The sequence below is a fragment of the Solanum dulcamara genome, chromosome 3 (genome assembly GCF_947179165.1).
Source record: "Solanum dulcamara chromosome 3, daSolDulc1.2, whole genome shotgun sequence".
Classification (NCBI taxonomy): Eukaryota; Viridiplantae; Streptophyta; class Magnoliopsida; order Solanales; family Solanaceae; genus Solanum; species Solanum dulcamara.
In genome coordinates, this window is record NC_077239.1 from 8,524,580 (window position 1) to 8,596,668 (window position 72,089).

At 32.9% G+C, this 72,089-nt stretch overlaps 2 protein-coding genes and 1 pseudogene across 2 annotated transcripts; 2 read left to right on the forward strand and 1 right to left on the reverse strand.

Annotated features, from left to right (window-relative positions):
• Window positions 1-21,446: 21,446 nt before the first annotated feature.
• Window positions 21,447-23,913, forward strand: LOC129881528 (ferritin-like catalase Nec2). Its single transcript, XM_055955712.1, has 3 exons — window positions 21,447-21,795; window positions 22,613-22,838; window positions 23,473-23,913. Exons 1-3 carry the CDS (start codon window positions 21,467-21,469, stop codon window positions 23,839-23,841), a joined length of 924 nt encoding a protein of 307 aa, XP_055811687.1. The 5' UTR covers window positions 21,447-21,466; the 3' UTR covers window positions 23,842-23,913.
• A 5,297-nt stretch (window positions 23,914-29,210) lies between these two features.
• LOC129883425 (uncharacterized) lies at window positions 29,211-31,654 on the forward strand (annotated as a pseudogene).
• A 7,569-nt stretch (window positions 31,655-39,223) lies between these two features.
• On the reverse strand, window positions 39,224-63,710 carry LOC129882368 (putative tRNA (cytidine(32)/guanosine(34)-2'-O)-methyltransferase). The gene is made up of 12 exons (XM_055956629.1): window positions 63,523-63,710; window positions 62,621-62,757; window positions 62,453-62,546; window positions 61,854-61,903; window positions 56,983-57,032; window positions 56,131-56,239; window positions 42,076-42,136; window positions 41,937-41,989; window positions 40,929-41,021; window positions 40,697-40,760; window positions 40,142-40,249; window positions 39,224-39,845 (listed from the first exon to the last, which is right to left on the reverse strand). Exons 2-12 carry the CDS (start codon window positions 62,645-62,647, stop codon window positions 39,604-39,606), a joined length of 951 nt encoding a protein of 316 aa, XP_055812604.1. The 5' UTR covers window positions 62,648-62,757; window positions 63,523-63,710; the 3' UTR covers window positions 39,224-39,603.
• Window positions 63,711-72,089: the final 8,379 nt, after the last annotated feature.

A 72,089-nucleotide genomic window follows, 5' to 3' on the forward strand; every position in this document is an offset into this window, starting at 1 on the left:
TTCTTTATTTTCCTTTCCTTCTTCAATTCTGCTTAACTCCTTAACCCTAATCCTTTGCTCCTCTTCGCTGACAAACCTGCGACGTGGCCACCATCACCACCATTGCTATAACACCATTTATATCGTGTCTATCACCAAATCAAAATTAAAATTAAAAAATCAATATCGCTACTAAATTTTTTAAAATTCAAATCTCTATTAAAATTCTTTTTTTGTGTGTGTACTTTCTCTTTGATTTTTGCTCTAAATCAAAATGGGTTGTATTTGCAAACATGGAAACTCTCCTAATTGATGAGGTATCACTTGAAACAACACCGACGATTCCTTCGTCAACGTTGCCATCAACTTTCTGGCGCTTCTCACCCCCGCCGGCCAAAAAGGAAGAGAAGAAATCAAAGGATGAAACAGAAAAACCTATTGATGTCGCTTTCGTAGAGAAAATCAGTTACAATTGAATCTCTTCGTCGTCGAAATCCAATCTGAAGGGAAAACAAAAAGAGAAATAAAAATAAATCCTTGAAGCCATTGTCATCCACCTTCAATGATGAAGCTTAGGAAGGAGAAGAAGAAAAAAAACTATTTAATCAGTAAAATAAAAGGTTATAAATATATTTAACAAAAAGTATTGCCAAATAAAATTTAATCTTTTTTTTTTACTTTCACACTTTTCAGAAGGGTGATATACGCTCTATGTGTTAGATGTCGCAAAAGGGTTGAATAATTTCACTTTAACCAAATTTAGTGGTGTATTAGGAACCCCCAAAAATTTGAAAGTCGTTTTCAAAAAAGGGTCATAGTTTAAGGGGGTTTCTATACACAGAGAATTTGGGAAAATTGTGTGCAACAATTTACTTATACGTAGACGCGAATTCAAAATTTAAGCATATCTTCAGATTTTAAAATTTATTACCAAATTTAATATACTCTTAAAATTATGCATTCAGTGTTTAATATTTGTTGAATGTGTAACTTTCACACTTCTGTATCTACAAATTAGTATAAATACACATTGAAATTACTTGATCATGTTACACAAACACTCCATTCATTATTGGTTACACCCAACGAATGCATGTATGATATATCATATATCTATATTTTTTCTAAACATTTTTGATTGACGATTTAACCATAGTCAAGTATTGTATATTCACATCTATATTTATAGTCTATTATAACAAATTGTGTGATTTGATATTGCATACATAGGACTTAGGAGGTAAGTAACCTTTTTTGGGGTGGGGTAGGGGGTGGGAGGTCTGAAGAGAGAAGATATTTATTACATTATTTTTTCTTTTTCATTCGATATTCGATATCTACATTGGAGTTCGATTAAATTCGAATTTGTATCCGAAAGTCACATATTAGGGATAAAGCGTTCCCTAACAAATGCGATTTCGTATCCAGAAAAACTCGAACTCGAGACCTCTAATTAAGAATAAAGAAGTACTTACCACTCCACGTACAATCCTTGAGCAACATGGGATCCTCAAATTATAAGCTTGTTCTACTTTTGCTTCTCCATTTGTCTGTTTTCCACTTTCAAACTCTTCAAGTTGATCAAATTGCAACTTTCACCCATCATTCAAATATAAAAAAAAATCATGAAAATACAATGAATAAGTTAATACAAATATACAAAAAATAAAAAAATAAAAATAAGATTTCTTTCTCTTAATTTCAAATTCAATTTCGTGGCACGTCCCAAATCAGTAAACCTATCGACTTTTTTTTGGTACGTAATTTTTTTTATTAATTACTAATAAATGAGTTTTTATGTACAGGTATAAGAATTGCTATATAGCATCCTATTTGTCGAAATGTGATTATATCTCATCTAAAAATTTAAGCTGAGAAATCATATTTTTAATACTTACTTACATTTTCAACATGTCTTCTACATGTAAGCCATTTTTTTCCATTTATTGGTATGACCAAGCATATGAAGATTCTGTGTGATTATGAATTGCGATGAGACGCGATTTTATGATTTTTATCTGCTTTGATATCATATTTAAGTGTCCTATCTTTTTCATCTAAAAGTTTAAACTTATCAAAGAGAATACACTTTCATTTACTTATTTATTTTCTCAGAAAACGTGCAACCAACCTTTCCTTCCCGCTTCTTCCTTGAGATTCGATCTCATAGAGTTCAATTCCCGTTCTCAACCCATGAACAATATGAGCTCGAAACTTCCTTCGTAACTCCCGGAACTTCTTCGTAGTGGCTCCCTTATAACTATTTTCATCTTGAATCTAGCACCCTTACAAGGTACTATTCCTTATAAAAGAATTTTACGAAAGCTGACACCCTTGATGCGTGATAGCTACGTAATATCCCTAATTTCATCCTTTTTGAAAACACTATTGACATAATCTTCTAGATTATTTCTCTACTTAATTTAACTTCTTTTTAGGATAAACCATAAAAGTTCATTATTCACTTATTCGCCATTAATAAACGAAAAGAAGATTAAAGTGCTTATTTTTAATTTTCAAGTTGCTTCTTGGTTAAACTATTGACTTAGAAAATTATTCTTTTATATCAAAAAATGATAGCGTCTAAAAAGTCCTTTTCTTAAGAAAGAAATTGTGTGACGATGAAGCCTTAGAACTATAATGGATTTGCTTATGCAATACGTCTCTTAAAAAAGTATACATCTTAAAGCCCTTTTTTAACTTTTGGACGTGTTTGTCTAATGCTAACTTTAAGCCATAAAGCTCTTAAAGTCAGTCAAAAATGAAAAGTTATAATTTCTAACTCTTTTTTTCTAAGTGCTTAAAATAATTTTCTTTGACCATAAAAATTACTTTTATATCTCGTATATTTTAATTAAATTTCCAAACTACCCTTTTATTTTTTTAACCCTAAAATTCACATCATTTTCCTCATTTAAGCACTTTTATCCAAACACTCAACTGCTTATTTATAAAAATAACTTTCAGTACTTCAAAGTTCTAAAAGCACTTCATACATAAAAGTTACTTTTTTAAGCTCATCCAAACGGGCTCTTAATCATTATATTTTCATGTTGTATGTTTAATCATTTAGGATAGTAATCTTTTTTCAATAAATATTCTCTTTATTTATGTGTAAATACTCTTCACTTAGTTTTTCTATGCATTAATCAATATTTATTACTTTCAAGAAAAATTATTGCCAAAGGCAAAATGAGAAAAATATACTTAATTATTTTATGATATTTTAGAATGACAATTAATTTGAATTATCTATTTTTAATAAAAATGACATATAAAATAAATCGGAGGGAGTAATATAAATAACTTTAAAATACAATAATTGAACTTTAGTATTATTAAAAATATTCCATAGTATATCCTTCAGATATTTAATTTGTTTTGGAACATGTCATATTCTCATAAGCAATTTATAAGGTGGAAATTAGTCTGACATCATTAATAATTATCTTTAACTACTCATAACCAGTTTGTGTAATTAAGGATATTTTGTCTATCATCTATAAGGTGATACTGTTTAGTTTAAAAGTAGTTATTGGTCTTATAAACCCAAACCCAATTAATAAACTCCCATGTGTTGTTTGTCTTGTTTTTGGAATCTATGTTCTGTATTTCTTTCGATGAAAGGAACAAATAACTGTATTTTGTTTGCCCAAAAAAGATACAATTAAATTTATACGTGAGATTTAAAGAATATATTAATTGAATCGATCGAAATAATGAAATATATAAATAATAAAATTATAAGTAATTGTGAAGCTAAAATAAATGATTGAAATAAAGAATAATAAAGAATATATAACTTGTGTTGACCTGATTTGGGGGTGATATTCTTAATAAAAATATACGACTTGATAAGAGCTCTTAGCTGGTATACAAGTAGTGTCAGTAAAATAGACCCATATTTTGGTAACCTGCATAATTCGCCCGCTCATATTTTAGTGGATTGGATGAGTGATTTTTTATAGTAAAAATTACTTAAAAGAGTTTTTTTTTTAATAAATAATTACTGATTTTAGTGATATTTTTTATTTATTATCATTTATAGCAATACTATGATAAATCTGCACTATATATTAAAAGTGAATTATGCATGTAATATAAATATATTATAAGTGTTTTAAAAATATATTATGCTTGCTTAGTAAAATATTGACACAGTGTATTATAATTATATTAAAGTATGTAATAAAGGTATTACCTATCAATAAAATTTGTATTATAGGTGTTTTATAAATTGTTTTTTGTAATATATATTAAAACTATATTATAAATGTATTATAAGTGTTCAACAAAAATAAAAATGTTATTGCTATAAATGATAAATATTTTATTAATATAGTATATCTATGTAAGTTTTCCTTTTTCATATAAGTAAAATATGAGTTAAATTTATATCCAACCCATAGAAATATGGGTATTTATGGGTAAAATATGGGTAAAAATATTTTCAAATCAATTTATTTTCCTCAAATTCAAGAAAAATGACCTATCTCCCAATAATAAGGAAAACATTTTTCAAAAGTTTTTTTTTCAACCTCACACCTCAACTTTCTACCCTAGCCCAAGTCTCGATTACCGATTCTCCATATTAATTCGAAATTCAAAATCTGACTCATGATTCTCGATTCAAGACTCGGCTCCCAATTTTGATTCGAAACCCAAATCTCTAATTTAATGTCGGGTCAAGATTGAATCCCGATTTGGATGTCGGGTCTTGAGTCAATGATTCAAGGTTGAATCTCGAATCGAGCCCCGAGTAAGGTATCCGGGTGGGGTTCCAAATCGGGTCAAGAATCAAGGTGAGTTTTCATATCAGGTGTCGGGTTCGGCTCTCGAATTAGTCATCAATATCGGGTGTCAAGGTTGAATTCTGATTCAAAAGTCGGATCCTAGATCAAGTGTCAGAGTTGGATTCTGATTCAATATTGGGTCCAGGATCATATGTCGGAGTCGGATCCCTATTCGAAAGTTAGGTCCAAAATCGGATATCGAAGTCGGATCCTAATTCGAAAGTCGGATGTTATAGTCGGGTGCCCTAACCCAAATAATCTCTACATTTGGATGAATGACCACTGAACAGACCCTAGCGATGAAACCTCTTAGCGCCACCCTATCTAGCATGTCGGATATCCTCAATCATCCTAACATGATCGATAATACTCTAAAATGTGTCACCTGAAAACACATGAGAGGTTGTGGCCTCTTGAAGATAACTGGTGAACCTCTTCACCAACTTACGAATCCGCTTGAACTCGGTAGGAATACTCGACATAGCATAACGCGACAACTCATGAAAATGAGCCTCGTACTCAGAAACTGATAGAGAATCCTTCTCCAATCTATCAAACTCATCTTTGCGTTGATCACGAAGACTATATGGAACAAACCTCTCAAGAAACACCTCAATAAACTACTTCCAACTCATCATAGGAGAATCAATATGCCTACGAGCAAGAAATGATCTCCACCAATCCTTGACCACTCCCGCAATCGAAAAAGAAGTATAAGAGACTCCATGTGCCTCTAAGATACATGGGTTGAACAACTTGTCCTGGCACTCAGTCAAAAAGTCATAAGCATCATCACCAGTCATACCATCAAACATAGGAGGAAATAATCTAACGAATCTCTCAAAACTTTTCTGCACAGACATAGAAACATTAGTAGGAATAGGTGGAACCATATCTCTCGGAGGAATGACAAGTGAGGCTAAATAGATACCCAAGATCTGAAATCCAACGCTCAAGGTCTAACTGACCATTTCCCCATTTCTTCAATCTGATGCTTCACATTCTCATACTCATAATCGAGTTTGGGTGGGGCCTCGTTAGATCATCCTCGAGCAAGTATTACCCTCTCAAATCCGACCATTACCTTTAATACGAAAATAATATATTAAAGGATTACAACACTTGATTTAACAACACGCACAATAGGATTCAATGAAAGTAATTTTCCTATTAAGTATCTCATAGCTTCTTAATAATAGATACATACGTCTACACCAGACTCTTCTAGACACCCTACTCTTAACTTATGAAATGTGTGAACCTAGTGCTCTAATACTAATTTGTCATGACTCAAAAATTGAAGTTGTGATGGTACACACCCATAATCTCAATCAAGTGTGTAAGACGGAGAATAAAACTCAAGAATCAACTCAAATATTGCGGAATAAAAGTTAAGTAAACATACAAGACTACTAGAATGAAGTCAAGCCATAAACAAAGAAAAACTGAGACATGAAAAAAAATCTCTAAAACCTGATATCATAAGCATAAAGAGCATTTATTACATCACTAGAATCTGAAATACAACTTAAGTCTTTGAAATGAAAATAAAGATTGTAAATGATAGATGAAGTCTAGCGGCGATTAGGAAAGCAAGATCTCACCACAATCAGAATATACACAATTAGCTAGATCCTATCAATAGCCATGAAAAACATCCTAACTATGATTTGGATCAAAAAGACAACGGAAGTAGGGATGAGTACAATTCACATGTACTCAATAGGTTTAACCGACTGAGTGTAAAGTAGATAATCCGAACTTAAAATAAATTATGAAATGCTTTCACCTGCATATAGAAAAGTCTCATTCTGACATCAGTGCCACCAATTTATTTAAGAATGGCGCGAGTAAAGTAAACAGATAAAACTACACAGGAATACTCATGCAATGAAATGATAAAATGATGTGGTGGAATCAAGATTATCGCACAACCTGTCATATACACCTTTCTGAGCCTCTAGCTCCCAAAAAAAGGATCCATGGAGGAATTGCAATCCATATAACAAATCTCATGATCTCAATATTTCATAAACTTGCCACCTAACCGTCACGACCCAAGCCTAGGGCCTAGATGTGACATGGCGAATGAGGAACCCGAAAGTATCTCAATCAAGCCTCTTAGCATTCTTTTAGCCTTTCATAGGTAATGATGATAAATAAACAAGCGGAAATCATAATAGTAAATCTTCAACTTACATATGTCCAGCAATACCTCTAACTATTAGATTTAACGGGGCTAAGACAAGTCCCTAGCTCACCCTCAATCATAATAGAAGAAATGTCATAGTAAAATATCTTAACATATCATAAACTAAAAAGATAAAGGAGTATTGTTCCCGGAACATGGGAACTCACCAAAAGTAGTCTCCAATGGAATATCAACTAGCCACGTGGAGGAGAACGAGGAGGAACACCGATCCCTACATAGTGATATCATGTAGGCAAAAGAGTATGCGTTAGTACTTTGAATGTACTAAGTATGTAAGGATGCATGAACATTGAGGAAACATTAAAATATTTATGTAATATGGAACATAATTTAATGTATGCATAATAAATCATATAGATATCCTTTAAAACATTCATTTTGTGGGAAATTAACCATAACCGACATTTAAGACCATGCGAGCTATTACATGGAATCCAACATAACCCCTTACGTTGGCCGGGGAGACTACTTGCCAGGTAGAACTCCGTCAACTTCATTCATTTCTTTAACTTTAACTTTAAGGGTTATTTATGGATCCATTAGCCTAAGCCTACAAGGTCTCCTATGTTGGCACATAGTTAATGAGACAAGGGGTTGCTACTAGGATTCCCTTACCGAATCCCACCTCAATGACCCATTCGGTGCTAAGTCAATCCCACAGAATAGTTTAATACTTTAAAATAGTCATAACATATAGCTTGAGAATTCAAAACATCATATTCGGTAGAATAGCTCATTAAAACATTTGGTAATTCAAATATGCAAGAATTTTCCTTATTGCATAAAGAATCCATCATTCATATCATTTCATCATTCTTTTATTTCATAATACTCCCTTTTGATCATAGATATTTCTTTTATAAACATTCATTTGGAGTCAAAGCTTTCAAGTCAAACTTTATTAAAAACATAGTAAAACTAGGTGGGTTCAAATCACTTCAACTTGAAAACATGTATGTAAATAAATATACATAAATACTTTAAAATTCATTAATTAAAAATCATGCTTTAGACAACCCACCATGAATTTCAAGAACCTTTAAAGAGATAAATAAATAAATTACTTGCAATTTATCAATTCATACATATAAAATTATGTTGTATCAAAATAGACCAATAATCATTAGTTTAACCATGATTCATAATATTAAGTAAAAATAAAAATTACCATAAGAAAATATTACTTAAAATCAAGAGACTTAATTGAAAGATTTTTGTACTACATGGGTGGAAGAACCCATGGATTAACACCCACATGACTTAGAGTAAAGCATAAAGAAAATAAACATAATTTATCATATAATCAAAATAATTTAGGCATGAGAGTGGAAGGAATACTCTCATTGAAACCTTACATACCTGGAAACCGAAGCTTTAGTTGGTACCGGAAGACTTAATGAACACTCTTGAGTCCTAGCTTCTCTCCTCGCCGGAACGTTTTGTGTACTACCCGGAATATATGAATCACCGGAATAGTATTTCTTCACTGCTAAGAACTAAAACTATATTTGAGAATGTGTAAAGAAGTGTATAGAGAGAAGATTTGCTTGAGAAAGCTTGATGAATAAAATGAGGAAATAAGGTGGGTATTTATAGGTGGGAAAGAGGGACCTAACAATAAATAAAATAATTATAAAAAAAATCTGAAAATTTAGTGGAATATATTGATGTCATGGATGATGTTAAATAGAGGACAATTTATGTCATGAGTGATGTCAAATGTATCTAGATCTTTCTATGGTAGGTGAAATGAGTTATTTTTGACAGAATACTCTTTTTGGGAGCTGCGTTTGAATAAGATAAATTCCTTATTAGGATTTGGTATCTTCATAAGAATTGTAGATATGGAAGTCTAGTTTCATATCTTCAAGAATCAACCAATTTGGATAAACCTACAGAGAGATATGATTTTTCTTCTATAAACACTCATTTCCATCACAGCATCCTACCTTACAAAAATTAATTTATTTGACCTACTTAACCTCCGAATCTTAAAATATGGTCTTCATAAAAGTTGTAGGTAATGATCTTGTGGTTACTCAGAAATTTGAATCACTCAATTTAGATATTCCTATGAAAAGTTATGCCCAAAATACAGAGTTTGTATCATGTTTAGGCAAAAATTAAAACATCATATACAACGTTTTTAGGGGATGTTACACTAACTCGTGGTCAAGGATATATATAGATAGATAGATATAGATATAAGGTGTCCCACTTTCTTTATCAAAAATAATATTTCCACAGTTCTCAACTTCTCATGAACAATGATATGATAGTGAGGATGAATGCAATATAACACATACAATACAAAGGCATAATCAACTCAATAGATGCATAATAAGAGCTAAAATCCTCAAATCTAATTAAATCATGATATACGCCTCTCATGGCAAAAGTAGTGAAATAAATCATTTAAAACATGCATTTATCTTTTAAAAACGTTCATTACATGTTAAGAAGTGATAAAACTCATCTCAAGCACTTCTCTCAGGCATTTCACATCAACACATAAGAATAATTAGCTCAAAACCCCTCTCGCGAGCAATCTCATGGTTCACATGATCTCAAAGAAAATAATAATATCACATACGACCCCAACATGGGCTAATCACAACAAATAAGTCCCCACATGGGAAAATAGCACAATAAACAAGCCCCACACGAGCGAAAATAACAAAATTCATAACTTACAACACCTAAATCTCATGGTACGATCTCATCTCATAGCCTACTTCATAAGAACGATTAACTATCCAACCCAGTCTAGAAGAAGGATAAGTCAAAAACTTCACCCGAATCACTCTATCTGAGCTTTTTCTTTAATCAACAACTCTGAAATGATTCTCAACTATCAAAAATGGAAAATATTCATCAAAAGGGTTCCAACGATACCGATATTGCTAAGGTAAATCATCTAAAAATTTCTTTAAAATTGAATAAGTCAAAATTAAAATTTTATTTGAAAATAATGTTCTACAAGTAAAAACAAGTTCGTGGTTGAAAAACACATTAAAATTGAGTAAAAATCGAGCTCTAAATCAAAGAATTACTAATTTTTTAACTTGGAAAAAAACTCTAGAACTCACATGTAAATGCGGTTTAAAACGAAAAATTTTAAAAACCCTCGTCAAAATCAATTTACCCACAATATAAGAACCTTAAATCCCAAAAATTAATGAAATCCATTCCAAATCGACTTTCAAATCAATAATTTTTTATTTCTCTATTTTGGATTTAAAATCTCCACTTTGTGGATAGAAATCATGAAATATGAAAAAGATATTCTTGAAAAACGTGTAAAATAAGGTTAGAAATACATACCCAACAATTATAGGAGAAAAACACATCAAAAATCATCTCAAGCGGAACTTTTCTAGCTCCTAAAATGTTAAATTATGAAATGAGTTATGATAGATTTTTAACTCACCAATTTCATCACTAAAGTCAATTTTCCATCGCTAAAAGCTTATTTTTCCGTCCAAAAAGTGTGTGCCAACAACCTTCAAAATATTTTTTTTGAAACTCATTCAGAATCTTATAAATATGAACCAATAGTACAAATTGATCATAAAATATATTTCAGAGCCAATGAACTCACTGAATTTCTGGAAAAAAAGATTGTTATGACCAAAATACCCTCTCGAACCTCTTTTTCGGCCTAAACTTCCAATTTCTAGCCTAAACGGCCAAAAATACAACTTAAGGTCGTGGGGCTCTAACCAACCATTCTACTAGACCAAATTCGACGTTCCAGACTTAACAAAACTGACAGAATCATCATCCGATGCTCGAATCTTATAATATTAATCAAAGTCAACTATATCAATGTAACTTAACTCAAGATGCTCAAAATCACCAAAATCTCACCTAATCGCATCGAGAACCACGCTAACCAATCCTACATTACGTAATAAGCATGAAAACTCTAAGAGGAAGGGCAAAAGGGTCATTTTACACACAAACATAATTTCTCATGAAATGAGATATTATAGAGAGTTAGGGTCGGGTCCCAAATCAAATATTGTAATCGAATTCCAAATTTATCGTCGAGGTCGGGTGTCGGGGTTGAATCCCAATTTGAAAGTCAAATTCTGAATCAAATGTTGGAATCAAGTCCCAATTCAAAAGTTCGATCTCGATCGGTAGTTGAGAGTCGGGGTGGGGTCCCGATTTGGAAATTGGGTCCCGAATTGGATGTCTGGGTAAGGTCTCGGATTGAAAATCGAGTCCTATATCAGATGTTGGGATCGAATTTCACTTTGAATGTCGGGTCTCGATTTAAATCCCAGATAGAAGTCGGATCCCTTGTCAAATGTCGGAATCAAGTCTCGAATCAATCATTAGGGTTGGGTATAGATGTCGGGGTCAGTATGGGTCCAGCTTGAATGTCGGATCTAGGATCGATAGTCGGATAGTAAAGAGTTAAGGTTGGGTCCCAAATCAGGTGTAGGGTTTGGATCTTGAATCGATCATCAAGGTTGGGTATCAGGGTCTTATTCCGATTTGGAAGTTAGGTCCTGGGTCGAGTGTCAGGGTCAGATCCAGATTTAGGTATCAGAATCGAATATCGGTTCAGATAATGGTCACGAGCTGGGGGTCAGGGTTGAATCCCGGTTCAATATTTTTCATCCATGAAAAGATTAAAATATTTTCTCCATATTGAATTTTAAAGTAGAGTACTACTCATGAAAATATGGGTAAACTAGTAATTTACCCAATCCATTTGTTACCCAACCCAATTTTACCCATATAAAATATGGGCGGGTTGAATTCTTACCCATTTTTTGTTGATCCATTTTCAACCCGTCCAAATTTGACCCAACTTGTCCATTTGCCACTATTATACACAAGTAATGATATTGCTAAAAAGAAAAATAAATATGCTATATTCAAATTCAAATAATTACAATGTGATGGTGTAGCTACTTTTACAAGTAGGAATCCTCAGGAGCTGACGGTTAAGGATTATACCCTCTTCTCATGTTAAATGACCAATTAAATGACATTTAAGAGTAAAAAAATATTGTCCGATGATACTTCTGGAATAGTTATATAACAGCTAGTGCCTCTTGATGATCTTACCTCTGCGAGGTCGGAATTGATCCAGTGACACTCCTGAATCGTTGGTTCCCGCAATATTAGTATTGTTCTTGCTTTCTTTCACAATCATCATTTAACATGGCCATGTGTCTGATTCATTTTTATTCGATATAGATAGTTCCCATACTTTTTGTATCAAAATTTTTCTTTGTCAGTGAACGTAAATGATATGATTTTTTACTCAAAGAATTTTGTACCTATATTTTGTCTCCAAATTGTATCTTCCTTGAGAAGGAAATGAAGTGTCGTTTACAATTAATGCATTTAACATAGTTCATTCGTTCCCATCATATTCAAGATACATAGTTATGTGCGATTAGCTTCTGCGAGGCTTTTCAATTTTTTTTGAAGAGTTATGATTCTAATCACAATCTACATGAGGCACATCATTGAACTTGCACTTCACGTACTCTGTCTATGGCCCTACTCAACCTAAGATCTTTAAACTCCAAAGTCTGTCTCCACACCTCCTGCTTGTCGTTAACTCCGTTGTGTATCTTGTCAATCGGTACAACAAGACACCTCCCCTTGAATGTGTCGGTCAATACATCCATTGTCAAAGCAAATAAAAAAGGATAAGTACCGATCTCTGATACAATCCCATCATGACTGGAAAGTGACCCAACTCTCCTCTCACTATCCTCACTCGAGTCTTAACTCCAAGATACATAGTTATGTACGATTAGCATCTGCGAGGCTGTTCAATTTTTTTTTGAAGAGTTATGATTCCAATCACAATCTACATGAGGCACATCATTAAACTTGCACTTCATGTACTCTGTCTATGGCCCTACTCAATCGGTACTCTGTCCACCGACCGGTATCAGCTGTTGGACCACTTTCTGAAAAAGTGGCCCATTTTTAGTTGTTTTTTTTTAAAAAAAGTTCCTTACAAAATATTTTCTATAAATACATATAACATTTCATTATTTTTTCCTACAACAATCATCTAATTCTCTCTCAATTTCTCAATTTTATCTTAAAGTGATAGCAATCTTTGATTATTTTTTGCAATTACAACATCAAGTGAAAGTTTTCAACTTTCAAGTGTTCAACATTTCATCAATTTTACGATTCTTTCTTTGATTCCAGCAATTTAATATAATCGTTCCTTCTCTTGTTTTTATTTAGTATATTAATTCTTGTATATTTAAATATTTTATTTTTGTACTTATAATTTTTATTATTTTAATTTACATAATGGATAGATTAAAAAAAGTAGGTCAAAGTATTAAAAATTTGTATCCCGAAGATAGTAAGAAAAAAAATGGTTCTGGTAGAGATAGTACAAGTAGATTTTATTGTCATATGCCTGAAGCGTCACCTAGTGAATTTGGAAAAATAGATGTAGGTGCACATAATATGAATGAATATGAATATCAAGAAACTTACGGTATAGAAAAACCAAATGAATTTGAAGTAAAAATAAAATAAAATAATAACGATAATGATAATAATGAGGATGAGGATGATACACCAACTAGTCCTATTGTTGTTATAGGTAATGTGCAATCTAAAACTAGTAATCTTCCTCCACGACATATAAAAGAAAGAAAAAAACTAGTTTAGTATGGCATTATTTTGATCGAATAGCCGAAACAACTAAAGCTCATTGTAAAGCTTGTCAAACAATTTTTGAACATAAGTCAGGGGTAATAAAAGTGGGACGAATCAATTGATTAGACATCTAAATAACGAGCATATTGGTTAGAGAGCATGAATACAACAACCTGGGGTGTTACTAGACCAATTTAAGGTAGATTAAACCCACATATGGAAAAATTAATTGGGACGTATAATAAAATGAGGATCATGAAGAGTTAGCAAAATGATAGTTTTGGGTTGTCTACCTTTTTCATTTGCTTCTTTTGATGCTTTTATTCATTATATACAATCAGTTTACAATCATATGTTTACACGTATTCCTAGAAGTATTTGTAGATCAGATAATTTTAGACTTCATGGACAATATGTATACTATTTACGTTGATTATTAACAAATCTTCTATGTAGAGTTTCACTTACTTTGAATCTTGGTCGTGCTATAAATATAAATGATTATTTAATTACTACTTGTTATTGAATAGATAGTGATTTTGACATGCAAAAACGTATTTTAGCATTTCAATATGATGAAGATCGTAGAAATACTGCATAAGTTATTTCTGATTTTATATCAATGGTTGTAAAATATTATGGTCTTGAAAATAAAGTTTTATGTCTTTCTTTTGATAATGCATCTAATAACACTGTTGCTATTAATTCTTTAAAAACTGAGCTTAATCCCCCCCCCCTCTTTAGCGTATATTTTTCATATTAAATGTGTTTGTCATATATATAATATAATTATAAAAGATGGTCTTTATTTTTTTTTAGCCAATAATTGAAAAAGTTAGGAATGCAATTGGTTTTATTCAAGGAAATAATAGAAAAGCTAGACTTAATGAAACTAAAAGAAAATGTGAGGAAAATAATCTTAGACCAAGATTAATGTCGAAAGAAATTGAGACTAGGTGGAATTCAACTTATGATTTTTTAAAGACTTGCAATATTTATAGAGCCCCTATAACTACAATTTTTAATCAATATGCATATAAATTTTTGAAGTCATATTGCAAAAATTTGATTGGATTAAAATTAATGATGTTGTTAGTTTTTTAGAAAAACTTTATGCGACTACTGCTGTATTTTTCGATGCTTATTATCCTATTATTTGTAATAGTTTGTCTTATATAGCCGATCTTTATTTATTGCTTATGATATATAAACTTAAAGAAGATTACAAACAACTTGTAACTGAAATGATAAAAAAAAATATATATATATATATATATTTTTTCCTAGTCCTCTTATTTATTTGATTGATGTTATGTTAAATTTTGTGTATGAAATTTGCTACTATGTCTGAATTTGTTCGCATTATATATAATTCTTTAGAAATTAAAAAGGGATAATACACAAGTACCCCTCAACTATAACCGAATCGCTAAGACACACCTTAACTATACATAGGTCCTATTACCCCCTTGAATTATTTTAAACTGTAATAAACACATTCTAAAATCTATATAATCACTCACATGAAGGGAGGTGTTTTACACTCACCTCCACGTCAGCGCCACATAAGTGACACGTCAGCGCCACATCAGATCTAAACAAAAATTAAAAATTATTAGATCTAAAAAAGAATTAAAAAATCGTCAGATTAAAAAAAAAATTAAATATTATTTTTTTAAAAAAAAGAATTTAATTTAAAATTGTGTTCACCGTATATTGCCTAAATTAAATCTCTAATATGCAAAAAAAATTCTGAATTTCATGTTAAATGTTTGAGTAAAAAAGAAAAAGAAAAAGAAAAATTCTTTTGATATTATACAAATTAATGAAATATCAGAAAAAAGATCACCGGCAATTTAAGTATGTTGTGAAAAAATATTTATATTTCTAAAAATGATATAATTGGGCTCTATTTCATAATTAAAAAAAGAAATTTTAATTAAAGAGATATCAACTTAAGTTTTAATATTAACTACTTATGTATATTAACTAATAATGAAAATGTCCAATTGAAAATGAACATGTGTCTAAATTAATCAGATTTTATACTTCTTTTTCGTCTCTCACATGCCTCAAAGAAAGTGAACACACTCTCTGTGTCACCTCAGCATTGAATGGTGTGTTTATTACACTTTAAAATAATTCAGGGGGGGTAATAGGATCCATTTATAGTTAAAGTGTGTCCTAACAATTTCAGTTATAGTGGGGGGAGGTACTTGTGTATTATCCCAATTAAAAATGAAGAAGAACCTAATATGTTTAAGACAATAATTGATACAAAAGATCATATTCAAGCATTATATAATCATTATGTCACTTACTTGATAATGTTACTCCTACTCATACTGTTCTTTTATCTCGTCCTTCTGACGAGCCATCATCTTCTTAAAAACAAGCACAAGGTATGCCTGCTCATTGTGTTATTAATTTATCTGTTTGAAATAGAATATAGCTTACATCACAAAGGAGCGTAAATCGAGAAGTGGTTAATTATTATTGAGACAGGCCCCAAAGTCCTATCAAAATAATGTCAGCACACTGGAATGGTAGAAGAACAACCAAAACAATATCCAGTATTATTAACCATGGCTAAGAATGTGTTATATGTTTCAATATCAACTGTTGCATCGGAGAGCACATTTACTCAACGAAGGTAGCAGATCGGAGATAATCGACACTCATTGGGAAGCAATGCCATTAATATTTTAATTTTCATAAAGATTGGATTAAATCAGAGCGAAGAAATAAAGGAAGACCACAAGATATAGAAGAAACAGAAGAACTTAAAGAAATAAAGTCAATTGAAAATCCTACGACACAAGCTAGTCCAAATTACGAATTAATTGATTTTGAAAATTATGAATATTCCTGTTAATGTTAATATAGATAAATTGGAGAAAATGATTCAAAATATGTAGAAATTAAAATTTATTATATACAACTAATTGTAAGTTTGTAACTTTGTATGTTTTGAATTTTATCAATATATTAATAAAATCAAAGACTCGTTGAGTCTTTGCATTTCTTAATTTTTTTTCATAAATTTTGTATGATTCATTTAAATAATTTTATTTACTTCACATAATCATATATTGAAAATTAAATTTATAGTCACTATAAGATTTCAATACTTGAAAAAATATAATTATAATAAATAGTATATTTGGTATATTGTGGAGTATGTGTGTGTGTATATATATATATATATATATATATATATATATATATATATATATATATGTGTGTGTGTGTGTGTGTGTGTGTGTGTGTGTGTGTGTGTATAATTATAATAGATAGTAAATTGTGAGTGTATTTGGTATACATTGTAAGTATATATAATATAATGCAAGTGTATAATTATAATAGATAATATATTATGAGTATACTTGGTATACATTTTAAGTATATATATAGTATAATGTAATTATAATAGAATAATAGATAGTATATTGTGACTATATTTTGTATACGTTGTAAGTATATATAGTATAATGTAACTATATCACTATAATAGATAATATATTGTGATTATATTAGATATACATTGTAAGTATATATATATATATATATATATATATATATATAGTATAATGTAACTATAATAGAATAATAGATAGTATATTACGAATATATTTGGTATACGTTGTAAGTATATATAGTATAATGTAACTATATCACTATAATAGATAATATATTGTGAATATATTAGATGTACATTGTAAGTGTATATAATATAATATAACTATAATAGAATAATATATAGTATATTGTGAGTATATTTGGCATACATTGTAAGTATATATTAGTATAATATAACTATAATAGAATAATAGATAATATATAGTGAGTATATTTGGTATAAGTTATAAGTAAATATAGTATAATGTAACTATAATAGAATAATAGATAGTATACTTTGAGTATATGTGGTATACATTGTAAGTATATATAGTATAATGTAAGTATATCACTATAATAGATAGTATATTGTTAGTATATTTGGTATACATTATTTGTATATGTAATTTAATGTAATTATTTCATTATAATAGATAGTTTATTGTGAGTATATTAGATATACATTGTAATAGTGGGTCTTGTTCCGATGCGGGAAAATCTATTTAAAAGGCATCTCGGTATATATAGTATAATGTAACTATAATAGAATAATAGATTGTATATTGTGAGTATATTTGTTATATATTGTGAGTAGAGGTGTACATGGATCGGGTTGGTTCGGATTTTTTACAAACCAAACCAAATCATTTGTGTCAGGTTATTAAATCTATAAACCAAACCAAACCAATAAAAGTCGGGTTTTTTTATATCAATTTTCTCGGATTTTTCGGGTTTTTTGGATTTCTCAAGTTTTTCATAGTATCTAATAAAAAGAACAGAGCAGTGATTCTTAAAAAAAATTCTAGTGTAAATATCAACATATAAGATGGAGGCAGAACACTGTTTGAAGTTTTAACTTTATAATATAACTTTATAAGATGGGCATTTTTGTATATTATTTAGAGGGAAACTTACATAAATATACAATCTTAAGAAAATATTTACCATTTATAGCAATAAAAAAATAATTTCACTGAACACTTATAATACATTTATAATACAGTTTTAATACATATTGCAGAGAACTATTTATAAAACATATATAATACAAGTTTTATAGATGGATAATACATTTATCACATATTTTAATAGACTTATAATACATTATGTTAGTTTCTTACTACACAAACATAATATATATTTTAAAACACTTATAATACATTTATATTGTATGCATAATTCACTTTTAATACAAGTGTAGATTTATCATAATATTGCTATATATTGCTATAAATGGTAATAAATAAAAAATATCGCTAAAATCAGTAATTAATTTTTAAAAAGCACCCAATCAAGTAATTTTTCCTTATTTAGATGGGTTTCTCAAGTCCAAATCTAAATGTAACAAAGAAAAAAAAATTATGAAAAATTTTTAAAAAATATTTATAAATTACATTTTAATAAATATTTTTATGTATAACATAATTTAAAAGTAGTATATCTATAATCGGGTCGGTTTGGGTTCGGTTTAACTTTTTTTAGTTAAAACCAAACCAACCCTATAATGGTCGGGTTTTTTTTCCAAACACCAAACCAAGTCAAACCAAATCACTAGTCGGGTTTTTTTCCGATTTGGTGCAGTTTGTCGGTTTGGTTTTGTTTATCGGTTTGCCCGGTACAGCCCTAATTGTGAGTATATATAGTATAGTGCAACTATAATAGAATAATAGATAGTATATTTTGAGTATATCTCGTATACATTGTGAGTATATATAGTATGTAACTATAATAGAATAACAGATAGTATATTCGGCACACGTTGTATGTATATATAGTATAATATAACTATATCACTATAATAAATAGTATATTGTGAGTATATTAGATATACATTGTAAATATATATAATATAATGTAAGTATATCACTATAAAGTATATTGTGAGTATATTTGGTATACATTGTTCATATATGTAATTTAATGTAACTATATCATTATAATAGATAGTATATTGTGAGTATATTAGATATACATTGTAAGTATATATAGTATAATGTAACTATAATAGAATAATAGATAGTATATTGTGAGTGTACCTCTATAATATAATGTAAGTAGATCATTATAATAGATAGTATGTTGTGAGTATATTTGTTATACATTGTAAGTATATATAGTATAATGTAACTATATCACTGTAATAGAATAATAGATAGTATATTGTGAGTATATTTGGTATACGTAGTAAGTATATATAATCTAATGTAAGTATATCATTATAATAGATAGTTTATTGTGATTATATTTGGTAGACATTGTACGTATATATAATATAATGTAAGTATATCATTATAATAGATAACATATTGTGAGTATATTTGGTATACATTATAAGTATATATAGTATAATGTAACTATATCACTATAATAGAATAACAGATAGTATATTGCCAGTATATTTTATATACATAGTAGGTATATATAATATATTGTAAGTATATCATTATAATAGATAGTATATTGTGATTATATTTGGTAGATATTGTTCATATATGTAATTTAATGTAACTATATCATTATAATAGATAGTTTAACTTTTTTGTGTTTAATTTTTTATATTTTGAACTCACTTAATAAATATCCCGACTCTTCGTTGATAGGGTAGATGCTAAACAATATGCAAATGGTGAAATCTTTTTCCTTTTTTAGTTGATGATCCAATCTCATTCCTCCTTGATATTAGTAATCATTTAAACTGCTAGTTTCTGAAAAAGGATTATCATACTATATGGAGTAGAAGAAAAGAAGTAAGTGGCCTTCTAAATAAAAGTTGTGATTACGTTAGCGTTTAATTTTATAAGTTCTGAATTTATCATTAAAATTATAGCTCGTTTTAGTTATTGATTTCACAATTATATATTTATACATATTTAATAATTTAATACTACATATGCAAGGTTTACGCAAAGACACTGAGTTTGTCCGAGCATGTAGCTAATGATCTAGCTCTGCCCCTAGACCGAATGAAGTTTCAACATATTTCATCGGCAAAACTTAGCGAGCTAGAATTTAAAGTTTATGCATTCTGAATTCGCCACTAAATTCATAACTTGCCTTGATTATTGAATTTATAATTAAATATTTATACATATTTAATTAACTTTTAAAAAAATCTAAATAAAAGTTAATGGGTTCGTAAACGCATTTTCTACAACCCTTTACGCTTTTGGATAATATTGATCTTATAAATTTTCCTATTTACCCAAAAAAAAAAAAAGGAACGTAAACTAATTTCCGACTTGTAATTTGAAAAGTGTACAAGTATGAGAGCACAAAATTAGTGAAATACGATTTTTTCAATTAAAACTCCATGTGGTTTTTACGTAACAAATTTGACCTGTAAAAATTATAAGCATTTTTTTTAGCTTACCTTTCTTTTTTAACATAATCCAATATACTTATCATAATGGGAAGGAAGAGAGCAACCATTAATGAAACATTTACATAATATTGGATTATTGATCATGGGTTATGAATTTGACATGTGCGTCGCGGTACGTATAATCTTACTTTCCTGGCGAACCAACTGATCTATCTCCCTTTGCTCCTCTAAGGACAAACTCCCAACCAGAGGAAGCTGAGGAAATGGATTTCACAATTAAATATTTATACATATTAAATAAAAAATTAATAGTCCACATACAAGATTTAAGCAAAGTTAGTGATGATAGCTAATGATATAGCTCCACCTCTGGACTAAATGAAGTTTCTAACATTTTTCATTGGCAAAACTCAACGGACCTAAAAGTTTATGGATTTTGAATTCGCCATCGAATTCATAACTTGTCCTGATTATTTGGTTCATAATTAAATATTTATACTCATTTAATGAAATTTCTAATACATATATAACATCTAAATAAAAGTTAATAGGTTCGCCCGAACCACACTTAAAACACTTTGGGTGCAGATTTTCGAAAATCAAGTAACTTTTGCACAGACTAATATTTATACAGCTGAATCTATTAATTATACAAGAATAATTAATGTATTGGAACTCAGTAATAAAGTAGACTCTTGATCAAATGACAGAAATAGAACCCACTTAAACTTTGTTGTCTTGAACTCCGCATGAAAATCCATAAATCTTGAATTCACCCCAATGGGCTCCACCAATAAGAAAAAAAGGCAGTTATAAATACTTGGTTTTAATCAAAATTGGAGTACCAATACTCAAAAGAAAATTGTAATTAGGTGTGGAGAAATGGCTCTTATTTCAGCCTTTGTCATTTCCATGTTCTTTAGTCAACTAGTTTTTGTGTGTCATTCCAATCCAACTTGTGAGTCAGGATACCCAAAAGATGAACTCCCAGTGTACAAAAAAGACAGAGACTATGTGCTTTTTGCACAAAACTTGGAGTTCTTAGAAGCAGAATATTTTCTATGGGCTTCCTATGGATATGGTCTTGATGTAATAGCACCATATTTAACCAAGGGAGGACCCCCTCCAATTGGTGCCCAAAAAGCAAATCTTGATCCACTTACACACAATATTATCAAGGAGTTTGCCAATGAAGAAATTGGTCATCTAAGGTACTCCCTCCGTTTTAATTTATGTGTTTTTAGTTATTATTTGAAAAGTAATTTTAGTAGCCTATTTGGTTGGTTAAGAACTTTCACCTTTTTACTGAGGGTTTTGACACCGATCTGTAATCCCCTCTCTCATTTTTCCTTTTCTAATCCCCATTTTTTTAAAACATAAAATAAAATATTATTTTAACTATGATTTTTTTCAAGAGGTAGTGATAAAGACACATTTAATTAAACTATTATATTTTTTCGAGTTTCATACTTCAACTATCTATTATTTCATTTACATATCTAAACTATCAATCTTTTTGTATTAAAACACACCTCAATGATGAGTTAGCCACATACACTTGTTATTGATTGGGAACAAATATTTGGCCAACTCAATATTGAGGCGTATTTAAATACAAAATGAGTGATAGTTTAGGAGGTAAAGGGAACAACGGAAAGTTAAGGTATGAAACTCGTGGAAAAAAATGATATTTTAGATGTGGTTTTGACCATTAACTCTTTTTTCAAATACTTTCTAAATATTTTGAATTATTAACTATTCTGACTTATAGTACTTTTTATGTAATTTCTATGATATAAATTTTATTTCACAAAAACTAAAGTTATTATGATAAAATTCATGTTGAACATTAATTAATTTGACTCTCGTACTCCGAATTAAACAACATAAATTGGAACCAGGAGGGAGTATTATTAGCCTCTATTATTAGCCTCTAAACTCTACCATATTATTTTTTTTTTCATAGTGTAGATGTTATTATTTATTACTAAAAATTTTCTTATACTAATTTGTTTTGTTTATTTTTAGGGCAATTGACTCAATAATGGGCAGCATTACTAGACCTTTACTGAATCTTACTTCTGAAAACTTTGAAAAAATATTTGATGCAGCATTTGGATACAAATTGGAGCCCCCATTTAATCCTTATAGGGATAGCTTGCACTACATGTTATCTTGTTATATTATACCATATGTTGGAATGAATGGCTATGTTGGTATGAATCCCAACCTCAAAGGCTATGACTCGAAACGTGTAAGTTCATAATATCGGAGATGGAATCAAGATTTTAAGTTTATGCAGATTAATTATTGGATTCTAGATAAATTATTTATATGTATTAAATAAATTTTAAATTAAAAAATACAAGATTTAAATCAAAACTATTAAGTTCTATTGAATATCCTTAGATGGGCTTGGAGCTCTGCCCACAACAGCACATCACATCTATGGATTCCAATTATTCTAATTTTTTTCATCTATTATTCTAATTTTTTTCATCAATCATGATCTACTACTCTTATTTCTTGCTCAATCACCCTTTCTTGAACTTGAATTGGTCGAGAGAGATGAATTTGTGCCACAATTATTTTTTTAATCGAAAACTTCGATACTAGAAATGAAATTTCATAACCTAATCAACTCAACTGAGAGCTCCGTGACTAATTCAAGGGAAGAATAATCTAAAATATTATTCTATCAATCCTATTTTATGATGTGATATCTTTTTTTTTTTAGTCATCTCAAAAAAAAATTGTCTTAATTTAAACCACAGTTTTTTTTTCTCTTAACTTGTTATCCAATCAAAAGTTTCAACATGTACATAAATTGAAACGGAGAAAATACTATATATTTGGTCAATATATTTTTTTAATCTTTCCAATCACAGCTTGTAGCAGGACTATTGGGAACGGAAGCAGAACAAGATGCAATTATTCGAATGTACCTTTATGAGAGAGGTAATGAAGTAGTATATCCTTATGGACATACTGTGGCTGATTTCACGGCTCAAATCTCAAAATTGAGAAATGGATTGGGAATGTGCGGAATCAAAGATGAAGGCATTATTGTCCCGTGTGATCTTGGAGCTGAAAATGAAACAGAAACGAATGTCATATCTGCTGATTATTATTCCCTGGCGTACTCTAGAAATCCGCAGGAGATTCTCAGGATTGTGTACTCAACTGGAGATGAACATATGCCTGGTGGATTCTATCCTCATGGTGCTAATGGGAGGATTGCCCGACAATTCCTTTAAGGAGCCATGAATGACAAACTTATATTATAAATTTCTATATCGAGTCATATTGTATACGATTTGTAACATATATACTATCAATATTATTAAATCAAGAAATATAATTAAACAAGTTTCTCTGATGAATAAATAGATCAAAGTTGTTACGTTCTCACATATCACGTTCACATTGTCTGTGAACGCCGATTTCATTTATGCTTGTAGAGTAACTTATGAATATATTATTAGATTTTAAAGGCGTGAATTGAAAAATAAGAGTTGCGGTTTTTATTTTCTAAAGGGTTGTGACCGTTTCTTTTTTCAAAGGGTTGTGACCGTTCCTTTTTTCAAAGGGTTGTGACCTTTCTGAAAGGTTGTTCCTTTTCTAAAGGGTCGTGACCACTCTGATAAGATACAATTAACACATTTTCATACTACCTTTTGTTGATTATAAATAGAAGGGTTTTCTCCCTCAATTTTCTCAATTGAATTTCTCTCTCTTCTGCATATATATATTTTCTTACAAATAAAGTTGAGTTTTTTTGTGTGATTTCGTTGTTGACTTTTGAGTTTGTTGAAATTATTGAAATTTGAGGTACCGCTACTTAATTCTTTGATAGTTTATCCATTTTATTTTGTAAGGAAATAATCCATAACCTCGGTATAGTGAAGTGATTAAATTTCTTAAGGACACACAATAAATTTTGTGGACTCGAATATTATCTTTTCTTTTCATCTTAAAAATATTTTTGTTTTACTATATTGAATACATAGACTACATAGTACTATTTGATTTGCAAGATAAAAAATACATATTTGACATGTGATGTCATATTAAAAACTCATTTTAATCATTTTATTTATTACCCATTAACCCATCCGATAAACAGATGTCTATTTAAATAACACGAGAATAATTTTAACTACATTCGATTCAAGTTTTATTCCCTCTTAATTAAATAATGTGTTCTAGGTCAGGACTTTCGTGTTATTTTGTTACATTTGCTACAGATAAATATTATTAGTAGTTCTTCAATTTAATTTCTAAGTGACACACAGAGAGAGAAAAAGGACAAGGAGCAGAAAATGAAATTCCATTATTATATTGACAAATTTGAGCTAACTATTACATAAGTAGTTATTTAAATATATTGCTTCAAAATCTTCGCTCGATGATTATTTAATTTCTCATGTTACCTTGTTTTAACTAACTATGGTGAGGTGTAACTACTACTTAACCAGCTAGCTAGCTAACTACTAACTAACATGTTGACAACCTTCTAACAACTTGACTAAGTAAAGCTAATTTGAATTGTCAATACTCTCCCTCAAGTCGAAGCTAAACACATTTATAATCAATATTTTGTATAAATGCCACTACAAGTTTTATTGACTTTTGATACAATAATATTAACTCAATTATTGTTAAATATTTTTGCCGCAATAAATATTATCGCAAAAAGAATATAATCTAGAGATAAGTGTCAAAAACACACCTGAACTATCACCTTTTTTTGAGTTTCATACCTAAACTATTAGGAGTGTGATTTTCATACCTAAAATATCATTTTTAGTTTGAAAAACGCATCTCTCTCTTTTATTACACTCTCTCTTTTATTTTATAAAAATTTATCACATCACACTCCACATGAATGAAACATTCCACCTTCACAAAAAATAAATAAATTATTAGCATTAGTTAAAATTAAATATTAAAGTATTACTATCCCAAAAATAATATTATAAAATAAAATATACATTATTTTTCTTACCCACTCCACCAGTTCCTCTCACCGTACGCCCCCCACCCCCAAAATTTTTATGTTTATTTTTTAATTTTCTTTGTAAAAATTTTAAAAGAAATTTTTACTTCATCCCCTCCCCCTTCATATAATAATTTAGATATCGTTTTAATTTTTTAAAAGAAATAATTCTATCCCACCACCTAATTCTTCATTTTTTTCCTCGTATTTAAGCATAGGTGGATCTAGGATTTTGAATCTCTGGGTGTCGCGCTATTTTGAACAGTAACCTATACCAAAAACTTCAACGTAGAATAAGATAATATTTAATATTTATTAGCAAATATGCATACAAAATTTAGACTTGTTTTGTTGGTTTAGTTAAGTTTTTACTTACAAGAGGTCTAGGGTTCTAATCTACTTATTCACAACTATTTTTACAATAAATTCGCTAACGATGTCTTTCATGGTAAAAATTTTTTTAAGAAAATACACCCCACAGCGGGGCTTGAACTTGCATCCCTACGGTGGTAAACCTGAGGTTTAACCACTAGCACCACAAAGCTCATTATTTCTATGAGTGTCACGTTTAATATTTATATTTTCCTTATAAATACGGAGAAGGGCTTAAAATGCCCCTCAACTATTTGAATTGGTACAAAATTATCATTTATCCACCTTTCCGCTAAATAACCTTGACATCAACCTTTTGGCTCAAAAATACCCTTGATATTAATGCTTTGGTTCATATTTCCCTTTGTTTTTTAACAACTTCCTTAAAGTATAATTATTAAATATTTATTTATTATGTTGTCTAATTTGATTGGTCCAAATTTAAATTCTTCTAAAATAAACAATAAAAATTACATATGATCCATATTTTGACATGATAAGCTTGAAATTAATATCCAAAAATTTATTAATTTCATGATATCTTTATATTTGACCGATTTTAAATCAACTCCCGATTTATTATAACCCACTCATAACTAGGGATCCGACTAAAATCAATAGTTGCCCTGTCTGATTGTTCTTTTAAATTTTTTATTATTTTGATTAATATAAAATCTTCTATCAATTATCCAAATGTATTGTTCATGCACTCTTTTTATTTTATTTTTAATTTCTTATTCGTAATTAGGATATCAGAGACTCAAACTTGAAATGAACTTATATGTTCATATTCATTTAATTGTATCATTATCATGGTGGGGAGGGGATGGTGATATGAGAAAATTTTAATTTCATTCTTTTATTTTGATTATTGGATACACACAAAAGAAAAATGCATTATACGTACACAACTGCTTAATGAAATCATCTTCTATTGAACTAATTATTTCTATATGAATGTTGCCGTTATTTGCCTCCTTTTTTTCTCTCTTGTTTTGTCATAAGTTAAAAAAATAAAATAAAATGGTGGACGAGATCCAAAAAGAAAAAAAAAGTGGCGTAGAGAGTAGAGGACTAATCTTTTCTTATTTTTAATTTACTATGGAATTCAAAATTAGGCCAATCATATAAACCCATCTATTAAGTAATTTAAAATTATTTAACAGAAAAGGACCTAAAATGCCTTAAACTATGAGTGTGGACCGTTAGAAATAAGGGTATTTTGAGCCAAAATATTGATGTCAGGGGTATTTGGGAGCGCTAAAAGGTGGATGGAGGGTAGTTTTGTATCAATTCAAATAATTGAGAGGCATTTTAGACCTTTCTCCATTATAAATACATATACAAATATACATGTATATACAAATTTTCAACCGAGACTACGAGGTGGCATGACACCCCCTCGGATGAACATAGATCTGCACCTGTATATAAGTGTCTTTTACTTGCCGCAAAACTTATTTTAAAATATTTTTTTTATTTTTGTTATATTTTGTATGCAAGTAGAAAAAATATTTTCTTAAAACTATATGTACATATCTGACAAAAAAAAGAAAAATACTAAAAAAATAAAAATAAATTAGGAGCAGAGGGTTAGATGGGGTGTGTAGAAGTTTTTTTAAAAAAAGTAAATATAATATCATTTTTTAAGGAAGGAGTGGGGGAGGAGGTGAAGTCGGAATTTTTTAAAAATATTTTATAAAAGAAATTTAAAAACTAAAAGGGCGGGGAATTGTCGAGGGGGTGGAGGTCAGGGCGGGGTAGATGGGGTAGGGGGAGGTGGTAGAGTTGGGTGAGAAAAATATTTTAAATTTTATTTTTTAAAAAATAATAATTAGTTTTTGGATAGTAATACTTTGATCTTTAACTTTTAACTAATATTAAAAGTTTATTTTATTTTGTCAAGGTGGAATATTTTATTTATGTGCAATGCCATGTAACAAGGTTCCAACTTCCAGACAAAGACTTTAAGCTAGTAATTAGTATACAGATCCAAGCAAGTAGAAAATGGGCCCAAAAGCCCATAAGAATTTGGAGGTCCAAACAAAAATTCTTTGTAGAATTTTGGGCCTACGGTCCAAGACTATTTTCTTCTTCTTCTTCTTCATCTTTTTTATAAATTGGGGTAGGTTAAGGGGAAATGGAAGGGGATTACAATGTGGGAGCCGAACCCTTATCAACAAGGTAGGAGTTCAGGTAGCCAACTAACTGAGCTACTAAAAGTCTCCTCTTCTTTATTTGCTTACTTTACTAGTAACCTATTCTTGGGGAGGATAGTTTCAAATACATACAATATAGTAATTAGTTTACAATAAATCTAGCCATATTTTTATTTACATTAGAAATAGCCAAAACTCAAAGAAATTATACACTGACTATATAATATTGCTTGCGAAAAATTTAAAAAAATATACATTATCTATGCAAAATAGCTTATATATACATGAGCATATACAATGACTATACATTATGATACACTCAAAAAATTGAATATAGTTTAACTATACATGAGGTATACACTAACTATACATGAAATATACACTGACTATTCAATTCTGACCAACTCAAAATCATCTCTAAACAGTCTCAAATTTTAGATATAAAATCCTCCCATTTTTTTGAGTCTTTTGATATATAATTCGATCAAAACGATTCACGTTTGTGGTACATCAAATTTTTAAGGAAGATGAGTAGGACAACGACAAAGGTAGCTGTATTTTTGGGCCATTTTCTTTCCATGTTCTCTATTGTTCTTATTGCTATTATTGCTTCATATATGACATTGACGTTGTAGCCATTTTGGAGAATGTCTTTTATAATTTTCATTCATATAGTGGACTTTTTGGTCCTATAATTTACTTTCCATGTTAAAGAAGTTTTTTATTTAAATTTTCATGTCTGGTATGGTTAATTTATTTTTATTTTGCCACATTTATTTTGGTGATAATTATAGCTGCTAACTATTGAGATAAACTCGTGGTTATCAGTTTATTAGTATTTTAAGTTTGAACATTTGAGTTAGTTTGAATAAGTTAACTAATTTCACCTTATAGTTAATATTAAGTTGTTAGATTGGTTCCTTAAAGTTAGTCGAGTTAGTTTTCTTTAAGTTAGTCGAGTTAATTACATTTATTTGTATTTAAGTAAATATAATCAATGAATAAAGATCATTCAAATTTGCTTTTAATTCTCAATCTCTTTATGGTATCAGAGTCACTCTAAACTCTCACGAGTCTGATTCAACTTTTTTTCAGTATGTCTCTACATGCTACCACCCGCAACAATGGCACTGCAGCTTTGCCTACCACTCATATGGTACAGTTTAATCTAGCTGCTCAAAGCTGCAAGGTAACCTCAATTTTGCGACATGAAAAACACAATTAGTGATGCTACTCAACGGGTACAAACTTATCGGGCATCTCACTGGAACCAAATCTGCTCCTAGAGTATTCACGATTTAGGTAAAAATCGATCCAAATCAAAAAATTAAAACCGATTAAATATATCAATTTTTTATTTGATTTGGTTTGGTTTTACAGTTTTAAAAATCGATAATATTTGATTTGATTTTGGTTTTGTTCAAAAAAATCAAAGAAATAATTAAACCGAACCGATAAATTATATACATATTTTTTTATAATTATATATACATAATATATTATTTTTATGAATATTTTTTTATGCAAAAAATGTAGCACACTAATTTAAAATAATAAGGTATGATGCGTCTTTTGTTTGTACAACCATATCATTAGCTTATGCATTATTTAGTAAGTTTATGTTGTTTAGTAATTTGATTAGCTAACAATATAAGCATGAAGTTAAACATAATTAATGTTCCGATATAAGTATTATAAGATCCAAAATGGCATGAAGACCATTTTTTTTGAATGAATTATTGTCTTTTTTTCTCTTTTGAATGAATTGTTTCTTATATTTTCTTGTATGGTTAATAACCGATTAATCGAACTAAACTATACTGAAATCGATAACAACCAAACCGATGGATGTATATTTTATATGATTTGATTTGATTTTAATAATTTTAAAACTGATTAAATTAGTTTAATTTTGATTTTGACTTATAACCGACTCAAACTAACCCGTGAATACCCCTACCTACTCCACCAACCACCATCACCCAAAATGATAACACTATCAAAAATTCTAAATTTGAAACGTAGTTTTGCCAAGATTAACTGATCCAACAGGCAATGATGGGATCAGTTGATCCTACCATAGCTCCCACTGTTGCAACGGTTTCTTCGGCAAAATTGGTCTGGAAACTTCTTCATACGGCTTATGCCAATATGAGTCACATTTGCATCTTCAGTCTGCGAGACTAGTTGCAAAATTTGAAAAAGGCTAATAGGTCAGTTGCTAATTACTTATAAGAAATTAGAGCAATTTCTGATGCTCTCAAAGTAGTAGGTTCAGTAGTGGTTGATGATGAACTGACGGTCAAGATCTTAAGTGGCTTGGGTCCTGAGTATCGTGAGATCTCTGCCGTCGTAAGAGTATGAGACACAACTTTAAGCTTTGAGGAGCTACTTCACAAGCTCATGGACTAATAACTCTTTCTGAAACATTAAGATCTTGAAAAATCGTCTTCAACCATCACTCCTGCAATTGCACAAAGGACTAACTTTCAGCCTCAACACTACAAGAATAATCTATGCTTCTCTAATCAATCATGAAAACTACCGGGCCAATGAAATGTGTACAAGCAACCCACAAAGTAGTAGGCAACCCAGACAAGGGAAATTGGAAAAACAAGGGCGCAAGATTTTGACATCATAATCTTTTTTTATTTTATTTTTTCACCGAAGATGAGTGCACTTGAGAAGAATGAGATATGGGAGATTGTTGATTTATCAAAGTGCTTCTCCGATTGCTCAAGATATCTCTTTTCAATCGAGGAATATTTTTTTTCCAGTGGAAGCCTGAAGCTGAGACCTGGGAGAGGAGACCTGGGAGAGGAGACCAGACTGAAGTAAGAATCGCCTCAAAAATGGATCTAATTGCACTTCACGCTCCAAATTTCACTTGAACTGCCAAGACTCAGCTTTTTTGCGGGAAGAGCTCTCCTTGCATGCAATGATGTGGTGGTAAACCTCTCATTCTAATTCAGTTTCCTAAGAGCAGCGTGTCTACCAATTTCACCATAGCGGCAGTGGAATGTCAATTGTGCCAAAAGATTGGTCACACTGCTGATGTGTATTGCTCAAAGTCAAGATAATCACTTTAAAGGAAAAGTCAATTTCGTGTCGAATCATCACTCAAATACAAATTCTTAGATCCTTGATTCTGGAGCAACACATCATGTAACAACAGATTCGAACAATCTTGAAGAATATACTGGTAATGGGGAAGTGTCCATGGGTGACTGTAAAACTATTCCCATTTCTAATATTGGTTTAACTCAAATAAAGGCTTCTAATGTTAATTTCATGCTTTCTGACATTCTTTATGCTCCTTGTATATAAAAAAAATCTCATTTCAGTTGTCAATTTTTGTAGTGACAATCTAATCTCTATTAAATTTTTTTCATAATCTTTTCTTGTGATGGATCTCAAACTCAGAGACTGGTGGTAAAGGGCCAGAATAAAAATAGACTCTATGAGTGGCCAAACATGGATCATAATAGATCAGGAAAATTTGATTTAAATATTCTTCTATTTGGTTATCAGAATCGATGATTCGATGAAATGAGAGAAAATGATGGAGTACGTAGGGGTGTGGCAGTAAAGGTCTTTGCCCATCTCCATCATCTATTAGGTTGGTGTAGTACATTTACCCGTAGATTGGAAGATGCTTACATAACAAAGTAGAAACAGACTTTGTTGGTCATAAATACTCCAAGGATATAACGTGGGTGACACAAAATTAATTTCGAAATTAGCCCATAAATAGTGACGGGTTGTGGAATTTAGTTCGAGGGAGAGATTGTTGGGTGTACGACCTAAAAATCACACTGAAAATTGAAAAGAAAAAGAGCCTACATATAAGGTGTATGATTCTCTTAATGGTGTAAAACCTTTTGGAAAAATTGTGTGGGATTGATCCAAAGAGAATAATAACACATGTAAGAGTATCTTTTGGGCTATTTTCATGACTCAAACTCAATAATACCTTAGGTGAAGTTTGACTTGTACTTTTGAAAAGTCTGAAAATAGTTTAATTTGGTACTTTTCTTAAATAATTAGTACCCACCTATAAGAAGAGCAACCATCTCTTATAATAATCTTTTGTTAGTTAAAGGAAAATTCCTTCAAATTTTCTGAAAACACATTTTTAAAAAAAAAAAGTCCAAATGCCAAGGAGGGTCAATTGAACTATTTGTTTGGCGTCATTTTCCACAATGAATGACAGCATATGGACCTTTGTAACACTTTCAATGGCAGCATTAACTGTTTGTTTGAAGTATCATTTTCTTCTCCTACTATCACTTAAGCATATAGGAGGTCAAACATATTGTCTATTTAATTTGGACCATACAATTACTCTCTCCACATAATTCATTTGATGTGTTTGCATGAACATTGGATTCTCAAAATGGTTAATAATTCATTTGATGTGCTTGCATCGATTTTTTTGTGTGTTTACTTTTTTATATTATGATTTTTTTTAGTAAAAATTCTGACTCTATCACTAGACACTAATTTAAACAGGGTAAGTTGTACATAGTCTTATCCTATTTTTATGAAATAGAGAGATTACATTAGCAATCATTTTTCTTTATCCGAATTTAAGATTGACAATATGAGCGAGCTAGTAGCTGCGAAGTTGATGAAGTCAAAGGTTAAAATTTATATACGAGTTCCTTAACTGGCAAAAAAAAACATAGTCTATTTGATGTGTTGAACTTCCCCATTTTATCTTTATCAAAACGTATACCAAAAGCCCTCTTTAATTGTTTGGTCCTTTTGTTGGACATAAAACAAGAGATGGCCAAAGTGTTGTTTTAATGAAAGATATAGGATTATTCTTTTTTAGTCAAAGAAGGTAAGAAGAAAAGGTAAAGATAGGAGTGATTCCCAAATATCCACGCCATGTCCCCACCACCACATTTCAAAACTCATTTTCTTCTTTTTCTTCTCACTCTTTAAATTTGTCTCTCTCTATTTCACACATTCAATTCAAAGAGGCCATCTTTAGAATTTATGATACCTCAAACAATGAAACATGAGAGTCTCTCTCTATATATATATCATTCCAAATTAGTTGACATATTTTACTATTTGAAAGTACTTAATGTAAATTTTGAAGTTAAATTGGATTAGCTCAATTCAATATTTGATAAAAAGTATTATAAGTTGTAATTTCTCTTATGTCAAATTGATAAAAATATATTGATCAAAATTTTATCAAAAAGTGATCAAACATGAAAAATAATTTAGGACGACAGAGTATATAAGTATACAATATATATATTTAAACTTATTCTAACAAGTAATCTACCTTATGTTTCAGCTTATCTTATTTTTTATGAATGATCACATGTAATTTTCTTTTAGTTAAACATAATAGCGTAAAAATTCTTTTTAAATTTGTTTAACCTACTTGAAATTTCATCTTATGAGCTCTACTTTATATTGATAATTATTTACACAATAATGATACAATAGTTAGAGCCCGTTTGAATTGACTTATAAGTTACTTATAAGTTGTTTTGAGTTTTTTTGAGTGTTAGACTGGCCAATTTAAAGTCATTTTGTGCTTAAAATAAGCCCTAATAAATAATTGTTTTTTTGGATAGATTTATTTTAAGCAACTTATAAGTTGAAAACAGTTTTTAAATCAAAAAAATTAAGTTGGGCTGCACCTGTTTTTTTTTTTAACTTATAAACAGTTTTCAACTTATAAGTTACTTAAAATAAGTCCATCCAAACAGACTTTTAGTGTAATTTTATAAGTGGGGGTTTGGAGAGGGTAGTGTATACGCAATCTTATTTCTATCTTATGAAAATAGAGATGTTGTTTTCAATTGACCATCAGCTCAAGTAAGTCATATCAAAACTAAATATGGAAAGGAAATACAACAGTAACGTCACACTGAAAATAATGGAGAAGCAACATGTAACAATATGTAACAATAAAGTCGATGAATAAGATAATAGGAGAGTAATAATAACAGTATCAACAAGAAAAACTAGACAACACTCGATTATCTACTAATCTTCTACCCTGATTCTCAACTTTCATATCGACAAGAAAAACTAGACAATACTGATTATCTACTAATCTTCTACCCTGATTCTCGACTTTCATACCCTTCTATACAAAGTCGTGTCCTTATAAGTTGTAGATATTCATGTTCTGTCTAATCACATTTCCCAATATTTCTTCGATTTAACTCTCTCTAGTTATGTTTTATATTATGTAATAGTATTATTTTTTTAAAATCAAAAAGGAAAATGAAGAATCAAAGTGGCAAACAAAAGAGAGAAGGGAGTCATTGGGCAAGTCGGATTGGGAACACCTATTAAAGTTAAAGCTGAGGAGGGTATCACGAATTTAATTTTTTCCTACACCCCTTTACGTTTTTGGATAATATTGATCTTATTAATTTCCTTAAATACCCCAAAAAGGAAAGGAAAACTATTTTCCAACTTGTAATTTGATAAGTGTACAAGTATAAGGGCACAAAATTAGTGAACTACTATCTTTTCAATTGATATTATTGAATCATTCAGAAACATTTAATATTCAGTGTGGTTTGTTACATATAAACTTAACCTGTAAAAATAAGCTTCGTGATCGATTTTTTCAAATTACCTTTTTTAGTAACATAATCCAATTACTATTTATCATAATGAGAAGGAAGATAGCAATATTGAATTATTGATCATGAGTTTTAGTTCATGATCTTGAGCCAGGGTTTATGTATGTGTACATATTATTGTTCTCAGACCTTACTTATAAAATTGTTATTGAGTTCTAGCTCATGAGGAGATGGTATCAAAAGTATTCTAATGTTAGAATAATGAGAGGAAGACTTGAATTAATATATAATGGAAGATTAATTTCATAAGTCTTATGTTTGGGCAAGTTAAACATTTGACCAATCGACAAATAATAACATTTACTAATCAAATATACAATAATAACAAAACAAATTTAACAAGTTTATGTTGTAAATTTTGAAAATTGTAAAAAAGTTATAAATCCCTTTTGGATGTTTTCTCCTTTCCACATATATAAGCTCATGTCCTCTTCTTCATCCCCTTCTTTTTGTTACCAAATGTACATTATTTTACTTTATCCCATTCCTAGTAGGGGCCCATCATCCCCCACTACACTTTCTTCTCCTTTTTTTGACCAAATTTTATCTTTTCTTGATTCTCTAAATCTCTAATTTACACTCAAAAGTTCTTCAAAATTTGCTTATCATTACTAGTTCTCTAGAAACTAAAATTTCAGCAGCCAAATTTTAAAATCATTAAAAAAATAAAAATAAAGGTTCTTGATTCAATATCCTAGATTAATGATGATTAATTATTAGAAAATGATATTTCTTCAACTTTTATTAAAAGTAGTTGTGTGGATATATATCCTATACTAACCCCATGATTGCCCTCCATGCACGTTTTATCAATCTTGAGTAAATCAAAGTCATCATGCCCCCTACCAAAATTCTAATATATATATATATATATATATATATATATATATAGTTTCTTGTATTACATGTTTCCTTTTGCATCTTTTAGTTTAACTTGCTACGCTTCCTTTCTAAAATTTAAATTAAACTTAAAAGGAGACAGAGATCTTGGTTTAGTCGATATTAGACTCCATATTAATTATATTGTCCACGTTCCACATATTCAATTTTGTCATGTGGAGGATGGGGAGTTAGAATCTCATATTAGTGTGGGATGATATTTTGTCTTCTAATATGGTATTAGACTATGTCCAAGTCTTGATGAGTTTTCGAGATTAATTAAGTTATGTTTAGAGTTTATTTATTTAACATGATATCAAAGAAACCAATAAATACATGACATTTGTTTACATATAGACTTCTCTCACTTAAATATTGGGTCTAACTTGCAAGTAGCTCACTTTTATTTGCTCATTATTTTAAAAATAGATTTTCACTTTTACTTGTTACTTTTAACATATCAATAAAAGAAAATTATTTTTTGTTTTTTTTATCTTCAACACTAATTACTATACCTTAAATCATTTTGTAAATTCTAAAATCATACATCAGTTAATATAAATATTATGATAAAATATTTTTATTAATCATTTTTTTTAAAAAAAAGGTACAAGATCCAAAATAAACGAGTAAAATGAATGGAAGAAGTATCATTTTACGGACATGAATTTATGCATGGGAGTAAATATACAATGAAACACTAGTTTGGTCAATAGTCAAACATTGATATGAATATGGGCCATAAGATTTTGCAGAATATCAGTCAAAGTTTGTCTCTTCTCTGGTCTTATTACAATAAATAATTATTAAATAGGTCAAGTTATAGGTTTGAATCTTCTCCTTTTCTTTATTATGTACTACAATTAAAACTGAAAGATGAAGGTCCATGGAGTATCACTATTCCGTATCAATTTATGTAACACTTTTTAAATTTTACAAACTTTGGTATATTTTTTAAAATATTTTGAATGATTAATTCCTCTAACTTATAATATATCCTATGTAATTTTTAAATACATCAATTTTTTTGAAAAAAAAAAGAGTATAATTAAAGATTTTATCTGAATTTATAATTGATTAATTAATTACCTGAATTTTCACCTTATTATTGAGGGTTTGATTCTCTTGCAATCCTCCCACCATTTCCCCTATCCTAAATTTTAAATTTAAAAAAATACAATCAAAATTAAAAAAAATTGACACTTTCTCCCCACTGTTATTAAAATGTTGAATTTCTTTTTTTTACACTGACACAAATAATTTTTCCTAAGATACCAATGGACCAATTAAGCCTTCGTATGTATATTACCTAACTTTCAAAATTTAAACTGCGTCATGTAAATTGTATTGAGACAGAAAAATATCTTTTTCTCTCACTTCCAACTCTCAATAAATACCTCACATTATTTTTCCCAACTGCCTCTCTTCTTCATATCACAACAAACTCCTCCTCTCTTATAAGAAAAAACACACAAAAAAAAAATGAGTAGAAGAGTAAATTTTAGCCCTGATGATGTCCATGACCAAATCAATCCCACAAATTTCTACTTTAAAAAGAAGCCATCATCTTCATCTACTTGGAATTCTAGGCTTCAAAAGAGCTCTTCTTATTCATCATCATCATCATATGTGGCTAGTTTTGTAAAGAATATTGGAACAAAAGTGGCTAGTGCACTAAATTTCTTTTCAAATTCAAATAGAAAAAGGTCATCACGTAAAGTATCATCATCAACAAGTTTAGCAAGGTCACGTTCTTATGCAGAAACATCAATTTATGATTCACAAAGAGCTCAGGCTATTGAAGATTGTATTGAATTCTTGAATTCTTCTTCTTTACATAGATCAAGTTCTGTTTCTAGCACTACTTGCTAAGTTTTTTTAATTTTTTTTTTTATGTTAATGTAATTATGTAGATGAATTGAAGAGGAAAAAGTAGACAATATAATTGTTTATTTATGTAAGGGCAAGTGAGGGCACAAAGCATCCTTACTGTAACCACACTTCAAGAGATGTGACGTAGACAGTCTACTTTAATGTAAACATTAATGATTGATTCTGAAGATAACTTTATTGTTGCGTCGGAACTTAGAATTTGTCTTCATAGGAATTAAGTTGCCCACAATAAAAGAGTTTAGTTACTTTTGGATTAACTATTTTTAGCAGTAGAGTAGCATAGAAGCAGAACAAAAATTATGATGTTGTAACGCCCGGCTTTTAGTTTGAAGATTTTGGATGTATTTACTTTTATTTAACAAGAAGTTCCTAGTTTATTATTATTTTCTTAAAAAAATAAATCGTTAGCTCCTTTTTCCTGTAGTACTTTATTTATTTTGTAGGTGAATGTTGATAGATGATATTTCAGTTGTCAAGTTTCACTTTTCAAGAAATAATTTGATTATTTTTTAATATTATATGGTGAAAAATGAATTAATATTGACTCTAGTTTTCAAGCCTCCGGGCCTTTAATTAGATTTAGCTTCATTTGTTTCAAATGAAGGCTATCGATATTATGTGATTTTCTTTGATCACTTTAGTAAATATACATGGATTTGTTTTCTTAGTTTTAAACCCGAAGTCCTTTCAATATTTATGCAATTTCGTACAATTGTTGAAAAAAATTTGGTTCGTCCCATTAAAAGTTTTCAAGCAAATTGGGGAGGAAAATGTAAAGCCAAAGTTATGGGCATCTTTAAAATTTTACTTTGAGTTGCATATTGTATAGTATAAATAATAAAAGGTAAAAAAATACATTAGAAATAAAAGTTAAAAGAGTTAATTTGATATAGAACATTAAGTAAAGTAAATTAAATGGATTTTTGAAATATATATATATATATAGTAAAAGTTGTAAAAGTTGAGGCTTTATATCATACTGTTTTCTTCCTTTCATACCAAACTTGTGCTTCCCCGTAATTTGATGAAGAGACATGTAGTGGGGATCCGAGAAAGTGGGTTAAGTCTGAGGGTATATCGGTAATTAACTTCTTTATTTTTCAATTCTATTTAGTATGACCATTCTTTACATAATATAAATTCATTATAAATTATCTTATTTACTTATAATAAATGAACTAATTGTGTAAATACTTTACTTTATAAATGCCAAAAAAGACATATGATGATGACCCAGTGTAGAAAGTAGATCATGAGCTTCTAAGAGTGTGGAAGGTTGAATGAGGAGCAAACTGAGGAAATTGCTGCCATTTTCTGCTGAATTTTTGGACATTTCTATTGACTAGCTTACTTTGAATTGTAAAATCCATTGTACATAACACTACAGCCTCATTTGATAGAAGGAGGGATAAGGAATAACTAATTTCAAAATTAATTTTAGAATGAGCTTATTCATTATTTGATTGGGATGAAGTCACGAAATAACTTATCCCAAGATAGTAGTGTTATTTGTATCTCATATTGAGGGTGGTATAACTAATCTCGGATAACTTGTTCTCAACCAAACAAGCCTATAGTTTGTTGGACAGGAAAAGAGGAAGAAATACTCAGTCTCACACGCATATTCACATGGAAACACACTAAAGCCTTAGAGAAAACAAAACAAGTTATCACACAATTACGTTTTCATTATCTTAAATGAAAACACCGGTGGCAACGATGATTCTCTATTTAGCAGAAATCCAGAAAATAATTTCATAATCAGTGATCATTGTCTGTTAACTCAAGGTTTAAGCACTTAAGTGTGTAACTATCGTCCTTCTTTGATGACCAAAAAAACAGTTGTTTTCAACTTTGGAACTTAGGTAATAATGAGCTCGCTCATCTACCCTTATCTACTTAAATATCAGGCTTGGTTCACGGCAAGACTCAAACCGTACATCCCGCAGTTGGGATATGTTTCTCATTTGGTTCTTAACTCTCTAAAGTCTACTAAAACACATTTAATTTATCAAATTGCAAGAGCAGCTAACACATTTGGTGACATATAACTGTAACTCTTGAGACGTCGCAGAAGAGAACTGTTGTTGCTCATGGGCCAAGAGAAAGCTTGTCTAGATTATGGATTCCTTGACTTGAAGCTTTTTTCATTTCAAGAGCACGTTTATACGGTGGTGCAATCGGAGGTTGTACAGGATCTAAACACTGATAGGTTCCGTCTGCAGATTTAGGAAGCGGATATGAACGATCTGAATCATATCCACTCAGGTCTCCACAAGCCAGAAATGGGATATACACCTTATTAGGACCTTCAAGCCATCCACTACTGCAATCTGTCATGTAACAGATGTTTGGAAGATAATGTTAAATACAATATAATCGGAATTGCATCTAGTCTAGCATCCGAAAAATGGAAGCCACGTTACTTCTAACATAAAAAACAGCAAGTAGAAACTTTACATCAACACAAACAAAATGATATAGAGTGCTTCCATAAAAATCTAAGATCTAATGCAAGCCGCAGATTTAAGATCCACAACTTACCTCCATACTCATACGAGGGGAAAATTCAGAGTTAGAGCGAAGTACAAGGCAATTTAGAGAAGAAGCATCTGCACATCGAAATTACCTAGGTCCTCAGTGCCTGATGGACTTCCAACTTGTTCAAGAAGGCGATGAAGGTCTTTCTCATTGAATCCTTCAGGTGGAGAATAATTTTCACAAACTGCGAATGCCTCTGCACAGTGAAAAGATTGAATTAGATTTATGTTACATAACAATTGTAGCGTTGCTTTAACACCTTACATAACAATGCCTCATTGACTTAATAATTGCTAAACCCCTTACATTAGTTCATAGAAAAGCCGAGTTGAAGCTGCATATATGAACAAACCCTGGAGATATATTTTAAGGCTATAGAAAGCCGTAAATATTTTAAAGTTCTTCTGTGCAAACAACTGGGGAACCTTTTTTTTCAAGATTGCAAGGACATAGAGCAAAGACTGAAATCCTTGAAATATTACAACATTAACCTTTGACAAAATATCACAATTGACAACATTAAGTTTTAACGAAATATGACAATTGACAACATTAATAACATTTTCACGAGCTATGAAGTGAATGGGTTGCATTCAATGGAAAATTTGCCACATAAACAAGGTAGAAAACATTATCTACTCACCTATGCTAGAATTGCGACTACTTTTTGGCTTAGCAAAAGTCACTTCCGTGAAAAATAGTTTTAGCTGCAGTATGAAAGTAAATAATCAGCAATTCACCTATCAGACAAATGCAACAATGTAGAAAATCTGACAGCAGAAAACATTAAATTGAGGTCCCCTCTGAAGATTAAACAGGATTTTGATTGAGTTAAGAAACTAAACCCAGAAATAATGAGTACACGAGCAACTAACTTGACAATAAAGGAGGCTTGTGTCTTTTCCTCGAAAAATTTTTGCTATGAACTTTCCGCCTTCTTTTAGTATGTGAGTGACTATGGTTAGGCCCTGCAAGTTCAACCACCCATGTGACAACACTGAGATATCTCCAAACATCAACTGAGAACAACTTGGTTGGTTTATAAGAGAAACATCTCTTTAAGCACATATAACTGATCGTTCAAGGAAAAACTAAACAATATAAGCAGAATACCAACAAAATAAAACCAAGCAAGATAACATACAGAAAGCGGAGGGAAAACCTCCCTTTACCAAATTCACCAGTCTGAAGTGAAGAAGTGATTGATTCCTTAATCTTTAAATTGCGTAAAAATAAATAAATGAAATGGCTGTTTTATTGCCAATCCATCTCTTTCTTTCAATCGGATGCCATGTGTGAAGCATCTATCTCTCTCAGGACCTCACCTTCATGACCTCCTGACGAAGTCCGTTGTAAGATTACTGAAGGAAAGGTTGGTCATAAATTTGGAGATTTTGCTTCTACACAGAAACAAAGACCTTCGAGAACAAATATTGGACCGGGAAGAAAAAGGGGGAAAAAGTAGAGTCTAAGCGCATATGGCATGAAAAGGAAATCCTGAAACAATTGTTTTCCTTTTCCGGTAATCTATATATGCAACACATTAGGATTAGAGAGATAACATCACCATATAGAAGAATAATTAGTTATCTTTCTCCAAAGAAAAGCAGGTTTCATGGTGGAGATCACCAAAAAGGCATTTCTTCCAGACATCCAGCCATTTACTCCAAAATGAGCTTTCAAGTATTCCTAGACAACACTTTGCATCCACTAAATTTGACACAACAACGCTAATATTTTAATAGATGCAGGCAGCAAGGCATGAAAACCACAGATCAATGAGTGTGCGTTCCCATGTTATTACGAGTTCACAACATATACATATAGATATAAGTGAATGATAACCACTTAATCAATTCCAACAATTTCTCTAAGAAACTAACCGCCAATATCAGCTGGGATTGAACAAATTCATCCATGTCATGAAGTCCCGTTACTGCAACATAAGAACATAAGCAAGTATTAGTTTCATCAAATACAGCAAATACTAATGTAATGTATCAGGGTAGTTGAGTTTCTTACCATCAGGTGCACCATCACAGACAACAAGGTCAGCCTTGCATCCATCAAAATGTCTAATAACCTGTTGAAATTTTTGACAATGATGTTGATAAACGGTTAACACAAGTATGAGGGGAAATAACATAGTACCAATATCTACTTGTATACTCCTCAAAAAACGAGAACAACAAATAAGAGCAAATGTACAAAGAAAGATAATATAACAAACTAGCAAATTAAGCTAAGAAGCCCAATATCTTACAACATATTAAGTAGCATGGGCGTATGAGGTTTTTTTTAGCAAATTGCAGAAACCATCCCTAATGTTTTTGCCTAAAATTGAACTTAATGTTTTCATTTGCTGTAAGTCATGGCTCATGCCTCGTCTTATAATAGTAATTTGTCTACCGGTCCAGCCAATACCGAAACAGATCAAGGTGTAAGAAGACAAAACCAAGTTGAATTTCACACTAATTCAAAATCACACGAGAATTATCAATGATATAGTTGGACACCAAATTCGCCACATTCTTTCCAAATTTAACCTCTTAGTTTTCTCTGAGCATTTTTGATACAAGGATAACTTTGTATTCAAAAAAACTCACCATCCAAGATATGATGAGGAAGAATCTTACACCCACCAGAAGTATGGGAATTCCTCCAAGAGGACTGCGAAATAGAAGAACTTTACAAGTTACCTATGAAGTCAACTAGTGCTACTATATCCCCCAACTCTTGTTTACACTGAAAATACAGTATACTAAGACTCTGACTCTTTATCTTCTGAATGTTGCTACTCTTGCCTTCAAAACATCTAATATTCCTTTCCTTCCACAGTGTCCACCAGATACATGCTGGAATGGTCATCCACCAGTTTTCCTTTGACCCTCTACTACCAGTTCTTTTCCAACTATTAAGCAGCTTCATAGTGGACTCTGGCATCACCCAGCTAACCCCAAGAATACTGAGGAACAGGCCCCACAACTTTGTGGCTATTTTGCAGTGGAGGAACAAATGAAAGTTAACTCTCTGCATCTTGATCACACATAACACATCTTGAACAGATTTGCATTCCTTTTCCTTGTAGCACTTCATGAGTTAGACATGCTCTCCTAATTCCCAACCATACTTAACAAGAGACGTTCAAGGGGCTTATGACCTTCCAGATTTGCCTCCAAGGCCAGAATCCTGTAGTGGATTGACTGTTATTCTTCTTCCAGTAGCAAGATTTAACTGTAAAAATCCCTTTGTTGTGGAGCAATCAAATAGGTTTGTCTGCTCCATTAAGTATCCCAGGAAAAATATTCAACAATTGAAGGAGTCTTGCAATCTCTGAAACTTCCCAGTCATTCATAGCTCTCCTGAAAACCAAATTCCATCCTTGGGGACTCCAAACTAGTGACACTGAAGCATTTTTTCTGAACTTAGGACATATAACTGAGGAAACAGAGTTCTCAAATTGTCCACTTCCGTCATATGCTATTGTTAATCCTCTTAGAGGTCTGTAGACACATGAGTGGGTTGTATATAGATGTTGTCCGGTGTACTAGTATGGCTTATGTTTTTGGACGTTTACATTTGGAGTGAAAGCCTTCTCGGCTTACGTATTATGTTATCTTATTTTTGACAATTTAGACTCCCCAAGAGATAGGTGATTTTGGTATATATATAAGTGACAGTTTGAGACGACGTGCTGCCCGTATAAATCCTATATCATGTTTAATTGCCGATTGACTATAGATAATAGGTGTGTATACGAGTGTCCAATTCGGACACTAGTCATGGCCCACGGAATTAGGTCGTGACAAAAGCAATAGTTATTTCAAGTAACCTTCGATTGCCATTATGAATTATGCCAAGCATGAATTATATCAAAATAGGACGGCTGAAATCATACACATGTATCAAAACATAATGATATAATTTCTAGAAATTAAGAACATTAGCCATCCTAGTGTCTCTAAGAATAGGAACTTCTTTGGAATTTATACATTCGTCGTCCGTTGATTTCATATGGATCATGCCAAAAGACAGAAGGGATAGGCTTTACATACCTTTAGCGTTTATACGTATATGCTGCCCAATATTGTTTCAACCTATATTAAAACGTTAGATACTATGGTTAAGCAATGGATAGGAGTCAAACGTACTCTATCGTTAGTAGGTTATTTCTAAAAAAAATTGAACAGCACCTCCCCTATACCACTCACTTTACCCACTTCCAAACCAGTCATATAATCATCAAATAATATCAACAATCTAAAATATTGACATAAAATAAGATTTATTATTGACAATAAGCCTAGAATGTTGTCACCCGAATTATGTTACCAAAACAGTAATTTCAGAAAGCCGAGTACCTCAAGTTGTATCTAAATGTTGAAATTGAAAACGGCAAAACTGGACTTAATGACCTTCATGAAACTTTTAGATCTCTGTCTTAAGCTTTAAATCCAAAAGGAATCAATTCAAAACTCATTTTGTACAAAAATATATCCTCAAAACACTAACAGCTATACATGAGAAATTTTTCAATCAAAAATCTGGACAGAACTTGTCTTATGCTTCATCCTCTTTTTTCGACATAATAACAGCAGATATAGGCTTTGACATAAACATAAGAGTTGTAGGTACGTGTATTACCTTTCCAAAACATATTTACTTTCTAAAATCAAAAGTCTACACAATGAGATATTCAAGAATTACTACAAACTACGCAATTTCAAAAACGGATTTGAACACTTACAATCTCCATACACCTTATTCCTCCAAATTCAAGAACAACAAAACAATATCAACCATTATTATACATAATCACTAAGCTAATTCCATCCATTTAATTCACCCAAAACAATTCCTTAACCCATAAATCTCAACAAATCACCAAACGAGTTTATAACGCTATTTTCTCCGTTATAATCCGTTAAAACTCTAAATAAACTTGTTAACAATGAAAAAGGGACTTTAATATTACCTCAAGTTTGAAGCAACCACATTAATTCTTCTCCTTATTGGCTGATATTTAGCTCAAATTGAAGGCAACATGACGTACAACATTTTTCTCTTCATGAGTTTCGGATTTCGGGACTCGAATTTTGGTCGAATTTGGTTCTCTCTAAGATCTTCCTCTCACTCTCTCTCTGGATATTTCCTTGTTTGAGAATGAAGAAGGAAGCTAAAAATATCCCTTAAATAAAGTGGATATTGGGCCTGACCCGAGTTGGAATCGGGTTGGGCCGAATCCACTATTCAGCTTGACCCTCCTACCTTAAGAAATCCATATCTCCCTATCCCAATGTCGTCTACAGCCCCACGACCTATGGTTGGAAAGATATTTCAATTGTCTATAACTTTCATTTTGAGAGTTTTCCAAAATTACCAAATTCTAAAAGGGTTATGACCTCCCGAAGTCAGCTTACCCGAAAACGTGACTTTAAGAAAAAACATTTAATGGCTTCTACTTTGATTAGGCTCAAGGATCCTTCTTGAGATGTCTTTTACTTCACATATATTATCCATATAACTTGTCATTTACAACAAATCATGTCATTTTAAAATTCAAAATTGAAAGTCCTTGAATTTATATCCGTTAGCTCACGAATAGTCCAAGATGCAAAAATACGGAATATAACATTCTTCCCCCCTTTAGAACATTCGTCCTCGAATGTTAAACTCGCCTCATAAAGTCCTATAAGGAATTTGGGAGAGTCATTTTTTTTGCAACATATAGTTTCATCTATCAATCAATATAATTAATCTAGAGGTTTAGATTACCTGTAGGCGTAGAGAACAAGTGAGGATACTTATCCTTCATCTCCTCCTCGGCTTCCCAGGTCATCTCTTCTCTATCTTAATTTCGCCACAATACTTTGACGGAAGCTACATCCTTAGTACATTACCTTCTAACTTGGTGATCAAGTATAGATAACTATAGGGTTTTCCTCGTAAGACAGCTCCTCCGTCACCTGGATATCATCCACGAGGAATACTTTAGAAGGATCACCAATACACTTGCGAAGCATCGACACGTGAAAGACAGGGTGCACTGCTTCTAAATCAGATGGTAGGTCCAACTCATAGGCAACCTTGCCTATTCTATGAATAACCTGATAAGAGCCAATGTATAGCGGGCTAAGCTTCCTTTTCTTACCGAATCTCATTACCCCATTCATGGGTAACACCTTCAAAACACCCAAATCACTAAGCTGAAACTCTAAGGGTCGACGTCGCTTATCTGCATATGATTTCTGTCGACTCTGGGCTACTAATAACCTTTCCTGAATAAGCTTCACCTTATCAACAGCTTGTTGAATCATATCGGGTCTGATTAACTTAGCCTCACCAACATCAAACCAGTCAATAGGTGACCTGCACTTCCTGCCATATAAAGCTTCATACGGTGCCATCTCAAAATGTAAATTGTAGACAATTGAAATATCTTTCCAACCATAGGTCGTGGGTCTGTAGACGACATTGGCATAAGGAGATATGAATGTTTTAAGGTAGGAGGGTCAAGTTGAATAGTGGATTCGACCCAACCCGATTCCAACTCGGGTCAGGCCCAATACCCACATCATTTAAGGGATATTTTCAGCTTCCTTCTTCATTCTCAAACAAGGAAATATCCAGAAATTTCCAGAGAGAGAGAGAGGAAGTTCTTAGAGAGAAAAAACAAATCCGACCAAAATTCGAGTCCTGAAATCCAAAGCTCATGAAGAGAAAAGTGTTGTACGTCACGTTGCCTTCAATTTGAGCTAAATATCAGCCAATAAGGAGAAGATTTAATGTGGTTGCTTCACACTTGAGGTAATATTAAAGTCTCTTTTTCATTGTTAACAAGTTTATTTAGAGTTTTAACGGATTAGAACGGAGAAAATAGCGTTATAAACTCGTTTGGTGATTTGTTGAGATTTATGGGTTAAGGGACTGTTTTGGGTGGATTAAATGGATGGACTTCGCTTAGTGATTATGTATAATAATGGTTGATATTGTTTTGATGTTGTTGATGAGTTGTTCTTGAATTTGAAGGAATAAGGTGTAAGGAGATTGCAAGTGTTCAAATCTATTTTTGGAATTGCGTAGCTTGTAGTAATTCTTGAATATCTCATTGTGTAGACCTTTGATTTTAGAAAATAAATATGTTTTGGGTCGACGTCGCTTATCTGCAACTCTAAGGGTCGACGTCGCTTATCTACATATGATTTCTGTCGACTCTGGGCTGCTAATAACCTTTCCTGAATAAGCTTCACCTTATCAGCAGCTTGTTGAATCATATCGGGTCTGATTAACTTAGCCTCACCAACATCAAACCAGTCAATAGGTGACCTGCACTTCTTGCCATATAAAGCTTCATATGGTGCCATCTCAAAATGAAAGTTGTAGCCTATATTTGCTGTTATTATGTCGAAAAAAAAGGATGAAGCATAAGACATGTTCTGTCCAGATTTTTGATTGAAAAATTTCTCATGTATAGCTGTTAGTGTTTTGAGGATATATTTTTGTACAAAATGAGTTTTGAATTGATTCCTTTTAGATTTAAAGCTTAAGACAGAGATCTAAAAATTTCATGAAGGTCATTAAGTCCAGTTTTGTCGTTTTCAATTTCAAAATTTAGATACAACTTGAGGTACTCGACTTTCTGAAATTACTATTTTGGTAACATAATTCGGGTGACAACATTCTAGGCTTATTGTCAATAATAAATCTTATTTTATGTCAATATTTTAGATTGTTGATATTATTTGATGATTATATGGCTGGTTTGGAAGTGGGGAAAGTGAGCGGTAGAAGGGAGGTGCTGTCCAATTTTTTTTAGAAATAACCTACTAATGATAGAGTATGTTTGACTCCTATCCATAGCTTAACCATAGTACTTAACGTTTTAATATAGTTTGAGACAATATTGGGCAGCATATACATATAAACGCTAAACGTATGTAAAGCCTATCCCTTCTGTCTTTTGGCATGATCCATATGAAATCAACGAACGACGAATGTATAAATTCCAAAGAAGTTTCTATTCTTAGAGACACTAGGATAGCTAATGTTCTTAATTCCTAGAAATTATATCATTATGTTTTGATACATGTGTATGATTTCAGCCATCCTATTTTGGTATAATTCATATTTTGATATAATTCATGCTTGGTATAATTCATAATGGCAATCGAAGGTTACTTGAAATAACTATTGTCTTGATTTTTAAATGATGGTTCATTTTAATTATTCTTTTGAGTCCCAAATGATGATTTAAATGTATATGGTTTCTCACTACTCTGCTCGTGCATGCCTTAATGTATCTTTCACCGAGTCTCGGGCCGGGTATGTATTCGTGCACAGTTTCACTGCATTATTCACCGAGTCCCTCACTAGAGGGCCGGGTACGGTATATATATATATATATATGATATAATATGATGACATGGTGATATAATGATGGCGCCGAGCCCCATGATGGGTTGAATATGATATACATGTATATGACAGATTCACCAAGTCCATAATGGGTCGGATATGATATATGATATGATCATGTATGATTTTATTTCATAAGGCACAGGTACAGTGATTTCTTGAGTAGCATACTTGTCTCTTGAATCTCTACTTCATATGTGATCTCATTTATGATATGTTATGCTTTATATACTCAGTACATATATCGTACTGACCACCTTTCTTCGGGGGGGCTGCGTTTCATGCCCGCAGGTACAGATATTCATTTCGGGGATCCGTCAGCTTAGGATTTCCACTCAGCTATTTTGGAAGTGCTCCATTGTCCCGGAGCCTAAAATTTTGATATAGATATTTTGATGTATATATTTATTTATCCATGGGTACGGCGGAGCCCTGTTCCGTCATATGTTACTATTGATGTTCTTAGAGGTCTATAGACATATATGTGGGTGGTATATAAATGTTATCCAGTTGTACTAGTATGACATATTTTGGAACGTTCCTATTCATAATGGTAGCCTAGTCGGCTTGCGTATATACATGTATATTTTGGAATGTGATGTGTAGTGGCAGCCTTGTCGGCTTACATACCACATTACCTTTGATGTTATAACTCCTCAGGAGACGGGTCCCATTAATATATAAATATGGGACAGTTTGATATGACATCCTATTTCCCTAAGTCTCATATCATGTTTAGTTGTGAATTGGTTATAGACAATAGATATGTGTACGGGTGTCCAGTCCAGACACCAGTCACGGCCTACGGGGTTGGGTCGTGACACCCCTATCAAGAGTTCATTCCAAAAATCTATTCTTACTCTATCCCCTACTTTAAAGGAGATGTTAGTATAGAATTGTGGCCACAACCTTCTGATGGACTTGCAAACACAATAACCAGAAATACCCAAACCCTCCTCAGTAGACCATTGGTTCAAACGGTATTTCTCAGCAATAAATCTTCTCCATAATTAACTAGATAGTACCTGCGCATTGCGTCTAATAGACGTAAAATGGAAATGAACATTGTCCTCAAAACTGCTGATATAAAGTGCATGTTCCTTTCATCCACTCTATTGATCATGTCCTGAAACATCAACCAAAGTTCATAACTTATCTCTTTTGAGCTGAAATTGGGAATTTAGATTCCATTTAATCCACTTATCCTGATTCACAAAATACTCTCTCTAACTTCTAAAACACCAACGGTAACAAATACCCTTTCCACCATGCCAAAAACTCAAGCACCACCCGATGGAAGGGGTTTACAGTCCTCAACCGACACGTCCAGGACAACCCCTTTGATCCCACAGGAATTCCGATGGTAACCCATGAATCTATTCCACCAAAGAGTAACTATATGCAGGCAGTAGCAGGTTCCCAAATTGACCTAGAACGCAAAAGAGAATCGGTGAAGGCTGAGATCACAAATCACAATGGCATGCTGGCAATCATATTCAAAGTGGAGGACTACTATGGTATTATGGCAGTGCAAATACACTATCAATGGAAGATTTCTAAAAATGCGACCCCAAATTGAGACGATTTGAGCTGCTGTGAAAGAAGTTATTCCTATTAAGGGATTGATCAAAATGAAGAGATTTCATAACGGTATACGTCAAACATATGATTTGATATTGAAGGCCAGCCTATGTGGTTAAGCCGATGGATGCCGCATTTCACTTCAGAGGAAGACCGAACTCTAACTACGGTATGGGTACTCTTACCAAAACTCCCCTTTCATCTCCATACATGGTACTTCGTGAAACAAATAATGAGACCAGTTCGAGTACCCATGGAAGTAGATGTGGCCACTAAACGAAGAACAAGGCCGAGCATGGAGAAACTGCGGGTTGAAATCGATTTGACAAAGCCTACACTTTCTAATGTTTTTGTTGGACAGAGAAATTCTACCAATCCACTACAAGGTTTTGAACAAAAAATTGAGTACGAAGGAGTCCCCAAATATTGTTCTTATTATAGATCACAGGGACATTTTGCCAACCAGTGTTGGAGACGCGAGAGGGACAATGAAGAAGCAACTGAGGGAACACGAATAAGGCAAGGGAAACTTATATTCAGACAAATGTTACTAGGCAACAGGAAGCTCCAAAATAAATCAAATTGTGACTGAACAGGAAGCTCACAAGGATAAACAGCCTGTGCAAGAGCTGAATCAGGAGTGAAGGGGAAGAGAAGTTCAACAGAACAAGAACACAAAAAATGTTTCAAGAAGGGGGAAAAGGGGATCTCCTAAACAGGCTAACAAACTGACGGGCAATTTTTGGTATTGATAAACCATTGCCTGAAAATATTGTGGAAAACCCAGTCAACACCAAAGCTACTAACAATGGTGAACAAACCATACAACAAGTGAAGGCAAATACAGGGGAGGAAAATAGGGCTATGACCACCAATATTGCTTTTAGCAGACAAAACATATAAATGAGCCTGACCTCTCCAACCAAAGAACCTTGAATCCAAATGATAGCAGAGCTGTAATGTCAATAGAGGACCCCCAAAGTTCTTCAGGATGAGGAAAAAACAAAAAGAAGAAGAAAGGCAATGGATGACACAAAAACAGAAAAAAGCAACTCTTCAGAAGCAGGCAATGGATGACATAGAACAGAAAAACAAACACTCTATTAAGGAGACCAAAGTCCAAAATGCCTTTGAAGCTCTCAGAAAGGAAGATGATCATAACAAGGGAGAACACATTGATGACACTTACAACACCAAAGAACCCCCTGATGAATGGGCAGATGCAGCTAGCACAGAAGAAGAGGAAACACCTCGGGAGTCTTCAGAGGAAGAGTCCCCAGATGAAGAGACTGAGAGCTTATATCAACATTTGGGAATTTTTTGCTCACTCTCAGGCTCTGGAGGAGAAAGTGAATCAATATGAAGCTAATTATATTAACTCTCTCAAACAAGAGGATAGAAGGGTCCTAAACAAGGCTAAAGCAGAGTTAATGATTCATCACAAAATGGTTGGTACTTTCTGGAAAAAGTCAACCTTAAATGGCAACTTGAGGGGGATGAAAATACCAAGTTCTTCCACAGAAAAATTAGAGGAATAAGGAAACTATCACATATCCATAGAATCAATGTGAATGATCAGTGGATCGAAGGGGATGATAACATAGGACAAGTTGCAGTGCATTTCTATCAAGATCGTTTCGGCAAAGGAAATGACAACATTGACATGAGCATTACGGAATGCATCCCTTCATTGACAAATCCTGAGGACAATGATATGCTATTGGCGGAACCAACTAAGGAGGAAGTTAAGAGGGCTGTTTTTTAACATCAACCTCAATAGTAGTGCTGGCCCTGATGATTTCAGCAACTTGTTCTTTTAATATAGCTGGGACATTATTGGCTCTGATATGGTTCAATTAGTGAAAGCTGTGTTCAACGGAAACCAAATGCCTCAGTTTTTCACCAATACTTGCCTAGTTCTTATACCTAAAGTTGACTCACCTCAATCTTTTTCTGAGTTCAGACCTATTAGCCTCAGTAATGTTTCCCAGAAAATTGTTTCTAAAGTGATGAATGATAGGCTTTCCAAACTTCTGCCTGCTATTATATCTCAAAGCTAAAGTGGCTCAGGAAATTATCGGCCATTGGAGAGAATATTTTATTGGCTCGGGAAATTATTCATGATATAAGAAAGGATAATAAAAGTGGTAATGTAGTGATCAAATTAAACATGAATAAAGCTTAACAACAACAACAACAACAACCCAGTGAAATCCCACAACATGGGGTCTGGGGAGGGTAGAATGTACGCAGACCTTACTCCTACCAAGGTAGGACGGCTGTTTCCTGGAGACCCTCGGCTCAGTAAAAGCATAAATGCATAAAAAATGTTAGATAAGAATAGGAAATTAAAAGCTTTATGAGAAAAACAACAAACAAATAACGAATAGATAACAAATAAATACAAATAAATAAATACAAATAACAAATAACGATTAAATAAATAATGATAGCGTCACAGGTAAAATAGAGTAATCAAAGCATAGAAAGTAATAAATAATAACAGAAATAACAGAAATCAAAAGTCACAGCGCAAGAGATCGTAATGCACTACTACGCCTATGAATAGAGAAGAATAACGAGACTATGAACTAGCATTCTACCCTAATGTGGGTCCTCCACACCCTCTTATCTAAGGTCATGTCCTCCGTAAGCTGTAACTGTGTCATGTCCTGTCTAATCACCTCTCCCCAATACTTCTTCGGCCTACCCCTACCTCTTCTATAACCATCCATGGCCTGAATCTCACACCTCCGCACTGGGGCATCTGTGTCTCTCCTCTTCACATGTCCATACCATCTCAGTCGCATTTCCCGCATCTTGTCTTCCACCGAGGCCACTCCTACCTTGTCCCGAATAGCCTCATTTCTAATCATGTCGCTCCTGGTGTGCCCACACATCCATCTCAGCATTCTCATCTCAGCAACTTTCATCTTTTGAATGTGAGAAGTCTTAACTGGCCAACACTCCACCCCATACAGCATAGCCGGTCTAACCACCACTTTGTAGAACTTGCCCTTAAATTTTGGTGGCACATTCTTGTCACATAGCACTCCGAAAGCGAGCCTCCATTTCATCCACCCTACCCCAATACGATGTGTGACATCATCGTCAATCTCCCCGCTGCCTTGCACGATAGACCCAAGATACTTGCAACTACTTCTCTTTTGGATGGCCTGAGCACCAAGCCTAACTTCAACGCCTACCTCCTGAGGTGTCTCACTGAACTTGCACTCTAAGTACTCTGTCTTTGTCCTACTCAACTTAAACCCTTTAGACTCCAAGGTATGTCTCCAATCCTCCAGCTTAGCGTTAACTCCGCGGCGAGTCTCATCGATCAGGATTATGTCATCCGCGAAAAGCATACACTATGGCACCGCATCTTGAATTTGTCGCGTCAATCCATCTATCACTAAGGCAAATAAAAAAGGACTAAGAGTTGATCCTTGATGCAACCCCATCACCACTGGAAAGTGCTCTGAGTCCCCTCCTACTGTCCTTACCTTGGTTTTGGCTCCCTCGTACATGTCCTTGATCACCCTAATGTATGCCACAGGTACACCTTTAGCCTCCAAACATGTCCATAGTATTTCTCTTGGGACTTTATCATAAGCCTTTTCTAGGTCGATGAATACCATATGCAAGTCCATCTTCCTCTTCCTATGCTGCTCCACCAATCTCCTCATAAGATGGATGGCTTCTATAGTTGAGCGTCCCGGCATAAATCCAAACTGATTCTCTGAAATAGACACGTCTCTCCTCACCCTCATCTCTACCACTCTTTCCCACAGTTTCATAGTATGGCTGAGTAGCTTAATACCTCTATAGTTGTTGCAACTCTGAATATCCCCTTTGTTTTTGTATAAAGGGATCATTACGCTCGACCTCCATTCTTCGGGCATCGTTGCCATTTTAAAGATGACATTAAATAACCTAGTCAACCACTCCAAACCTACCGAGCTCGTGCTCTTCCAAAATTCCCCAGGAATCTCGTCAAGTCCGATTGCTCTTCCCCAGCGCATCCTACGAACGACACTCTTAACCTCCTCGACCTTAATACTCCTGCAATACCCAAAATCGCGACGCCTCCCTGTATGTTCTAAATCTCCCAACACAAAGTCTCTGTCCTCTTCCTCATTCAATAGTTTATGAAAATAGGACTGCCATCTCTGTTTAATGAGAGTCTCGTCTATCAATACTTTTCCATGCTCGTCCTTAATGCACTTCACTTGGTCCACATCGCGTGCCTTTCTCTCCCGCGCCCTGGCTAACCTGAAAAATTTTCTATCCCTACCTTTCTCTTCTAGTTCAGCATAAAGGCGTTCAAAAGCTGTTGTTTTTGCCATCGAAACCGACGACTTCGCCTCCTTTCTCGCTATCTTATAAAGTTCCATATTCGTCCACTTCTCCACCTCATCTGTGCTTTCTATCAACTTTGCGTACGCCATCTTCTTTGCTTCCACCTTTTCTTGCACTTCTTCGTTCCACCACCAGTCTCCTCGATGCCGACTACGACTACCAGTCGAGACTCCCAACACTTCCCTTGCCACAGTCCTAATACAACTAGCGGTCCTATCCCACATACTGGTCGCATCCCCATTACTATCCCAAGCCCCCATGACCTTCAACTTCTCTCCCATCTCCAGGGCATTTGCAGTGGTCAAACTCCTCCATCGGATCCTAGATCGATCATCCCCGACCCTCTTATTCCTCATCATCTTGATCCCTAAATCCATCACCAAAAGCTTATGTCGGGTTGTAAGGTTGTCTATCGGAATGACCTTACAGTCTTTGCACAGACCTCTATCGACCTTCCTCAGGAGTAAAAAGTCTATCTGAGTCTTAGCCACCGAACTATGGAATGTTACCAAGTGGTCTTTCTTCTTTGGAAAACTTGAATTGGCTATGACCAACCCAAAAGCTCTTGCGAATTCCAAAAGTGAAATGCCTCCTCCATTTCTGACCCCGTAGCCAAAGCCTCCATGCACATCATCATACCCTCCTGAAATAGACCCGATGTGCCCATTGAAATCTCCTCCCACAAAAAGCTTCTCAGTAGGTGGTATACCTCCCACTAACTCGTCCAAATCCTCCCAAAAACGCCTCTTATCCTCCTCTCTTAAGCCCGCTTGTGGCGCATAAGCACTAATAATGTTGAATGTGCTTCCTTCAACGATCACCTTAATCGACATCATCCTATCGTTGACTCTCCTAACCTCCACCACCTGATCCCTTAGATCATTGTCTACTAAAATGCCTAACCCATTCCTATATTTCGATCTACCTGAAAACCAAAGCTTATACCCGTCTACCTCCCTAGCTTTAGAACCTACCCATTTGGTCTCTTGGACACAAGCTATATTAATCTTTCTCTTCTTTAGAATCTTAACTAGCTCTATGGATTTGCCCGTTAACGTTCCAATGTTCCAAGAACCAACTCTCAGTCTAGACGCTCCTTTAACCCACTTATTGGCTTTTTCTCAGCATGGTCATTAGAAAGAAAGGATTTGCAGAACAGTGGACCGGATCCATATTATTTAGAACCTAATATACAATATGTGGTATACAGTGGTGATTAATGGTAAAAGATACGGGTTTTTCAAATAACACAGAGTAAAACAGGGAGATCCTTTATGCCCTTCTCTTTTTATTATAGTTGCAGAAGTGTTATCTAGAATGTTTAATGACTTATATGCTAATCCTATGTTCATAAGTTTTTCTATGCAACCAAATAGACCTAGGATTAATCATTTATCATATGTTGACCACATTATAATTTTGTGCACGTAAAACAACAACTTAAGAAGTTATCATGACCACTCTTAAGAAAATATGAAGACAACAAATGGCCAATTCATCAACAAAGAAAAGAGCTGCTTCTTAATGGACAAAAAGATTTCTGGCAAAAAAGGAATATTACTCATAACTTAGAAAATAAAATGGTTACAATGCTAAGAACCTTAAAGGTTAAGCCCACAGAATTTCAATCAATTTCAATCCTAGATTCACCTCTGGTTACACACCAACCATCACAATCAAAATTTCTATAATAAAGAAATGGAACAGCATAGGAATCCATACCACTTCAGCTGTTTTAGCATTTGTTATATCACCCTGTACTTGAATAACACCTTCAATGGGAGCCATAGGCTGTAAGTCAATAGCCACAATAAGTGGTAGATTGTCATCCCTGAAAATCACATGAAAAGGAAAGATTGTGGAACCTTATGTTACATACTGGTGACATGGCCAGGAAAACAGAAATGATAAAGGTGGAAGCAATTGAACTTATACAATTTTAAAGTTGATTGAACAGTGAACGTTAAAGCAAAACTTCCTCGTGCACAAACATATTATAGCTGCAGTGGCAACCCTCTAAGGTAGGACACTTGTCAACAGCATAGTTCAACTACCATTAGAAAAAAGTATGATAACATGGAGAGCTAAATTTTTTTTCCATTCCACATGGGGCGTGATCTATGTAATTGTAGGACTATAGGAGAAGGGATGCAACAAGCTAAATCTTGGTTCATGACTAACTGTTCTTTCATATTATTACATGATAAATATGGTGGCATACTAACTTATAGCATTGCACATCATCCTCCATGTGGCAGATTGATGTGATATTAAAAAGTGGATGCAGCTTTTTTGGTTCTTTATTTATTATTGTTACTATTTGGGATGAGTAATGTTGTCCACTCTCTTTCCAAGGGATTGAAAGATAATATTAGGACGAAAGGAGACGAAGAGAAAACAATTCACAGAGGCACCAACTACACAAGAAGACCTCAATCACTAGATCTGAAATAAGACTTTAGAATATCGTTATAATGGGCCTCTTTTCACTTTTTCTTAGTAACTAGAAAAAAACAGAAAGAGGTGCGACCAATTACCATAGCACTAATACTATAAAAAGGAAAGTACACATACTTGGTACCCGGCAACAGCTTTACTGGGAGATATAACTTCCGGCTTAAAACCTATAAAGAAAAAAAACATTTAGGGACTTGGAAATGGAGCTCACAATAAGGAGAAAGATATTTAGCGCACTAATTATATTTCTCTACTTTTTCATATCTTTCTGTTTGAAAAGTAATGGTTCTATCAGAAACAAGCCAATTAGTTGTGCATCACAAAACATCATGCCAAATCTAACAGCACATGCATACTTCTTCAAGGAGTGCCTCTAAATATCAGAAAATGGAAACTCTTTCCCATTATTTCCCTAGTAAAGCTCAAGATCACACTCTAAGACACAGTACGAGGAAGAGAAACCTCTACTATGACAACATATCCAATGGCATCAATCACACAAGTATAAATATGTAGATATGCAAAACTATGTTGAGAATCCTATCCTATCTCCAAAATTAGCATCACACTCTCATAGTGAGTATACATTATAGCAATTCTTTCAAATAATCAGGAGTAAGCACAAGACTAAAGATATCAGCATGTTATTCTGAGATAATAAATAAAATCAGAAAGCCAAATCTTTATAGCTAGTGGTTATTGGTTAAAATATGCTAGGATGCTAGTTGAAGTTGATGTTACTAGAGCTGTTCCTCACGAAATTGCAGTCATGGATGCTAATGGACAAATATTTCAGCAAGTCGTTGAGTATGACTGGAAGCCTGACTACTGTGAAAAGTGTCTTATGATTGGACATAATTGTACAAGACTAAAAGCACCTCCTCAGAAGAAGAAGCACACCAAGATAGTTCAGAAGTGGCAAGCCATAGGTGATCAGACAAAAGACGCTAAGCATGAACTACACCACCAAGTGAGGGAGATGTCAGACTCTGTGTTGGAGAAAACTACTACTCTTGGTATATCTCAAGATATAGTTGTACCTACTGATGCCCAAGCAGATGAATTAATATTTGGCACAACAGAATGGCAATCAGCAAAGGGAAAAGGAACCATGAAGGAAAAAAGGCATGACTTGAGTACACCAGTGGGGAATAAGTTTTCCCAATTGCAAATATCTGAAGCTGTGATGGCACATACCTCACCTCTTGATAAAGGGGGAGGGGGACTTCCTATAACTGTTTGATGACTTGGTTAGCATGGAATATTAGGGGGACAAATAAAAGGTACAAGCAAAAGGAAGTGAGTATATATATAAAGGAGAATCACATCAAACTAGTGGGATTGGTCAAAACTAGAGTGAAAGTGCATAAAGCTGATTATATTGCAAATAAGATAGTACCAGGATGGGGCTTGCTGCATAATTACAATTCTGCATACAATGGGAGGCAATGGATACTTTGGGATACAAATGTTTATGATATTATACCATTTTCCCAGAATGCTCAATTTGTCCACTGCAATGCTATTAGCAGGGATGGAAAAATGGATTGCAATATGACTGTAGTATATGGGTTCAATACAATTGAACAAAGACAAACTTTATGGAGAAATTTGAGAGCTATTGGCCAGCAGTGTACGAAACCTTGGCTTATCTGGGGTGATTTCAACGCCTTATTACATACTCATGACAGACTACATGGAGCTCCAGTGACTAGAAGTGAAGTGAAGGATTTCTCTGATTGCATTCATGACTTGCTGTTGAATGAAATTATGTGGACAGGAAAATTTTACTCTTGGTCTAACAAACAACAGGGGAATGATAGGGTACATAGTAGGTTGGACACGGCATTGGGCAATGATGAATGGATGCAGCAGTTTGGCCACTTAAATAATGATTATAGGCTCCCTCATATCTCGAACCTCTCCAATGGTTCTAGATATAAGAATTGCTAATCATAATGTCAAATCTCCATTCAGGTTCTTCAACATTTGGGCAAATCATGATGATTTTTTGCCTCTGGTAAGGAACAAGTGGACTAGTAGACGGAACAGAGACAACATGAAAACTGTGTGGCTCAATTTGAAGGCACTCAAACCTGTTTTGAAGCAACTGAACAACAACTTTAGAGGGGTTACTGGAAAAATTGTTGGGATTAGAAATGAATTGATTGACACTCAGGCAAAGCTGACAACGCAATACTCAGATAGTATGGCAGAAACGGAGAAATTTATTTTTTTTGATTTGCACCGGGTGTCCGAGTCTCTTAGAACCCCGACTAATCCCGGGGGTGCACAGGCCCTCGGCAAGGATTTTCCCGCAAGTGCACCACGGTTAATTCAGGTTTTTACCCAGTTTGATGACCCTCAGAAATTGTTTGCACGCAGTGGATTTCGAACTTGAGACCTTGAAAGGGAGCAAACCCCAAGGCTCAAGTCAATTGCCACCAAGCCAACCCCTGAGGGTTGAAAGGGAGAAATATTTATTACAACAGCTCGAGAAATGGTCTCTTATAGAAGAAAGCATATATCACCAGAAGTCTAGAGCCATGTGGATAAAACTTGGTGATGCTAATACCAAGTATTTCACAGCTGTAATGAAGGAAAGGAGACATAAGAAACAAATTGTCAAATTAAAAGCACTAAATGGAGATGTATTAGTTGACCCTAAAGCAATCCAACATGAGATAATCAGTTTCTACAAGTCCTTGATGGGTACTGCAGCTCCTCATATCACCATAGTTAATAAGCTTGCTATGAGAAATGGTCCGATTATAAGTCATGAGCAGCAGGTTGCTCTTTGCGCAGAAGTGACTGATATGGAAATATTTGAAGGATTAAGATCAATTGGTGATGACAAGGCACCGGGAGTAGATGGATTTAATGCCATGTTTTTCAAAAAGACATGGATAGTTAGCCAACAGGATGTGTGTGCAACTGTTAGGGAGTTTTTTGCTATAGGGAAAATGTATAAAGCCATAAACTGTACTGCAGTCACTCTACTACCTAAAGTACCTAACCATTCTAGCATCAAAGAATATAGGCCGATAGCTTGCTGTTCAGTCCTATATAAATTAATAGTTAAGATGTTAGATAACAGGATACAGGCCGTTATAGCCTCAGTGATTTCAGACACTCAAGCTGGATTTATACCTGGACGAAAAGGGGCCAATAACATTATCCTTGCTCATGAGCTAGTTAAGCATATAGCAGGAAAAATATATCTCCCAGATGCATGATTAAGGTAGATATTCAGAAAGCTTATGAAACAGTTGACTGGAAATACCTTGAACAGGTGATGGATTGCATGGGATTTCCCACTAGATTTGTCAGATGGGTGATTGAGTGTGTCTCAACTGTATCCTATTCTTTGATGATTAATAGAGAGCTTACTCCATGCTTTGATGGTGCTAGGGGATTACGACAAGGGTCTCCATTTCTCTTTGCTATTGTGATGGAGTACCTCAGTAGAAATCTGAAAGAACTTAGCACTGATAAAAAATTTAATCATCATCCCAAGTGTCGAAATTGGACATCACACATCTCAGCTTTGCAGATGATTTATTGATGTTTGCTAGAGGGGATCTTACATCAGTGTCACTACTTCATGAGAAGTTTGCAATCTTCACAGAAGCCTCAGGACTTCGGGAAAATTTAACAAAAAGTGCAAGCTACTATGGAGGAGTTAACTCAAATACAAAAAGCTTAATTCAGAATGCCCTGCGGTACACTCAATGTACTTTGCCTTTTAAGTACTTGGGTATACCGCTAGATACCAAGAAGCTTAGCTTATTGCAGTGGCAACCTTTGATTGATACTATGGTGGCCAAAATAACATCCTGGACCGCAAAAAAACTGTCTTATGCAGGCAGAATTCAATTAGTCCAGACTATTATTTTTGGAGTGCAAGTCTATTGGGCGCAAATGTTTATCATTCCAGCTAAAGTTATGAAAGCCATACAATCTTACTGCAGGAGCTACATATTGTCGAGTACTAATGCCATTGCCAGGAAAGCCTTAGTGTCATGGGAAAAGATGCGTCTCCCTAACGCAGCAAGAGGGTATAATCTCAAAATATGGAACAAGGCAGCTATACTAAAAATGTGTTGGGATGTGGCTACCAAGCAAGACAAACTATGGATTAAGTGGATCCATAGTTACTATATCAAGGGGCTAACCATGGAGGAACTAAGGGTGCCTCAACAGGCAAGTTGGATGGTGAGAAAACTCTTGGGCGCCAAAAACAATCTAAATCTTCTCCAAACACCAGTTGGCAGTAAAGGAAGTATTATTAGGCAGCTCTACTTCAAGTTGTTAGGGGATCACCTCAAAGTACCTTAGAGAGCACTAATGTTCCACAATTCAGTAACTCCAAAGACTATTTTCACTTTATGGTTGCAAGTGCAAGGTCGACTACTTACAGTGGATAAACTGCTCAAATGGGGCTTGGTGAAGGATCCTAATTGTATTCTATGCAAACATGACCAGAAACTAGAAATCACCTATTTGCAAAATGTTTGTACTCATGGGATATATGGACTAGACTACTACAATGGTTGCAAATCGCAATTCCACCACCTCAGACTTGGGATGCAAGGCACCATTGGACCCTACAACATATTAAAGGTAAAACTCGGGAGGCCAAAGCTCTACAGATGGTATACACTGAATTCATCCATGCTATATGGAAGGAGAGAAATATTCGAATATTTGAGAAGGAGACCTCTGGGAACAACATAGCACGAAGTGTGGCGTGCATCTGCAATGTGCGAGCCTCGACAACAGTTAGACATATGCTAGATAAGTGCAGATTTTAGAAGTTTTGGGTAGATAGGAGTTATAGCGGTAGTAATGTGTAAGGAAAAGTGGGCTATGGTACCCTAACTTTGCTTTGTAAATACACTCTTTGGTGATTAATAAAAAGTTGAATAATTACCAAAAAAAAGCTATATACACACATAGAAACAACAATAGTCTAGTGCTGTAAGCACCTGACTCCAGCTGCCTGGAGCAGCACACAAATCCACAACGCGCTTCACACCTGCATATAGAGAGGGTCATTAATACAAACAACCAATTCTGACCAACAAAGCAATGAAAAATAGAATTTCTGAACTCCTAATGTGCAGCACTTTGCTGAAAGAGAGTTCACTAGCATATATATACTCATTCAACATACAATTATTTCAAGCTCTACAAAAATATTTTAACTTGATATCTTGTCCTCCGTAGTCCATACAACATATTGCTTCAGAATTCAGGGATGTAGTTTGTCCACAACTTCTTTGGTTTTCATAAAGGGCTTAAACCCTACATCACGAGCTGCATTGTAATGAACTAATGAAGAGCTGCCAACTTTTCCAGACCTTCAAAGAGACCTTACCAGTAATAAAAAGTTGGTAATCATCAACATCCATTTGATAGCATCAAATTTCTTGGTAAAGATAAAATGCAGTAACGTTTATAAGATGTTTTCCGTGGAGAAATTACAAGCTATACAAGTTTATAATATTAATCTCTTTCCATACGTAGGGAATCAATCAGAAGAACAAAAACTACGAAATTCCAAGCCAGGTATTGAAAAGAGAACCTTCAAAGATATTAAACTCCTCATCTATCTGAAGGAGCTTGAAGGCACTTCGGGCACGCCATCCTTCTTCCTTTGCTTTCCGGTAGTAAATATCCTACAAAACTGAAACTTTTAAAGGAAGAAGTATTTGGTTATAAGCAAAAGAAAACAACTGCATAAAGTACATACCCTCTTGTCCCTTGATGCTTTTCCCATCAGATTAACTTTCAACCGTCCAAATTCCTTCAATATCGATGGAGTAGTTGAATGGGGTTGCAAATTATGCCAGCAAAAGACCAACTTTGAATTCAACTTGTCACTGTAACCTTTACAAACATTAATGTGACAATGATCTTAGCAAACTGACTTACCAATTACCACAAAAATAAATACAGACTATTTTCTACCTTGTCCCAAATAATCATAGGCAAGGTACGACATCATCCAACAGATTTATCACTATAGATAATAAGCAGGAAAAGGCTGAAAGAGAGGTTGCAGCTATGAAGAAGAAAGAAGGTAACGATGGAGAGATCAACAAGCAAATAGCAGAATTAGAGGATAAACTACCCCTCGTTATTTCGTGGAAGGAGGCTAAGGAGAGTGAAGTTGAGAGTTTAAAGTCTAAGCTTAAGGATATTCAAGCAGAGATGAAGAAGATACATGCTCAATTTGAGACTCTTGCTACTAAACCTATGTAACTGCTACCGTTGATGGGTTTTTTATTGTTCAAGTATGGGTTGCTGCTATTTCAGTTTCCAGTTTATGAAGAAAAAAAACATAGGCAAAATTCAGGGTTTAGAACTAGAGAGTTTGGTCCATATTATTTATACACACACACTTTCTTGAAAACAAATTGTTACACAGTTCACATGAGGTCATTTATCACCCAACTATTCCCTCAAATGCTCGTTTTCTTGATAGCCATAATCCTAAAAATGTCATATATATGATTATCTTTCGAAATATGAGTGGTTGTAATACCTAAAGGTTGTGAATTTTCTCTTAGGAATTTCATCGAACTGTTTGTGTGCAAACGCTTTACTGAAACAAAATCTATGTAAAAATGAGAAAAAGCTTGAAGAAATCACCTGTTTACACTTGTAGAGAGAATCAGAAATGAGTGTATAAGGAACGGTGAGGTTTTTGTCAGCTCAAACAATAGGGAGCAAAAATTCAACTGAAGAGTTTTAAGCGTAGTATTGCAGAAAGATTATTATGCAGAGCGTTAGGGTTTTGCCTTTACCTAACACTATGAAGGGAAAAGGAGGATTGTTTTCTTGATTGAGAGCCTTGTTTGGCGACTTAAAAGCCCCTTTTTAGCTTAGCTTTTGGACGTGTTTGCCTAATGCTAACTTAAGCCATAAAATTCACATCATTTTCCTCATTTAAGCACTTTTATCCAAACACTCAACTGCTTATTTATAAAAAAAACTTTCAGCACTTCAAAGTTCTAAAATCACTTTATACATAAAAATTACTTTTTTTAAGCTCATCCAAACGGATTCTGATAAATTTTGAGTAACATATGACTACTGTAGTTGCAGTTGATTTTCAGGGAAATTGGTCACAATATGAATATTAATGTTTCGTGTGGTCGTCTCAATGACTTAAAACCCAACTTTATAGAGTTATATTTTTTTTAATTGATATATATAAATTAAATAATTATAAATATATTTAGTGTAATTTTTATAAATGAGATTCGAAAAATATGTACATGGACCTTATTAAAATAAGAATGTAATTAATGTAACAATACAAACTTAAGGGCAAGAAAGTCTATACATGTTTATTTTAATGATACTAGTTTCGTGCATGTGTGTATTACGTTAATTAATAATAAATATATATTTCAAAAAATATATGTTATTGTGTATATATTATATTATTAAGTACAAAACTTTTTAAAAGTAAAGTAAGTATTTAAGATCAAAAGTGTACTTAAAGAGGACTAAGAAGCAATATTAAATGTAGTGAACAAAATTTGATATTGATATCAAAAATCAAAATTATATTAGTACACAAAAACACACTCTAAATAATAAAATAAAGAAAAAAACGAATTATATTATAAATGGGCACAATAATGTAAGACAACTACTAATTGTAACAAAATAATAATAACATGAAGGATTAACCGTAACGCAAAAAATGACAACATAAAAATTGCGATAGAAGAAAATTAAAGGTCAATTACCTAGAGGCTAACAATAAGATAATCATATCACTAAATAATTTTCCTAAAGAATTGATCATATCAATGACAAGAAGAAAATCATCAATATTAAAACAGTGAAACAACACCAGTTTGTGCAAATAAATTAACAGCGTTAGACTTACCAGGAATATCTTACACCAGTTAAACTCAAACTTTCTTGCAATACCCAAACTGTGGCATTGGAGGGCGAAGGTTATTGATGTATGCTTCTTTTTTTTGTTTTGTTTTAGAGTGCTGGTAAGAGTTGTTTTCTTAATTTATAATTTTAAAATAGGTTATTTAGGTTTATAAGGATATTGACAGGTAATTGTGATTTTAAAATATTTATTACTATTAAGATTTTCGTGGAACAAACCTAGTTAAAAAGAATATATTATTTGATTTTAACTTTTGATTGAAGGAAAATAGTAAACAAACGAAATTTTTTAATAAAGGACAAAAAGTTCAATTAATATTTTTAAAGATCTTCGTGTTTTTAATATAGTATATATAGATAGATAGATTTAACAATATATTTAAATATAATTAATTTTAGGAGACTTCTACCTTAAATAAACATGAAATCTTTAATCTTCTACGTCTCCAGCTCTTGTACGACTATTAGGAATGATATTCTATTAGCTCACAACACAACTCAACCACATGTACGTCTTTTTTTTTGTCCTTCGAGATGACTCAGTTGGTTTGGGTGGTTATCTACACGGATGTTCCGGGATCGATTCCCCCTCGATGCGTTCTAAGTCGAACATGTTACATAGTGCTTGCTTAGTGCAATTTACATCTCTTATGTAGTTTGCAGGCTATTACACATTGGAAGATTTACCCAATGCGCACATAGTGCTCACCACAGAGTACTCACCCGAAGGGCAAAGGTTGTGACAGAGGTTGTATCGTCTGCGAGTTATCTTGGGGTTCCCAAAAAAAAAATTGTGCCTTTTTTGACATGTGAAATTTATTTTACTAAATAATTTTATGAAAATAGTAAATGATAATTTTGTTTATTGTAGGGTTTTAATAAAGGGCAAAAATTTCAATCAATTTATCAAAGGAAAGTTAAAAGAGAATTTATCATATTATATGAGGTTTACGTGAAACAACTTCCTAAAAATATGATAAATTCTCTTTTAACTTTCCTTTGATAAATTGATTGAAATTTTTAAAAAGTGTTTATAAATTTTTAGTTTTGAGTTAAAATGATAAAATAAATCAAAAGTCATAAGTGGCTCAAATCTTTGTGAGTAAAAGGGAAAATTACACAAAATTGTGCCCAATAGGCAAAATATTTACTCAAATTAGACTCAACCCAAATTATTCGCCCGAATTGAATCCACGATCCAAACGATTTACCCGTATCCCCCCTTGTCTATTCACTGAACCACTGCTTCTTCATCCTTGATACATCGGAGTATATATATATACTTTGATGGTATCAAACAATAATTGAGTAATCTTTTCACTAAAATACTATTTGTTATATATATACTCTAATAGTATCAAGGAGTAACTGATTAATGTTTTCATTAATAGTTTCACACACATTCTAATGGTATCAAATAGTAAACGTGAATTAGCAGTTAAAAATAGAAAGCATGAAAATAAGGAGGTAACTGCTTGTAAATAGTTCCTATTTTTTAGGTACAAGTGTTCTTTTCCTAATCTTTTACTGAAGTTCTTGCATAAACTGGAATTGGGCCAAGCCCATGTTCACAATGTAAACAAATAGAAAAGAAATTTATAAACAATAAAATTTGGACAAACAACACAAATTACACTAGTTTAGGATTTAATTACATGTTTTAACTTTAGTTTTTGAAATTATCATTTGTGTCAGATTTCAGTTCCCGGACACATGTATTTGGCGCTTCCAAATACATGTAGCTCAGTTACATGAGGTCAAAATTAGGTGTTATTTTTTTTCTAGGCTATATACAAGTAGATTCACATATATCTAGGATATACTAACTTTGTCGCTCGCCTCTCTTTCTCTCTCGCTAACATCTCTCCTAGTGTATATGTATTTCAGAATGTATCTGGTATCGTAGAAACATGTATTTAGTGTGATTCACATGTATTTGTGAATCACTGACTCTCTCATTCGTCTCCCTTCTTTTTCACTTGTCTCTCTCCTCTCTTGCTCGACTGTCTCTTTCGCCCGCTTCAATTAGCTCGCTTCTCTCATTTCTCACTCATCTCTCTCCCTATGTATTTCAGAGTGTATTTTGTAGGAAAAATATATGTATCTAGGTATAACTAACTTAAAATATGGTATTAAATTATTAATTAGTGAGACAACATGTAATGATTTTAAACTATAGAGAGAATTAATAAATATTGTAAAAATGTTTGTGCAATTATGTCGTTTTATAATTTTTTTTGCAAATTTACTTTAATTTGCTACATTCACCTAAAATTTGCCATTATTAGTTGCAAGTTTAGAGCCTATTTGGATTGACTTAATTTAAATGCTTTAAAGCCCAAAATAGCTTTTAAGAATTTTTATAGTGTTTGACTAAAATTTAAAAATTACTTTTAAGCGCTTATTTTTAAGCTAAAAAATAAAAATAAAAATCCTAACTTATGAGTTTTGCTTATAACACAAAAATATATAAGCTCATTCAAACAGTACTACTTTAGTTCAGCTCGTGTCTTTTAGCACACTCTTGCTTCACTGGCAATTTTTAAAACAGCAACAATTGTTCTGTCATAAGAATTAGTTACTTTTTTGGGGATTGATTTTTACTTTATTTCAATATTTAAATTCAATTTAAAGTTGAATTTCATATTTGAAAGTGGTACACACCCTTTTGTTACTCCATCTTCTTAAATTTCAAATAAAGTGTTATATTTTCTTCTTTACAAAAAATGATAATCAAACACAACTTTATTTTCATAAATTCCACATAATATTTTTAAAAAATGAAATTTAAAGCCAAACGACTGACAAATCTTTTTTCAAAATATGTCTAATATACACCACTTCAAGATTCAACCACTCTTTTTCAGTAAGTGTGAATCATACATCATTAATATTGTGATACGTGTAGTTATTTTTATAAGAAATTTTTTTTACCAAAATTACAATTATATCCTCAAGTCCCCAAAATTCCCATCTTCAACCTCCCAAGTAACCATGGCTTGCCAAAGTGTCATCACCTACTTTGGAGCTTTTGTAGACTTTCAAAATTATTATTAAATCATAGTAGTATTGTTCTCTAATAGGATATGATTATCCTAGAGATAATAAGCCTATGAATGATTCTTGACAATTTTTTCCATTAGGTTCAAGAACTAAAAGCGATCGAAGTCTTGTCTTAGAGAATGGGCTTGAAGATGATAAGGCTATTTGAACACAAACTATTACAGGGCTATTTAGCATTGGTTCAGCTTGGAGTAGCGTCAAAAACAAAAGAAACAATCAGAATATCACCAATAATGTTTGAAACAACAACGCTGTTATATTTCGTATTTTTGTACATTGGAATATTTTAAGCTAATCAAGATAAGTTTAAGGACAAGATCATTTTGAGATATGAGATAAAGACTTTTTAATCCCCGATTTTAATTAGTACACGAATTGCTTATAAATTTTATTTTGGTATAGAAATATTAATGGAGACTAGGGATTAATTAACCATGATTAGATTATTAAGTAGGGATTAGTAATTAATTATGATTAATTAACTTAATTAGACCACTAAGTGGGCCCCACCAAGACATGTGACAGAATCTGATTGACATATGGGTATAGTGGGACAAAATAGACACATGTCACTCCATAAGGCAGCATATAAATAGTTATTTGATGACTACTAGGATCAGCACTATTTCATTTCATCTTCAACATTTTGTGAAACCTAGAGAGAGAAAGAATGGTTTGGCCATGACAGCCAACTTGAGCTCAAAAGTTGTGATACAAAATTTATATTTTTTTCAAGGTAATTCAACCATTTGAAGGGTCTATGGTAACGTGAATTGGTCCTTGAGGACCGCAAAAGTGTTTATTAATTGAAGTCATCAATTCCAGCCAGTTGAGAAGATAATTTTTTAAGGTAAAGTTTGATCATCTTTTTACACATTTTAATAAGAATTTAGACGTGTTGTAAATGTGTAAATATAAATTGAATCCATGAAATTATGTGTGTTGATGTTGAAACATGATTGAAGCCGTAAGGGGCTGTTTGGTGTAGAAAATGGTGAACTAATTTTGCTTAGTATATTGATTGTTATTGTTATGAATTTTATGATGAGAATGAAGGTATTTAATGGATAAAGTTGAAGTTAAATTTCTTTGTGGGCTGTTGTAAGGATTATATTAATGTTCATATAGTTTTCTTGCTTTTAAATAGATGATGATGCTGTCGTATAGTTGCTAGTGTAACTCATGAATTTGGAGGAAAATAATGTGTTAAGTAATGCATAATAAAAGTGGATGGTTGTTTGGCATGTTCATAGGTGTTCGTGAGATTATCGGGCATCTCTTTACGTTGTTAGTTAGGGGCTGTTTTGATATGCTATTGTTGTTCTTATTGAGCTTAGAAGATTAATGATAATTAAGATTAGGTGTTGTGTTGCATGTTGGTTGGGTTGTTATAGGGTTGTTTAGATAAAAACGTTAAGATTACGAATTATTAGGGATAACTTGAAAATGTAGTAGTCGTATGTGGATTATTATCGAATATTGGGAACGCAGGCTATTTGGAATGTTGTGTGGATTGTTTGGAGTGTTCTCGAATCTGCCTTGAATAACTTTGATATAATATAATACTTGAATGCATAGTTATTGGTAATGGATTGACTATTGTGTGATCGGTTTGAATGTAAGGAACATTGTCTAGTTATCTAGAAAGGAGTTACTAACGTTAGAATACGTTTTGAATTTTCCTGTAGCTTAACTATAGCTCTTAACGTTTTACTATAGGCTGAGATACTATTGGGCAGCGTATACGTCTTGTGTTGCAAATAAGCACTAAAGGTATGCAAAGTTATCCCTCCTTTCTTTTAGCATGTCTTAAAACTCTTATGACATGAGCTTTGGGGTAATTTCATTCATAGATTCCGAGTATGATTCATGATTTTTATTCATTTCTTGATGCTAAAACTCTTAAAGTAGTTGAGTTGTTGCCCTTGAGTCTTCTATATGTCGGACAATAGTTGGTATGTGAAAGTCCCTATTCTTAAGGACTCTATAATGATTAATGTCCTTAACTTTCATAAGCTATTTTGCATTATCTTGATACATGTCTATGATCCCTGAGGCTTTATTTAATATAATTCATAATGACACTCAAAGAGTACTGAACATGACTATCGCCCTGATACTCGAGTATTAATTAGCCTACTTATCTATTAAGTCTCAAATGATGATTTAAATGCATATGTTTACTCACTACTCTGCTCGTGCATATTGTTATTAAATCTTTCACCGAGTCCCGGGCCGAATATGTTATCATGCACAGTTTTACTACATCATTCACTGAGTCCCATGATGGGCCAAGTATGATATACGTGTACACAACTTTATTCACCGAGTTCCTTACTAGAGGGCCGGATACGGTATAGGTATATGATGATATGATTATGGCACCGAGTCCCATAATGGGCCGGGTACAATATATGATAATGATATGCATGACTTTTTTCGTAAAGCACAAGTACAGTGTTTTCTTGATTAGTATACTTGCCTCCTGGAATCTCTACTTCAGTTATGATCCTTCTTATTATATTTTATGCTTTATATACTCAGTATGTAACTCCTACTGACCCCCTTTCTTCGGGGGGTTGTGTTTCATGCCCGCAGGTGCAGATACTCGTTTTGGTGATCCGCCAGCTTAGGACCCCTATTCAGCTGTCTTGGAGTGCTCCATTATCTAGGAGCCTAGATTTTTGGTACAGATCCTTTTGATGTATATATATGTTTATCCAGGGGTACGACGGTGCTCTGTCCCATCATATTTTGTTATTGATATTCTTAGAGGTCTGTAGACATATATATGGTTGTATATAGACGTTGTCCAGCTATGTTAGCATGACTTATATTTTGGGGATGTTTCCTTTTGTAGTGGCAAGCCTTGTCGGCTTGCGTACATGTATATTTTAGGATATTGTGTGTGGTGGCAACCTTGTCGGCTTGTGTTCCATGTTATCTGTTGATGTTGTAACTCTTCAGGAGACAGGTTCCGTTGATATATAAATATGTGACAGTTTTGAGATGACATTTTGTTTCCTTAAGTTCCACATTATATTTAGTTGTGGTTTGATGATAGTTAACAAGTGTGTACGCGAGTGTTCAGTTCGGACACTAGTCACGACCTACGGGGTTGGTCGTGACAAACACACCTTTTAAGTTATCTTTTCTTAAATGAAGAGATATCTACTAATGATAAAGTGGCAAGAGTAGGCATTAATATTCCTCGAGGATGCCACTGTTGCGATGATGTTAACAGAATCAATATCATTGAGATAGTCGATCATATTTTTTGTAGAGGCGATCATGCCAAGATAGTGTGGAGTAATTTTGTGTGTCCTCTAGGAATCGGTTATAGGAAAATCTCTCTGAAGATGGTCTTGATTAATTGGTGGAATTTGAGGATCTATAACCCTGTAGTTGCTTTCATTGCTAAAACTCTCCCCTCCATTATTTGTTGGGAATTGTGGAGGGCTAGATGTAGTAGCAGTTTGAGGATGATAAACCTTCACACTTTTTTTTTGATAAACCTTCATTCTACCGAACAAAAACTAATGTCATCTTTACTATTTTACAGGTTACAAAGAACCAGTTTAGCAAGGCTAGAATTGGATCAAACATGGGATAGCATTTGGCAAATTTTTAAAGCTAAAATCCAACAAAGGACATTTCTGGTGGTTAGATCCACCTAAACTAATAGTAAAACTCAATAATGATATAGTAGTTGCCTTCAAGGAAATTGTAGAGGAGGTGGGATAATTGGAGATAATCAGGGCTTCTCAATTTTGCCTACTCTATAAATCTCGGCAAAGGCACAAACAACATGGTAGAAATTACCGCAATGCTATTTGGGCTCAACTAGTGTAAGTACAGAGGCTACGACATATGGGGAAGACATAATCCATGTTGTTGAATAAATGAGTAAAGACGGAATGAAGACCTCTCTGCACACTTGAGAATCAGATTCAGGAGATTTAGAATTTAGTTGACTCTCATGATTTTTAATATCAGCCATTGTTTTAGGGAGGCTAACAAACCTGTTGATGAACTAGCAGTCCTTGGTCATGGTTTGGTGGGAGTACATGTCTTCAACTCCTTTTCCGAACTTCCTAGGGATGTTGAGGGTCTAGTAAACATGGATAGATGGGATTTTTCTACCTTCAGATACAAACGAACTAGACCAACAAATATTGTTTATGACCCCTTTTGACTTTTTTAATTTCTACTATCGCTAAAGTTAGTTTAGGACTAGC

What these genes read in the sequence shown, in the direction of transcription:
- LOC129881528 (XM_055955712.1), top strand. Translation starts at nt 21,467, where the DNA reads ATGGCTCTTATTTCAGCCTTTGTCATTTCCATGTTCTTTAGTCAACTA. An exon ending in GAAGAAATTGGTCATCTAAG is followed by an intron (nt 21,796 to 22,612) that starts GTACTCCCTCCG and finishes GTTTATTTTTAG; the next exon opens with GGCAATTGACTCAATAATGG. An exon ending in AAGGCTATGACTCGAAACGT is followed by an intron (nt 22,839 to 23,472) that starts GTAAGTTCATAA and finishes TTCCAATCACAG; the next exon opens with CTTGTAGCAGGACTATTGGG.
- LOC129882368 (XM_055956629.1), bottom strand. Translation starts at nt 62,647, where the DNA reads ATGGGAAAAGCATCAAGGGACAAGAGG. An exon ending in AAGCATCAAGGGACAAGAGG is followed by an intron (nt 62,547 to 62,620) that starts GTATGTACTTTA and finishes TCAGTTTTGTAG; the next exon opens with GATATTTACTACCGGAAAGC. An exon ending in AAGCTGTTGCCGGGTACCAA is followed by an intron (nt 56,240 to 56,982) that starts GTATGTGTACTT and finishes TGTGATTTTCAG; the next exon opens with GGATGACAATCTACCACTTA.